Source organism: Ovis canadensis, chromosome 3, assembly GCF_042477335.2.
Source record: "Ovis canadensis isolate MfBH-ARS-UI-01 breed Bighorn chromosome 3, ARS-UI_OviCan_v2, whole genome shotgun sequence".
Classification (NCBI taxonomy): domain Eukaryota; kingdom Metazoa; phylum Chordata; class Mammalia; order Artiodactyla; family Bovidae; genus Ovis; species Ovis canadensis.
Genome location: NC_091247.1, coordinates 61,170,293 through 61,242,381, shown reverse-complemented (window position 1 = coordinate 61,242,381; position 72,089 = coordinate 61,170,293). Strand labels below are relative to the sequence as shown.

Genomic DNA, 72,089 nt, shown 5'->3' with positions numbered 1-72,089 from the left:
TCTCAAATACAATTATAGAAGCCTATGGTTTAATAAGACTATACACAGTGCATAAAAACTGACAATTACAACTCCCAAGAGTCTTAAACTGATTTAGTAAGATTTAATGACCCTACAAGTTGTGCATTCTAAAATAGAAATGGTGATGTGATTACGATATTCTATTGAACAGACTAGGAAACTCTAGGGCACACACCCTGCTCCAGCGGATCTTCCCAACCCAGGAATCCAACCGGGGTCTCCTGCATTGCAAGCAGATTCTTTACCAGCTGAGCTCTTATTACTCTGTGTGACTGCAGCTTTTCTATTTCAGCTTCTACCACTGCATAAGGGAATGAGTGGTTGCTTCCAGATACTCCCTCCATATCTTTTACTGCTCATACTTCATATTTTAAGCCACTTCACTGCTTTTTATTTCTTTTGGTGTTTCCTATTTCACCATTCCCGCAACAGCTTTATTCCACTTGGTCACTCCCGTTATGAGAAATTACCATGTGGACCGTGAGATGTACTTCGTTCTTAGCCCTGGGGCCAGAGTTCCAGCTCTCTGCCACACTGAGAATGTCTTGCTATTTCCTTTCAAAGTAAGAAAATCCACCCCAAAGGGTCTTCTCTGAGTTTCATCAGGGACCAATAAGAAGGAAGATGTGTCAGTAGAAATGAATTTCTGGTACCCGCAGTAATTTAAAACACCGTTGTGAACAGTAATTCAGTCTGTTAGTACTTTCAGTTCTATAGTCCATTCTAGTCTGGTTTAATGAGTCTTTAGTCCCCAAAACTTGACAATTTAATTAGCGCCTTTGAGTTAGCTTGGGAACCCAACAGCTTTTCTAACATTTTTGTTGTGGAAAAATACATGCTAAATTTTAAACAAGAAATTTACAAACCAAGTTCAAAATGTGCCAACCAAGGAATGGGTTTATATTTCATTATTGTATCTGTAGCTCCAAATTCTTTATGTACACAATGAAAATATATTCCTCCCAACTGATATAAAAGGTCCTCAAGAAAATGGATACACTATACAGGTATACGATTGCATACTGTATATTATAAAGACATGTGACAATTATTAATAATAATGCATTAATAGTTATTAATGCTGCCTACCAAAGGCTGACTTTGGAGCTAAAGAGGCACGAAGACTGAAAGTAAGAGGATGAAAAAAGATATTTAATGCAAATGGAAACAATAAGAAAGCAGGAGTAACAATACTCATTTCAGACAAAATGGGCTTTAAAACAAAGGCCATAAAGAAAGACAAAGAAGAGCATTACATATGGAGAAAGAGATCAATATAATACGAGAATATTACACTCATTACTCACTAACACATATACACCCCATAGAGGAACACCTAAATACATAAAGGAAATACTAACAGACATAAATAGAGAACTTGACAATAAGACAATAACACTAGGGGACTTTAATACCCCACTGAAATCACAGATCATCCAAATTGAAAGTCAGTAAGGCAATAGTGGCCTTAAATGACACAATAGAACAGTTGGATAATATATGTCTACAGAACTTTACATCCAAAAACAGCAAAAGCAGATTCTTTCCAAGCACAGACAGAATGCCCTCCAGGATTGATCACATACTAGACCATTAAATAACCCTCAACAAATTTAAGGGGATGGAAATTATCTTCTTTTGTTTTTACTACAAAAGTATAAAGCTAGAAGTCAACCATGCAAAGAAAAACAGGAAAAGAATGAACATATGGAAAATATACAACATGCTACTAAAAAACAAAGTGGATAATTAATGAAATCAAAGAGGAAATCAGAAAATACCTCAAGATAAATGAGAATGGAAACACAACTTTCCAAAATCTACAGAATGTGAGAAATGCAGTTCTAAGACAGAAGTTGATGTTGATACAGGCTTTCCTTACAAAACAAGAAAAGTCTCAAACAATGAAACCTACCACCTAAAAGAATTAGAAAGAGAATGAACAAAGCTCAAAGTCAGCAGAAGGAAGAAAATAATAAAGATAAGAGAAAATAATAGATAGATAGATAATCTCTCTTGTATTCCCAGACAGGACAAAGATTAGTAATAATTTCCCTCCAAACTTTCCACACTCCTAATCATCAATTCATATGACTCAGATTCTGTTGCTTGTTTCTACATGGTTTGTGAACTCACATGCATCCAAATTGTTTCACTCTGTTGCCATCACTATTATTTCATTTTGCAATGAATATGTATTTAAATACACTACCATGTCCTGCATATCTTTTCTCTCACCTTACTTCTTGAATCCACTCCTTCCTTATAAATTCATGATTCTTTCTTAAGTACACTATATGTACCCTTAATGCATCTTGTTGAAAGAGTCTTTAGTAACGTTTACAACCTTCACAGTCAGTCTTTGTAAACTGAAATGTCTTTTATTTGCCCTCATTCTTAAAAACTCATGCATCTAGGCAAAAGTTCTAAGTTCACAATATTTTTCTTGGACTGTAAAGACTTTGCTATGTTGTCCTCTGTCTTCTTTTGTTCCTGATGAAAAGGCTGCAGTAATTATACTGCTCTTCTTTTATTGGTACTCTGGTATCTTTCTGGGGGGGGGAGTAGATTTTCTCTTTACATATTGCAGTTCCATTACAACGTTTCATCTATGTAAAAATACGTTATTCTATTCTAACTTTTCAACCTATGATTCCTTCACTTCTGGAGACATCTCATCCATACCATCCTCTCCACAACTTCATACAACTCCAGTTAGTCTATACTGGACCCTCTCATGTTGTCTTTCTTATCTCCTATCTTTTCCATTTTTATCTCATTATTTATCCATGCTGATTTCTAAAAGATTTAATCTGTGTTCCATTTCACTGATTCTTCCTATAGTTTTGTTTAATGTATCATTTAACCCATCTGACTTTTTTTTTAAGTTTTCACTGAAATATGGCTGATATGCAGCATTTCAGGTTTATACCAAAATGATTCAAATATATATGCATATATATTTTTTCTTGTTCAGATTCTTTTCTATTAAAGATTATTACAAGGTATTGAATACAGTTCCTTGTGCTATGCAGTAGGGCCTTGTTGGTTATCTATTTTACTTATTTATTTCTTTGTTTATTTATTTATTTATTCATACATGCTCAGTCATGTCCGACTCTCTGGAACATCATGGACTGTAGCCCACCAGGCCTGTCTGTCCATGGGATTTCCCAGGCAAGAATACTGGAGAGGTTTGCCGCTTCCTTCTCCAGGGGATCTTCCCAACCCAGGGATCAAACCTGGGTCTCCTGTATCTCTTGTATTGGCAGGTGTATTCTTTACCACTAGCACCACCTGGGAATTTAGATCTGTTAATCCCAAATTCCTAAATTATCCCTTCCCCTTCCCCTTTGGTAATCATAAGCTTGTTCTCTACGTCTATGAGTCTGTTTCTGTTTTGTAGGTAAGTTCATAGATTCCACATATAAGTGATATTGTATAGTATTTAACTTTGACTTGCTTCACTTAGTATGATAATCTCTATATCCATCCATGTTGCTGCAAATGGCATTATTTCATTCTTTTTATGACTCAGGAGTATTCTATTGTGTATCTTCTTAATCCATTCATCTGTCAACAGACACTTGGTTGCTTTCTTATCTTGGCTGTTGTAAATAGTGCGCTGTGAATATAGGAGTGGATGTGTCCTTTCAAGTTAGAGCTTTCTCTGGATATGTGCCCAGGAGTGGGATTGCTGGATCATATGGCAACTCTATTTTCAGTTTTTAAGGAACCTTCACACTGTTCTCCATAGTGGCTACACGAGTTTACATCCCCATAAAATTACTGTATGTTAGGTTATTTTTCATATCTACTTGTTCAGTTTCACAACCTCTTTTATTCTTACATGACACTCACTAATTTCTCCTTTATGGCTTTGTTTTTAAATATACTTATTTAAGTTGCACTCATATCCACCTACTATGGCTTCTCCCTTGGACATGCATTCTCTAATTTGGAGCCAGTAAACATGGGTTACAGACCAATTTTCATGAAACAAACTCTATCAAATACTGTCAGTCTTCTGTTCGACCCCACTTCACGTCACAGGTCCTCCATGAGTGTGCTTCCTCTGAATCTTGGAGACTTCGCTGGGTAGCAGTTTATTGATGGCTTTTGCCCAAGCCCTATTGTGGGTCTGGTGCTGAATCTCTGGGGGAGGGTATCTCTGAATTCCATCACTAGATGTTCCAGAGGCCTGACAACCTGCTCAGAGATTGTTCTGTTTACAGCCATAACTGACCAAGGGTAGTCAGAGAGAAGGGCAGTCTGCCAGTGCGCAGACAGTCCCTACTCAGGGTCGAGCAGCAATCTCCCAGGTCCTGGTTTCCCCTGGGGGCTCAGGTTCTGCTCTCAGCTTAGTGTGAACGCTGCAGATTTCGTTTTCAAACCCCACACAATATTAAAAGTCCTGAATCTAGGGCCGTTATCCAGGGCTCAGCTCACCGCCAGGGTTTCCACCTTTGATTCTTGAGCCTTTGAACATATTTAAACGTATTTCACCCAGAAATTCTTTGTGTTTGGAATAGAAGAAGATTTGCTCTGTTCAACCCATCAACTTGACGGAAAGTCAAAGCACTTTTTCAGTGGAATATTCTATTTTGTTTTAAATCTCAAAGTATCTCTGCCTTTCCCAACTTGACACTAAGTGAAGTCACGTCCATGAGTGCAGTTAAGCAAAGCTGTCCCAGGCGTCTCTGTTTCCACCAGTTCACACGGGAGTTAAGTAGCCTCCTGGAAAGAGGTCAAACCTTATTTGAGAGCAATAATTGGGGCCATAAAAGAAAGCTGAAGTAAACAGCGACAGGAGCATCAGGAACTAAACTAGTGTGGACTTCAGGGACACTGTTTGGCCCGGCAACTCTGTTGCAAGTAGCACTGGGAAGAAAAATCATGTGCAAATGTAAAGAGTTGTAAATCCCTTGGGCCAAGTCCACCATGCAACAAAGTCCCCCAAAAGGAGGCCTTCCAAGGAGGAGATGCCATTTTTCTGCGAGTCAAAATGAGCTGTGGGGCTTCCCAGGTGGCTCATTGGGAAAGAACCCACATGCCAATGAAGGAGATGAGTGTTTGCTCCCTGTGTCGGAATGATCCCCCTGGAGCAAAGAATGGTAACCCACTCTAGTATTCTTATGGACTTCCCAGGTAGCATAACTGGTAGAGAACCTGCCTGCCAATGCAGGAGACAAAAAAGATGCAGGTTTGATCCCTGGGTCAGGAAGATCCCCTGGAGAAGGAAATGGCAACCCACTCCAGTGTTCTTGTCTGGAGAATCCCATGGACAGAGGAGCCTGGTAGGCTACAGTGCATGGGGTCACAAAGAGTCAGATAAAACTTATCAACTAAACAACAACCACAAAAAGGAAAAAAAGAAAAACAAAACAAGGTAAGCCAATGCAGAGAAAGAGGGCAGAGGATAAGGCAGGCATTGCACTGGCTGCCCAGGTGTCACAGAAGCAGAGTCCACGAAGAAGAAGATTGCTGCCTGGCACCTGCTGAGCCTCCTACTCTCCTGCGCTCGCTCTCTCTCTCTCTCTCTCTCTCTCTCTCTCTCTCTCTCTCTCTCTCTCTCGTAACCAAGTTCAGAGAGGTGTGGTAGGAGAGGGAGGAGCAGAGAGAAGCGGCTGTCCCCACACTGCCCAGGGAGACTTACAATAGGCGACTGCCCTACTGCTGTGGAAGTGGGAACTTCTCAACAGGACAAACTGCATCTCAGACAACAAGGGGGCTCCACTGTACTGGAGACCAGAGGGGGCCTCTTCTCACCTGTATAATGGGTTGCTGTTATTGTTCACTCAGTCTTGTCCAACTCTTTGAGACCCCATGGACTGCAGCACAGCAAAGCTTCCCTGTCCTCCGCTATCTCCCGGAGTTTGCTCAAACTCATTTCCATTGAGTCGGTGATTCCATCTAACCATTTCATCCTCTGTTGGCTCCTTCTCCTCCCGCCTTCAATCTTTCCCAGCATCAGGGTCTTTTCCAATAAGTTGGCTCTTCGCATCAAGTGGCCAAAGTATTGGAGCTTCAACTTCAGCACCAATCCTTCCATTGAATATTCAGGGTTGAAGGGGGAGCTCAGCAAATGAAAGGAACAGTTGCAGACAGAAGCAAACACAATGAGGATGCTCACAGATGGCCTGAAAATGAGATACTTTCACATCATTCTGTTTCTTTATCTCAGCAGTCATGGAGATATGCTTTGCTTTTATAAACAAGGAGCTGGAAACAAAGTGACATCATTAGATGAAGGTTGTAGATTCAGGAGTCAGGATGGATTCACGGCTACTGCAAAACTTGCGCTCCTCTCCATCATTTCCCCCAAAACAGTGACTGTTACATTCATATGAACATTTGCCATGTATTATGATGGAGTTTAGCTTCTGAAAAGCCAGCAAGTTAGGAGCAGATATTAACATCTTACAACCTCTCCAACTTGCATTTTCAGGATGTGGGTGGAAAATAGTCACCAAGATCACCATCTTGCACAGCCAGGGGTCCTCCAGCGATACACCTCGTCGCAGTCCCTGGTATCCTGCATGGCAATGAGTTGCTCTACCCTGTACTTCACATTCTTTCTCCAAGGCCCACCTCCCATGACATCTTTGGGGAAGAGGACCATGTCCTAATTCCTGTACTTCCCTGGCGCCTCCCAGAGTATGAACTTGAAAATATTTTATAAATGAATAAATGATCGGGGCAATGATTGTGACATGCAGTAATTAATAAGGGGAGGGAGTTTAGAAAGTGTCTAATTTCTCCCCTAGTTATAACTTCAGTGCTGGACATTACTGACTTCTTCTGCTTATCATGTGATTTTTCAAATGCTTTTGTATTTAAAACATTTTGTGACTATGCATCTGATGACAAAGGTAATAACTCTTCTCTCATTTCACCCTTGAAGGGTCAATTCCAATGTGCTGGGGTCTCTCTAAGTCAGCTGGTCAGTCTAGTCCTTTTCCTGCTGATCAAATCTTGATGTGAAATATTTGAGAGTTTAAATGACCCACAGAGACTTGCAGGAATAACTAACAAGACAGAGTGAGGACTAGATTGCTGAACTCCTGGTGTGGGGTTCATTTCACTCCTACAGGCCATCTCCCAGTTCCCAACCACGTGGGACTCTCTGCCTCCCCCATTGAAAATGCATCTCTCCCTTTAACAGAGTGCAAGCGTGGATGAGATTCAGTTAAATTTCCCAGGCACCCCCGCAACAGGAAAACCAAGTTCAGTCAGAGAGGACTTAACCTGCATTTCAGTTGCTAAAATAAGGTCAGTTTGTTTCCATCCATGAGCACCAGCAAGCACGCAGCAGGACAATATTTAGCTGCTGAAGGTCTGTAATATGGAAACATTCCAGTAGCCGAGGCCACCTTTTTAAGCAACAAAAGATTGCTTTTCCTGCACTTTCCTGGAAATAGTGACAGCAGGACCAAGCCCAGGGATCATCAATCTGCCTGACAGACCCCCCGGAGAGCTCTGAATCCTTGTGACAGTTTTCTTGGCATCTTTCCTGCAGCAGAAACCATGCTGGGAGCCGTTCAGCACTCCAGGCATCACTGGAGCCAGACAGCTGTCACCACCTCCGTCCCAGTCCCAGGGTGCCTCCAGTTATCACCCCATCCCACACTCACCTGCAGGCTCAGACTCCCTGCTCAAGAGGACAAGACAATTGGCTGCAGGATGAGCCAGTCTCTGGATCTCAGCCTTCAACCGCATCTGGGGCAATGCTTGGTGACACCCCGCCTGGTGAGACCAAGTCTGAGCTGTGGCCGGGACACACTGCGCCTGTGGACACAGGTGTAAGTCAGCTAGTGACCAAGCTCCTGCTGGAGATGGTGCCACAGTGGAGAACTTTCTGATGGTTGATCTTTTTTTTTTTTTTTTGGTCATTCGGCAACTCGTCCCTCTACACAGTTTCATTATAAGTCCACTTTTCGTATGGTATTTTAGACAAAATCTTAAGTTTTCATGAAACTCTTATAATAGCATAATGCATTTCCATTCACTCTTATTTTCTCTATATACATGGTTGCAACTCATTTAGTGTGTTATTAAGTTTGGACAAGATGGTTGGATAGTATTATCGACTCAGTGGACATAAGTTTGAAAAAACTCCAGGAGACAGTGAAGGACAGGGAGGCCTGACATGCTGCAGCCCATGGGGGTCACAAAGGGTCAGACATGACTAAGAGACTGAACAACAACAACAAAGTCTGAACAACCAGAAATATCTGCTTTGCCCTTTTGGATTAATATTTCATAATATGAAAACTGAGCACTGAAAAATTGATGCTTTTGAACTGTGTGCTAGAGAAGACTCTTGAGAGTCCCTTGGACTGCAAGGAGATCAAACCAGTCAATCCTAAAGGAAATGAGTCCTGAATATTCATTGGAAGGACTGATGCTGAAGCTGAAGCTCAAATATTTTGGTCACCTGATGTGAAGAACTGACTCTTTTGAAAAGACTCTGATGCTGGGAAAGATTGAGGCAGGAGAAGGGGACAATGGAGGATGAGATGGTTGGATGGCATCACCAACATGGTGGACATGAGTTTGAGCAGGCTCTAGGAGTTGGTGGTGGACAGGGAAGCCTGGCATGCTGCGGTCCATGGGGTGGAAAAGAGTTGAACACGACTGAGCGACTGAACTGAACTGAACATGACAGCCAGAGGCCATATCACTCCACAGGGCTGAGGTCTACAGGAGGAACATTTCCATCAGTGGAAAGGTTTCTAATCAGAACGACACACCAATGTTCCACTCGGCTGCCCAAGCCTCCCCAAATTGATGATGTTTCCCCTAAGGACTGGAACATGACTTTAATAGAAACCACCTTGACTCCCAGCAGGTGCAGCTGAGTGGTGCTCACTCTCTGACTGGAGACCAGGGCATGGGGGCGGCCAGCAGGTGGGAGGAGAAGGGCCTGGTGGGCTCTGCAGGAGGAAAAGCCACAAGTCTGTGTCTCCAGAGAGGAGCAAAGAACAAGTCTCCTGCTTTGTGAGAAGCAGCGACAAGGGTCAAAAGGCCAGGGAAGCACTTTGTGAATTTCCAAACCAGTGTCAGGGTCAGCGTGAACAGTGACCCAGATGGGCCATCACCAGGAATAACAACGTATAGACATGTCCTCTGACTCACTGACATTCGGACGAGTTCGCCGTGTGGGGAGAGAGTGCTGAGGAAGCCCCATGGGGGGTGTGCCGTGAGCACCCTCATCTGTCCACCAAGAGTGCCCACCCCTAGCTTCCATAGACAAGCAGAGCCAGGGCACTGCTGGACAAGGACAGAATACCCACAGAGGGGACACTGATGAACACAGCATCTCAACTGGTACAAAACTTGAGCTTAAGGAAGCAAGTAGACACACTCTGAGCACCTGTGATCAGACAGAAGGCTCACAAAGAAGTGGGGGATCAGGAATGAGGATGAGGAAAATGGGTGTTCGAATATGCAGGCAATTCATCTGAAATCTTACTTTTGTAAAATAGACATTAATTTTAAAATGTACCTATAGTTAGGGCTTCCCTGAGCTCAGATGGGAAAGAATCTGCCTGCAATGCAGGAGACCACAGTTTGATCCATAGGTCATGAAGATCCTCTGGAGAAGAGAATGGCAACCCACTCCAGTATTCTTGCCTGAAAACTCACATGGACAGAGGAATTTGGAGGGCTACAGTCTATGAGGTCACAAAGAGTCGGACATGACTGAGTGACTAACACACACATAGTTGGGTAGGTATTAGTAAATGAGCAACAGCTCCTCTAGGAAAAAGAGAAGGATACAAACCAGGCAGCCAACATGGCAAAGACAAAGGGGCAGGCGGGGAGGAAAGTGGGTGCAACCAGAGACACCACCGCCATGAGAAACCTGCACACCACAGACAGAGAGCAGCCCCGGGCCCCAGCTAGAGACAGCCCATGCTGCAGTAAAGACTTCAGTGTAGCCGTAAATAGATAAAGTTATTTTTAAAAATCCATAGGTTGCCATCGTGTCCCCAGGACCTCAGCAAGGACAGAGAGCCTTTAAAGAGGTGATCGAGTTAAAGTGAGGCAGTAGGGTAGACCCTAACCCAACCTGATAGGTGTCCTTAGAAGAAGAGAGAATTTGGATGCACTTCTGAGAGATACCTAGACGGTGTGTGCAGAGGAAAGGCCACGTGAGGACACAGAAGGTGACCATCCACAGCCAAGGAGAGAGGCCTCAAGCCAAACCTGCCAGTGCTTGATCCTGGACATCCAGCCTCTGTGAGGACTGAGAGAAATGAGTGTCTGGGTTTAGCTGCAGCCTTTAGTACTCTCATTAGAACTCTTTGCAGGCTCCTAATTTAAGGAAAGAAACTTTAAGGTCTTCTCCAAAATGCTTCTCAAAACTACCATGCTAGGCATTATGCTTATAAAATTCTTCTTTGTTAGTAAATAACATAAAGACATAATTTTTTTTATATAAATTGAAAACCTAGGTACTAAATGTAATACAATATGTCATCACCAAGATGCCCTTTACGACTACAGCAGACAATGTGCTAGGACTAAATAAAGTAACTTGATTTCTGCTCCCTGAAGAAAAGGACACCACATGATATAGCTGGTTACTGAGACATTAGTGAAGCTTCTGAGAAAGTGACTTATTTCCCAATGAGAAGGTCCTGATTCATCCGACTTTACCCCTGGACCTTCTCTTTATCCTGCCTGCAGGTGGCACAACCATCTTGCAACCATGACTGCAAAAGCCTCATGCAGAGAGCCAAGCAGCGAAACCCCAGGCTGCCTGGTGACTCTGGGGTGCTGCTCCATCCAGGGTTGCCTCCTCGTCTGGTGAAGCCTCTGTGGTAATGATTCAGCTCCCTGCAGCTGAAAACGATCCTAGTTGATACAAAACAATGCCCACAAAAATGAAAAGGTCTGTTTATTTATCCCATGAAAGTTTACTTGGTATCTTGGGTTGGACACAGTGTCAGGAGCTGGGCAAACGCAGAGAACAAGATAAGAAGAAGGTGGGACGAACTGAGAGAGTAGCATGGAAACGTGTACACTACGGTATGTATGTAGCCAGTGGGAATTTGCTGTATGACTCAGAGAACTCAAACCGGGGCTCTGTGACAACCTAGAGGGGTGGGACAAGGCGGGAAGTGGGAGGGGGGTTCAGGATGGACAGGACATGGATATACCTGTGGCTGATTCATGTTGATGTATGGCAGAAACCAACACAATATCCTAAAGCAATTACCCTTCAATTAAAAGTAAATTTTAAAAAAAGGGGCCGACCCCTCGAGAACTCACCAGGAGGGCAAGAGAGCTAGGCATCTAGTGATAACCTATCCAGAGGTAACTTCCTGGGGGATTAATTTCTGTACTTTCTCTTTTCCATGGGTCCTAACTCTTTTTAACCTCCAGATGTGAACTTTGATCATAGAGTAAAGGACAGGATGATCGAAATGACTGAAAATGATCAAAGGGGAAAAGCCTGCAAGGAGTAGAGACCATGAGCTATAAAGTGAAACGAGGCAGAGAGAGAGATGAGATCTCCTTATGACCCAGAGAGATGTTATGGGGAGGGAGGTGGGAGGGGGGTTCATGTTTGGGAACGCATGTAAGAATTAAAGATTTTAAAATTTAAAAAATAAAAAAAAAATAAAAAAATAAAAAAAAGACAGGTGGGGGCTGCAGCGGGGGATTGGGAGAAGGGAGGGGGTGGGGTCAATGGAGGAAGCTGTCAGGCACTGAGATGGGAGGACAGATCCCGGGGTAGTGGGGAGCAGGGATGGGGGTGCAGCACTGAAAGGACACAGAATCCCACCTCTTGGGGAGCAGAAGGAACCCACGATGATCAGCCCCCAGCTGTACGTACTCCCCACTCAGATGCAGACTTGTGGGTCCTGCTCATCACAGAGGAGGGAGGCCCTGGGGGCAACATGCCCTGTGGGTCAACCAGCAGGTCACCTGACAGGCTGCCTAGTTTCCCCGTCAGAAGCCGCCTAGCTGAGTCTCTGTGACCTGTGTGTCACAGAATTGCATGGTTTGTGCCTCGAACACCTCCCCTTCGGTGGGCACGATGCCTCCTGTATGCGGGGAGGCCTGCTTGGGAGGACAGCCCCACGCTGATGGCCCAGGACATTAAGTGTCCACCTCGAAATATTCAGAGGGCAGAGCCTGGCTGACCAGAGAGGCAGAACAATACAGAAGAAGAAGAAAAAGCCCCCACTACTGGAAGCAGGTGAGTTTGAACAATAGCATGGGGAATCCCAGCCTCATATGGTTTATTTAACTTTGAAACAAACAGCCCTGGGGCAGCGAGGTCACCCATTCTCTGGCCTCTGCTCTTCACTGTCGCTTGCATGAGCATCCGACCTGTCTCTCCAACTGCTTCCTCTCCCAACCCGCTGGGACCCCCTATTCCCGCACGCACCCAGGCAGCCTGTCCCAGGGGGAAATCTGGAGACTCTCAGACAAAGATGCTGGAAGCCTGGCTACACCACAACCGATCCTGCATGGGCACAGTGGGGAAGATGCTGAGATGGTGGTTTGGGAAATTCATATTCCATACTAGAAATTTACAAGACCCAAGTAAGAGGGCTTATTATTCAAACTTCAGAAGCCTCTGATTCCCACCCTTCCTGAAGGAGAGGTCGTCTGAGAGAGAGGTCATCTGAGGAAGGGAACCTGCCCTGCTGTGTCCAGGGACAGCCACAGGGAATATGCCCGCCTCTCAGACCCTCCAGGCTCTCCCATTCTGCTGCTCATGTGTCCTCCATCATTGAATTTCTTGCCTTAGTGCCCAATCTGGTTTCTGCTTTTCATCAAAACCCTGAATTTTTGGTTTTACATCACTTGCCCCAACTCAGACTTTGCTCCACCTTCAGGACACTGCTTTTAGAATTTTCACATTGGGTTCCAAACACTCAAATTGTTATGAATCCAGATTTATACCCAGGATATTATAGGCAAGGTCTTTGTTTCATGTGACCAAGGCTGTTTGGGGAATAACATTTTATTATTCTTATTTCCATTATTTAAAAGATCTCATAACTATAAATATAAATATAAAAAGATCTCTTAAATAATGGAAGAACAATAAAATGATTTCCCCAATCCAGTCTCCAACCTGCAGCTAGAGTGATTTTTAAAAAAAAGAAAAAAGAAAAACCAATATGACATGCTTCCAATTAAAGTAATGCTTCTCACTACTTTATGATAAAGTCCTAGGGCTTCCCTGGTGACTTAGTGGTAAAGAGTCTGCCACTGCAGGAGACACGGGTTCAATCCCTGCGTTGGGAAGATCCCCTGGAGGAGGAAATGGCAACCCACTCCAGTATTCTTGTCTGGGAAATCCCATGGACCGAGGAGCCTGGTGGACTAACAGTCTGTGGGGTCACAAAGAGTCAGACACATCTTAGCAACTAAGTAACTCCAATCCTAGCAGGGCTTGCCCCCCAAGTCCACTCCCCAACTCTACCTTCTAGCCACACCCCATCCCCCCAGCTACACTGGCCCTTCTTTTTTTTTTTTTATAACTTTTTATTTTGTACTGAAGTATAGCCCGTTAATAATGTTGTGGCAGTTTCAAGTGGACAGCAAAGGGGCTTAGCCATACATACACATGGATCCATTCTCCTTCAACGCCCCCTCCCATCCAGGCTGGCACATAACACTGAGTAGAGTTCTCTGCGCTGTACAGTAGGTGCTTGTTGGTGACCCACTTTGCATACAGCACACACTGGCCCTTCTTGACCTGCTACCCAACCCCTCTCCACCTTCTTCTCCTGGAGACCAGGCTCTTCTCCATCACAGCACGGAGTCCGCTGCAACCCCACATTGACCGAGGTTATTATCTGAGTCATGGGTGACTTTGCCCTGAGACTAATGGTTCCATGAAGTCAGCAAGTGCCTCTTTTCACCCACCAGCCTGTCTCCAGGGCCTGCAATGTAACACATCCTCCACTGAAAATGCTGGTTTTAAAAAACACGTCTCTCTGGTTCGATATGCAGTAAAACATCAATTATTTCTAACAGGCTCATCAGAATGACAGCTCACATTATGTTAGAGTAATCATGTAACATTAGTAGCACACACTGTTTCATCGTAAAATTTTCTTAGAAAGATTATTGAAGCCTTCTAAAATAGCCTTTAAAAAGCCTTTAAAAGCTATGAGCTTTCATATCTTGTGGACACTCTGATAAAAAGAGCAAAGAGGGGCCTTCCCTGGTAGTCCAGTAGTTAAGAATCTACCTTGCAATGAAGGGACACCAGTTCAATCCCTAGTATGGGAAGATCCCGCATGCCAGAGGAGGGGGCAAAGGGAGGGAGAGGGGGCAATTAAGCCCATGTATCACAACTACTGAGCCTGTGCTTTATAGCCCAGGAGCTTCAATGACTGAGGCCACCTGCCACAGTTACTGAAGCCCGTGCACTCTAGAGCCTGTGCTTGGCAACAAGAGAAGTCACTGCAACGAGAAGCCCAAGCACCAAAACTGGAGAGCGCCCCCGCTCGTTGCAACCAGAGAAAAGCCCACTCACAGCAACAAAGACCCAGCACAGACAAAATACATAAATAAATTAAAAAATTGGTGTGACTTAAAAAAATAGAATTGTCAGGAAATAAAAAGCGAAGACTAAAAAACTGTATCTTTCCATTACAGGAAATCCTGAAGTGCTTACCTGGGCCCAGATGTCCATGATTGCCTCACAGTCTCAACCCACACAGTGATGGGTCAGCACCCTCTTCAGGGCGAGGGGTCACCCCTCTTCAGGGCCACAAGTGATACTTGGGCTGCAAAGTTCTTGGTCATGGGGACTTCTCTGTGTGTTGTGGGTGTTTAGCATCATCCCTGACCTCTATCCTCTAGATACCAGCACTGCCCTCCCCTCAAATCAAACAAAAGTGTTTCTAGACATTGTCACATAATACATGATGGGAAAGAGGTGAGACTGTCCCTAGTTGAGAACTACTGTGATGACCCAGGAACACTGATGCAGACCTGATGTCAGGCACAGGCTAGAGGCTCAGTAAGCGCCCCCAGGGGAGCAGCTGGCTTCCATCATTACCATCATCGTCATCCTTACTATCAACATCACCATCATCACCATTATCACCATCAGCAGCAGCCACATTACCATCAATGCCATCATCACAACTACCGTCACCATCATCATTATCAGTAATCATCACCATCATCCCATCCATTACCATCATCTCCATTATCACCATCAGCAGCATCCACATTACCATCAGCACCATCATCATCAGTAATCATCACCATCATCCCCACTATCATCAGCATCATCCTCACTACCACCATCATCATCACGACTTCTCTGTACCTTAGTGACCCAGCTCCCTGCCCCTCCTTTCATAACAAAGGATTCCATCTTCCCATCCCAGTTACTTAGGCTGCCTGGGCTTCTCAGCACTTTTGTCACACTGGCAAGAAAGCACCTTCTGAACTCAAGGTTTCACTATTTCAAATCATATGCTTTAGAAGGAAAAAAGATATCAGTCTATCTGAGAGCAAACAGATTCTTTGCAAACAGGGAGAATCACCCAGAGCATGAAAGGAAAAAAGTATGAGACCAAGAATTTAGAAAAAGTAGAAAGAGTATGTTTTCTGCTGTATGACAGTGAGAAGACTCACCTCTTTCACAGGGACTGCTTCTAGGAGCCATTAATTATATATATATATATATATAATTGATATATATGCAGCAGCAGCAGCATACACATCCAAACACATATAAATGAAACAATAGTCTAAACAAAACTTGACAAATCTAACAAAATTTAAATTCATATGTGAAACAAAGTTTCATTTTTTCAGTTACTTTGATGAATATTGTGTAATACCATAGATTCTAGTATCCTTTCATCTTTACCTGTTCAATCAAAGTAAATGGAAATGATTTATGCTCACCTAGACTTTACATCTTGGAGAAGGCAATGGCTCCCCACTCCAGTACTCTTGCCGGGAAAATCCCATGGACAGAGGAGCCTGGTGGGCTGCAGTCCATGGGGTCGCTAAGAGTCGGACACAACTGAGTGACTTCACTCTCACTTTTCACTTTCATGCATTGGAGAAGGAAATGGCAACCCACTCCAGTGTTCTTGCCTGGAGAATCCCAGGGATGGGGGGCCTGGTGGGCTGCCATCTATGGGGTTGCACAGAGTCAGACACACTGAAGCAACTAAGCAGCAGCAGCAGCAGCAGACTTTACATTTAAAAATTAAATAAGTCTGGAAAATCAAATAATAACCAAATTTTCACATTTATATTGATATTCTTTCTCTTGAGAATTTCTGAATATTTAAGTCAGAGCAGTTTTAGAAACACTTATTATAGGATTAAATCGCTTATAGAGTCACATATTGGCACTTCACACATTGGTGGTTTTCATTGTTTTGTTTCACTCTTTATTTGCGAGGAGAGATTCACTTGGGTTTTTGTTTTGTTTTGTTTCTTTTTAATTACTTTACAATATTGTATTGGTTTTGCCATACATCAACATAAATCTGCCACAAGTATGCACATGTTCCCCATCCTGAACCCCCCTCCCTCCTCCCTCCCCATACCATCCCTCTGGGTCATCCCAGTGCACCAGCCCCATGCATCCTGTATCCTGCATCAAACCTGGACTGGTGATTCATTTCTTATATGATATTATACATGTTTCAATGCCATTTCTCCCAGATCATCCCACCCTCTCCCTCTCCCACAGAGTCCAAAAGACTGTTCTATACATCTATATCTCTTTTGCTGTCTCGCATACAGGGTTATCATTACCATCTTTCTAAATTCCATATATATGTGTTAGTATACTGTATTGGTGTTTTTCTTTCTGGCTTACTTCACTCTGTTTAATCAGCTCCAGTTTCATCCACCTCATTAGAACTGATTCAAATTATTCTTTTTAATGGCTGAGTAATACTCCATTGTGTATATGTACTACAGCTTTCTTATCCATTCAGCTGCTGATGGACATCTATGTTGCTTCCATGTCCTGGCTATTATAAACAGTGCTGCAGTGAACACTGGGTTACACGTGTCTCTTTCAATTCTGGTTTCCTCGGTGTGTATGCCCAAGAGTGGGATTGCTGGATCATAAGGCGGTTCTATTTCTAGTTTTTTAAGGAATCTCCACACTGTTCTCCATAGTGGCTGTACTAGTTTGCATTCCCACCAACAGTGTAAGAGGGTTCCCTTTTCTCCACACCCTCTCCAGCATTTATTGCTTGTAGACTTTTGGATAGCAGCCATTCTGACTGGCGTGAAATGGTACCTCATTGTGGTTTTGATTTGCATTTCTCTGATAATGAGCGATGTTGAGCATCTTTTCATGTGTTTGTTAGCCATCTGTATGTCTTCTTTGGAGAAATGTCTATTTAGTTCTTTGGCCCATTTTTTGATTGGGTCGTTCATTTTTCTGCAATTGAGCTACAGGAGTTGCTTGTATATTTTTGAGATTAGTTGTTTGTCAGTTGCTTCATTTGCTATTATTTTCTCCCATTTTGAAGGCTGTCTTTCCACCTTGCTTATATTTTCCTTTGTTGTGCAGAAGCTTTTAAGTTTAATTAGGTTGCATTTGTTTATTTTTGCTTTTATTTCCAATATTCTGGGAGGTGGATCATAGAGGATCCTGCTGTGATTTATGTCAGAGAGTGTTTTGCCTATGTTCTCCAATAGGAGTTTTATAGTTTCTGGTCTTACATTTAGATCTTTAATCCATTTTGAGTTTATTTTTGTGTATGGTGTTAGAAAGTGTTCTAGTTTCATTCTTTTACAAATGCTTGACCGGTTTTCCCAGCAACACTTGTGAAAGAGATTGTCTTTCCTCCATTGTATATTCTTGCCTCCTTTGTCAAAGATAAGGTGTCCATAGGTGCATGGATTTATCTCTGGGTTTTTTATTTTGTTCCATTGATCTATATTTCCGTCTTTGTGCCAGTACCATACTGTCTTGATGACTGTGGCTTTGTAGTAGAGCCTGAAGTCAGGCAGGTTGATTCCTCCAATTCCATTCTTGTTTCTCAAGATTGCTTTGGCTATTCGAGGTTTTTTGTATTTTCATACAAATTGTGAAATTATTTGTTCTAGCTCTGCGAAAAATACCGTTGGTAGTTTGATAGGGATTGCATTGAATCTATAGATTGTTTTGGGTAGTATACTCATTTTCACTATATTGATTCTTCTGATCCAGGAACATGGTATATTTCTCCATCTATTAGTGTCCTCTTTGATTTCTTTCACCAGTGTTGTATAGTTTTCTATATATAGGTCTTTAGTTTCTTTAGGTAGATATATTCCTAAGTATTTTATTCTTTTTGTTGCAATGGTGAATGGAATTGTTTCCTTAATTCCTCTATTTTCTCAGTATTAGTGTATAGAAATGCAAGGGATTTCTGTGTGTTGATTTTATATCCTGCAACTTTACTATATTCATTGATTAGCTCTAGTAATTTTCTGGTGGAGTCTTTAGGGTTTTCTATGTAGAGGATCACTGACTCGATGGACGTGAGTCTGAGTGAACTCCAGGAGTTGGTGATGGACAGGGAGGCCTGGTATGCTGCGATTCATGGGGTTGAAAAGAGTCGGACATGACTGAAGGACTCAGTTGAACTCAACTGAACTGACTGTTGTAGAGGATCATGTCATCTGCAAACAGTGAGAGTCTTACTTCTTTTCCAGTTTGGATTCCTTTTATTTCTTTTTCTGCTCTGATTGCTGTGGCCAAAACTTCCAAAACTATGTAGAATAGTAGTGGTGAAAGTGGGCACCCTTGTCTTGTTCCTGACTTTAGGGGAAATGCTTTCAATTGTTCACCATTGAGGATAATTTTTGCTGTGGGTTTGTCATATATAGTTTTTATTATGTTGAAGTATGTTCCTTCTATTCCTGCTTTCTGGAGAGTTTTTATCATAAATGGATGTTGAATATTGTCAAAGGCTTTCTCTGCATCTATTGAGATAATCATATGGCTTTTATTTTTCAATTTGTTAATGTGGTGTATTACATTGATTGATATACAGATATTGAAGAATCCTTGCATCCCTGGGATAAAGTCCACTTGGTCATGATGTATGATCTTTTAAATGTGTTGTTGGATTCTGAATGCTAGAATTTTGTTAAGGATTTTTGCATCTATGTTCATCAGTGATATTGGCCTGTAATTTTCTCTTTTTGTGGCATCTTTGTCAGGTTTTGGTATTAGGGTGATGGTGGCCTCATAGAATGATTTTGGAAGTTTACCTTCCTCTGCAATTTTCTGGAAGAGTTTGAGTAGGATAGGTGTTAGCTCTTCTCTAAATTTTTGGTAGAATTCAGCTGTGAAGCCATCTGGACCTGGGCTTTTGTTTGCTGGAAGATTTCTGATTACAGTTTCAATTTCCATGCTTGTGATGGGTCTGTTAAGATTTTCCATTTCTTCCTGGTTCAGTCTTAGAAAGTTGTACTTTTCTAAGAATTTGTCCATTTCTTCCATGTTGTCCATTTTATTGGCATATAATTGCTGATAGTAGTCTCTTACAGTCCTTTGTATTTCTGTGTTGTCTGTTGTGATCTCTCCATTTTCATTTCTAATTTTGTTGATTTGATTTTTCTCCCTTTGTTTCTTGATGAGTCTGGCTAATGGTTTGTCAATTTTACTTATCCTTTCAAAGAACCTTTGTTGATTTTTGCTATGGTCTTTCCTTCTACTAACCCTGGGGTTCTTCATTTCTTCCTTTTCTAGTTGCTTTAGGTGTAGAGTTAGGTTATTTATTTGACTTTTTTCTTGTTTCTTGAGGTATGCCTGTATTGCTATGAACTTTTCTCTTAGCACTGCTTTTACAGTGTCCCACAAGTCTTGGGTTGTTGTGTTTTCATTTTCATTTGTTTCTATGCATATTTTGATTTCTTTTTTTATTTCTTCTGTGATTTGTTGGTTATTCAGCAGCGTGTTGTTCAGCCTCCATATGTTGGATTTTTAATAGTTTTTCTCCTGTAATTGAGATCTAATCTTACTGCATTGTGGTCAGAAAAGATGCTTGGAATGATTTCAATTTTTTTGAATTTACCAAGGCTAGATTTATGGCCCAGGATATGATCTGTCCTGGAGAAGGTTCGGTGTGCACTTGAGAAAAAGGTGAAATTCATTGTTTTGGGGTGAAATGTCCTGTAGATATCAATTAGGTCTAACTGGTCTATTGTATCATTTAAAGGTTGTGTTTCCTTGTTAATTTTCTGTTTAGTTGATATATCCATAGGTATGAGTGGGGTATTAAAGTCTCCCACTATTATTGTATTGCTGTTAATTTCCCCTTTCATACTTGTTAGCATTTGTCTTACATATTGAGGTGCTCCTATGTTGGGCGCATATATATTTATAATTGTTATATCTTCTTGGATTGATCCTTTGATCATTATGTAGTGTCCTTCTTTGTTTCTTTTCAGCCTTTGTTTTAAAGTCTATTTTATCTGATATGAGTATTGCTCAGTTCAGTTTAGTTTAGTCACTCAGTCGTGTCCGACTCTTTGCAACCCCATGAATCGAAGCACGCCAAGCCTCCATGTCCATCACCAACTTCCGGAGTTCACTCAGACTCGCTTTCATCGAGTCAGTGATGCCATCCAGCCATCTCATCCTCGGTCATCCCCTTCTTCTCCTGCCCCCAATCCCTCCCAGCATCAAAGTCTTTTCCAATGAGTCAACCCTTTGCATGAGGTGTCCAAAGTACTGGAGTTTCAGCTTTAGCATCATTCCTTCCAAAGAAATCCCAGGGCTAATCTCCTTCAGAATGGACTGGTTGGATCTCCTTGCAGTCCAAGAGACTCTCAAGAGTCTTCTCCAACACCACAGTTCAAAAGCATCAATTCTTCGGCACTCAGCCTTCTTCACAGTCCAACTCTCACATCCATACATGACCACAGGAAAAACCATAGCCTTGACTAGACAGACCTTAGTCAGCAAAGCAGTGTCTCTGCTTTTGAATATGCTATCTAGCTTGGTCATAACTTTTCTTCCAAGAAGTAAGCGTCTTTTAATTTCATGTCTGCAGTCACCATCTGCAGTGATTTTGGAGCCCAAAAAAATAAAGTCTGACTGTTTCCACTGTTTCCCCATCTATTTCCCATGGAGTGATGGGACTGGATGCCATGATCTTTGTTTTCTGAATGTTGAGCTTTAAGCCAACTTTTTCACTCTCCTCTTTTACTTTCATCAAGAGGCTTTTTAGTTCCTCTTCACTTTCTGCCATACGGGTTGTGTCATCTGCATATCTGAGGTTATTGATATTTCTCCCGGCAATCTTGATTCCAGCTTGTGTTTCCTCAAGTCCAGCATTTCTCATGATGTACTCTGCATAGAAGTTAAATAAGCAGGGTGACAATATACAGCCTTGACGTACTCCTTTTCCTATTTGGAACCAGCCTGTTGTTCATCTCCAGTTCTAACTGTTGCTTCCTGGCCAGCATACAGATTTCTCAAGAGGCAGGTTAGGTGGTTTGGTATTGCTACTCCTGCTTTCTTTTGGTCTCTATTTGCATGGAATATCTTTTTCCAGCCCTTCACTTTCAGTCTGTATGTGTCCCCTGTTTTGAGGTGGGTCTCTTGTAGACAACATACATAGGGGTCTTGTTTTTGTATCTATTCAGCCAGTCTTTGTCTTTTGGTTGGGGCATTCAACCCATTTACGTTTAAGGTAATTATTGTAAGTATTATCCCGTTGCCATTTACTTTATTGTTTTGGGTTCAAGCTTATACACCCTTTTTGTGTTTCCTGTCTAGATAATATCCTTTAACATTTCTTGGAGAGCTGGTTTGGTGGTGCTGAATTCTCTTAGCTTTTGCTTGTCTGTAAAGCTTTTGATTTCTCCTTCATATTTGAATGAGATCCTTGCTGGGGTACAGTAAGCTGCACTGTAGCTTATTTTTTTTTCATCACTTTAAGTATGTCTTGCCATTCCCTCCTGGCCTGAAGAGTTTCTATTGAAAGATCTGCAGTTATCCTTATGGGAATCCCCTTGTGTGTTATTTGTTGTTTTTCCCTTGTTCCTTTTAATATTTGTTCTTAGTGTTTGATCTTTGTTAATTTGATTAATATGTGTCTTGGGGTGTTTCACCTTGGGCTTATCCTGTTTGGGACTCTCTGGGTTTCTTGGACTTGGGTGATTATTTCCTTCCCCATTTTAGGGAAGTTTTCAACTATTATCTCCTCAAGTGTTTTATCATGGTCTTTCTTTTTGTCTTCTTCTTCTGGGACTCCTATGATTCGAATGTTGGGGCATTTAATATTGTCCTGGAGGTCTCTGAGATTGTCCTCATTTCTTTTAATTCGTTTTTCTTTTTTCCTCTCTGATTCATTTATTTTTACTATTCAATCTTCTACTTCACTAATCCTATCTTCTGCCTCCGTTATTCTACTATTTGTTGCCTCCAGAGTGTTTTTGATCTCATTTATTGCATTATTCATTATATATTGACTCTTTTTTATTTCTTCTAGGTGCTTGTTAAACATTTCTTGCATCTTCTCAATCCTTGTCTCCAGGCTATTTATCTGTGATTCCATTTTGATTTCAAGATTTTGGATCATTTTCAGTGTTATTATTTGGAATTCTTTACCAGGTAGATTCCCTATCTCTTCCTCTTTTGTTTAGTTTGGTGGGCATTTATCCTGTTCCTTTACCTGCTGGGTTTTCCTCTGTCTCTTCATCTTGTTTATATTCCTGCATTTGGGGTGGCTTTTCTGTATTCTGGAAGTTTGTGGAGTTCTCTTTATTGTGGAGGTTCCTCGCTGTGGGTGGGGTTGGACGGGTGGCTTGCCAAGGTTTCCTGGTTAGGGAAGCTTGTGTCGGTGTTCTGGTGGGTGGAGCTGGATTTCTTCTCTCTGGAGTGCAATGAAGTGTCCAGTAATGAGTTATGAGATGTCAATGGGTTTGGAATAACTTTGGGCAGCCTGTATATTGAAGCTCAGGGCTGTGTTCCTGTGTTGCTGGAGAATTTGCATTGTATGCCTTGCTCTGGAACTTGTTGGCCCTTGGGTGGTGCTTGGTTTCAGTGTAGGTATGGAGGCATTTGATGAGCTCCTGTTAGTTAATGTTCCTTGGAGTCAAGAGTTCTCTGGTGTTCTCAGGATTTGGACTTAAGCCTCCTGCTTCTGGTTTTCAGTCTCATTTTTACAGTAGTCTCAAGACTTCTCCATCTATACAGCACTGTTGATAAAACATCTAGGTTAAAAATGAAAAGTTTCTCCAAAGTGAGGGACACCCAGAGAGGTTCACAGAGTTACATGGAGAAGAGAAGAGGGAGGAGGGAGTTAGAGGTGACCCAAATGAGATGAGGTGGAATCAAAAGAGGAGAGAGCAAGCTAGCCAGTAATCACTTCCTTATGTGCGCTCCACAGTCTGGACCGCCCAGAGATGTTCACAGAGTTACACAGAGAAGAGAAGAAGGAGGAAGGAGACAGAGGTAGCCAGGAGGATAAAGGGGGGAATAAAAGGAGAGAGACAGATCCAGCCAGTAATCAGTTCCCTAAGTGTTCTCCACCATCTGGAACACACAAAGAGATTCACAGAGTTGGGTAGAGAAGAGAAGGGGGAGGGAGGAGATAGAGGCGACCTGGTGGAGAAAAAGGAGAGTTCAAAGAGGGAGAGAGCAGTCAAGCCAGTAATCTTGCTCCCAAGTAAAAATGGGTAGTGAAGATTGGGTTCTTAAAAGTACAAAATTGATAACAAATACCAAAAAGCAAAGATTAAAAATCTAGAGTATAGGTTGGATTTTCAAAGATACATTATTTTTTAAAAAAGGAAAAAAAAAGTCACAAAAATTATAAAAGAAATATATATATATGAAGTTTGCTTTAAAAATAGGGTCTTTTTTTTGCAAAGTAATAGTAGGTTATAAAAATGAAAATTAAAGGAATAATAGAGGACTTAAAATTTTTTTTAATTTAAAAAAAGAATGATTGTAAAAATAGTAAAAATATATCTAGGACTTTCTCTGGTGGTGTTGTGGGTGCAGTGTGAATCAGTTCATTTTTGGATAGTTCCTTGGTCCGGATTGTATTTCTCAAGATCTGTAGGCCCCTTCCTATGTAGTCGGTACTAACTACAGGGTTTTAATCTATTGCACCTGTCACTTCCAAGGCGGTTCCCTCTGTTTTAGCTTCTTCTGTTTCCTGGTCTCTTCAGTGTCTGATTTCTGCCCTAACACAAGGGGGGTGGTGGTGGACACTTTTTTAGGCTCACTTGTTCAGTCGGGCTATGGGGAGGGAGGGACACTGCAAACAAATAACACTGGTGTGTGCTCGCAGTGACTCAGCCACACTAGGCCTGCTCCCGCTCACGGCGCGTGTGCCCACACTGCTCAGGCTCTACGTTGCTCCACCAGGAACCGTCTGAGGCCGGCCCTGAGCTGCATACACCTCCCAGGTCTAAGCCGCTCAGGTTCAGGCACTCAGGAAGTCCTCAGAGGTGCAGACTCGGTTGGGCCTGCGTTTTGTGCCCTTCCCAAGTCAAAATGGCACCCCACTCCAGTATTCTTGCCTGGAGAATCCCATGGACAGAGGAGCCTAGTGGGCTACAGTCCATGGGGTCGCAAAGAGTCGGACACAACTGAGCAACTTCACTTTCACTTTCAGGTCTGAGCAGCTCAGGTGATGAGGTGTTCGGTGAGCGTGGTCGCTGCAATTTATCACCTCCCCCGTCCCTGCCGCTTGGTTTTCTGGGTGTACAACCAGCGCACCTTCTCAGGCTGATGTTGACTATCCAGAACCCCAAGAAGTCTTAGCAAAGAAGCCTGCTTGCAGTTTGGTAGATAATGTCTCTCTGGGGCTGCGATTGCCCCCTTCCGGCTCTGGCTGCCTGTCACCGGAGGGGGTGGTCTGCAGCTGACTAGCTCTGTACAGTCTTGTTCTGTGAGTGGGCGAGGCAGTGTCTTAAGTTAGGGCTTTTCGCATAGTAGCTATCCCACAGTCTGGTTTGCTATCCCAAGTTAGTTCCCTCAGATTGCCCTCGGGGCATTCAGGCCTGGTCCTTACTCTAAGCAATGCAGCCCCTGCCTCCCTGCCCAGCCCCTGCTTGCTAGTGGTGGGTGCGGGTGTCTGCGCTGCTTCTCCACTGGGGGAGTTACCGTTGGGCACATAATCTGTGGGTTTTAATTATTTATTTATTTTTCCTCCCAGTTACGTTGCTCTCTGTGGTTCCAAGGCTCGCCACAGACTCGGCAGTGAGAGTGTTTCCTGGTGTTTGGAAACTTCTCTCTTTCTAAGACTCCCTTCCCAGGACGGAGCTCTGTCCCTACCTCTTTTGTCTTTTTTTGTCTTTTATATGTTTTCCTACCTCCTTTTGAAGACAGTGGGCTGCTCTTCTGGGTGCCTGATGTCCTCTGCCAGCATTCAGAAGTTGTTTTGTGGAATTTACTCAGCGTTTAAATGTTCTTTTGATGAATTTGTGGGGGATAAAGTGGTCTCCCCATCCTATTCCTCCACCATCTTAGGACCGCCACCCTCACTTGGGTTTTTAAAGGACAAGGACTAATTTTGAATGTAAAACAACTTTTGAATTTGCAATAAGAATTAGGGGAAAATATAAACATTCATTTAATTAAAATACAGTTGTGATCATTTTTAGGGTCTGAGTTGGCTTTTGACATCTAAACCTCACTTGCCCAGTCACTCAAGTTAGGTGAACTTATGGTCATTCTTGATCAACATTTAGGAAAAAAACAGAACAACGATAGTCACTACTAGGTCCCAAGTACTGTACTTTACTCTTTTTTAATCCTCATTTACTGAGTTCTCACAGCAGTCTTGAGATGGGAACTCCTTTTTAGCAGATAAATCTAAACATGGAAGGCCTGATTCAGTTCAGTTCAGTTCAGTTGCTCAGTTATGTCTGACCCTTTGTGACCCCATGGACTGCAGCATGCCAGGCCTCCCTGTCCATCACCAACTCCCAGAGTTAACTCAAACTCATGTCCATTGAGTCGGTGATGCCATCCAACCATCTCATTCTCTGTCATCCCCTTCTCCTCCCACCTTCAATCTTCCCCAGCATCGGGGTCTTTTCAAATGAGTCAGTTCTTCGAATCAGGTGGTCAAAGTATTGGAGTTTCAGCTTCAGCATCAGTCTTTCCAATGAATATTCAGGACTGATTTCCTTTAGGGTGGACTGGTTGGATCTCCTTGCTGGCCCTAGCTTTGAAGCCAACATGGCACAACTGCACTCATCTCATGTAAGGTTCAAAATTTTCCAGTCCATGGGGTTGCAAAGAGTCAGACAAGACTGAGGGACTGAACTGACTGAAGGCAATGTCCTTCCACGTCTCTGGCTGCTGTGTGTTTAACAGTAACTGAGGACTCGTGACTTAAATGACAGAGCAAAAAAGATTAGCACCACCTCATCCACTCTCCTTCCATCTGCCCAGTGTCAACACGACAGAGCTTGTAGAAAACCGGTCTCAGATCATGGACTCACAAATGACTTCTCTAAATTAATAGTTTTGAGAGCCTGTATCTGTGGATACTCTTCACACTCTTTGTTGTTGGTGTTCAGCCGCTCAGTCGTGTCCAGCTCTCTGCAACCCTATGGACCACAGCCTGCCAGGCTCCTCTGTCCTCCACTGTCTCCCGGAATTTGTTCAGACTCATGTCCATTGAGTCAGTGATGCCATCCAACCATCACATCCTTTGCCATCTCATCATACTCTTGGTCTCATGCAATTCTCTTTCTTTCTGGCACTCACCATCTTTCTAGTAAGTAGTGCCCTAGGTAATTGTTCTCATTGCAAAGAGTTATCTCTCAGATAGATTTATGTCCTTCTTTCTCCCAAATCATAAGGCTATAATGACCCAAAATCATCTTTGCTTCTTAGAATTGCCTTTATATTTTTTTCCACTGAAAACAGATATACTAAAAAGCAAACAAACAAACGGCTAATCCTAGGTTTGGCACACACTTCCATGAGAATAAGAACCTCTCTATTGATTCACAAACTACTGTCAGCATAAATTCTCAATTCCCATTTAAGGGAAAATTCAAATTCCTGTTTCACCTTTGGATAGATTTTAACTTAATTTACTTCCATATTGGGATTGTTATCTTGAAGAACAACAACAAACATCAACTCCTAAGAATTAAGGGTTCTTGTTGCATTTGAAATAATAAGGAAATATGATTCCAAAATGAGCTAAAATTGAAAACTTAATTATTATTCTTAACTAGCACCTCACCCATCACTGATTGCCTCTTAAAAAAAAAAAAGATTTAAAAAATACAACATTGCCACCTAGTGCTCTGGATAAAAATTATGAAAGTTGAAGGCTGGCAGAAATTCCACCTTAAATCCTATCTTCACTGAGAGAATCTAATAACTACATATACACATAAATAAATAGGAAAATCGCAAATGGTAACGCCACTTACAGCATCAAGGTGTAGGCCAGACTGAATCAACCAGTAAGCCTTTGCAGGCGACAAATGGCATTTTTGCTGATAGGTTTGCTAATTTCAAAGTGTACTTATTGCCTCCCAAATAGACTTCCTGCCCACGCTCCCTCCAAAAATAGTCCAAGCTGTCTATATTCACAGGGTAGAATATGAAACAGTAACATTGTGGAGCTTAGGAGAGCCTTGGAGGACAGCTCACCCATTTATACTTTTATGGATGAGGACACTCAGTTCCAGCAAGACGCTATTGCTGTCATTCAATCACTTAGGCGTGTCCTACTCTTTGCGACTCCATGGACTGCAGCCTGCCAGGCTCCTCTGTCCTTCACTATCTCCCAGAGTTTGTTCAAACTCAAGTCCATTGAGTTGGTGATACCATCTAACCATCTCATCGTCTGTTGACTCCTTCTGTGCCCCCTTCTCCTCCTACCCTCAGTCTTTCCCAACATCAGGGTCTTTTTCAGCAGGTAAACCCACACCTTCAGCCTTGGTGGTCTTGGACCACTGGCCCTGTCTCAGGGGTGTCCATCTACTCAGCTTTCATCCTTTTTTTTGCCAAGATCAGTCACTGAGTCAAAATGGATGAGATTTGAATTAAGTATTTTGTTAACTGTATTATGCTAACATTGATGCCTTAGTTTTCATAACTGTTCTAACAGTATGCAAGATGTTCACATTAAGGGGAGTGGGGTTAAAGGATATACAGAAACCCTTTTCTGCAAGCTTGAAAGCAGATCAAAATTTAAAGATTCTTTAAAAGGAAGTTCAAGCACCATTGAGTGAATAGTTGGAAGGAACGACCCTCCGCCCATTACAGTGCCATTGTTGCTTTGTTTATTTTAAAATCTGGTACTGAATAGGATCGTGTGGGCACAAAAGCCTTTCTCAATCCCCTGCTTCTCCCCACCCAGCTTTCTTGATTACAGGAAATAGGCTGCATTCAGCCTCTAGGACCTTCCCTGAATTCCAAAGAGCAGGTTCAAACAGTTGCTAATAAGAGAAGGGAGGGGATGCAGAGACAAGGGAGGAGCAGTCAAGAAACAATAGTGCAGCCTTGGGGCAGGTCCTGGTTCCCCCTCAAGGGACACACACAACAGTACCTTAGAGTTGCTCTGCAGACACTGAAACCCCACCAGGTGGGAGAAGTTAACTGTCCACTGCCCACAAGCAAGGAGACCCCAGACCTGTTGGAACCAGAAGGCTGATGATGCTTACTCCCACTTACCTCACCACCCGCCAATCAGAAGAAAGTCCAGAGCTGACCACCCCCTCTGAACCTTGGCTATGACACTCCTCGCTACCCATCCAAGGCAAGACACAGTTTTGTAGGGCTTTAGCCTCTGTGGCCCCCTTTGCCTGGCAAAGCAATAAAGTTATTCTTTTCGACTTCACCCTTCATTTAAAACTCTGTCTCCGAGAATTAAACCTGTATTGGTGTACAGAGGCTGGATTCAACTTCAAACTTAGCTTGAAAACTTGACTTTGAACCATGTGTGTGCTTTAGTTGCTCATTGATGCCCAACTCTTCTGTGGCCCTATGGACTGTAGCCTACCAGGCTCCTTCCTCTGTCCATGAGATTTCCGAGGCAAGAATACTGGAATAGGTAGACATTCTCTTCTCCAAGGGAATCTTTCCAACCCAGGTATCCCACACTGCAGGCAGATTCTTTACCATCTGAGCCACCAGGGAAGCCCTTGAACTACATAGTCCTAAAGAAAACACACTTCCAGGTACAGTCTGAGTCCTCAATTAGGAGACACTCTCACAATTCCTGCTCTCAGGCTGTGGCATCCACCAGTCATGCAATTACCATCTGCTCACATCCATCTTTCCCTTCTGTGAGTTGTGTTCTCTGCTCCCTGTTTTATTGGTCTCCTAATTTCACAATAGACTGAGGGGCCAAATCCCATTTCATGGCTTGCCATGCAGGCTACTAATGTCTTCTTTTCTTGTGCCTAATTCTAGCCAACCACAAAACAGCAATTTCCTCCCAGAAGGGGAGACTAGTGCAAAGGTAATTCTCTCCTCCTGTGTCAGAGATACAAGCAGTTAAGGGGTGTGAGTTACCACGATTCAGACACTCACACTACAGGAAGAAGAATATTGTATTGCACACCTGCAGTGTTTACCCCGGGGAGCTGACTCCTCTAAGAGGCCTTCCAGAGAGTATCACCTTCACCTAACATTTCTTTTCATTCTCTCTTTTTTTTTTTTTGGTAGTTTCTCAGTTATGTTTCTGTTAGCTAGTTAGAAAAGGAGTCCAGAATGGTGGTGGCTAAAAGGCAAGGAAGGGAAAAGCCCATGAAAGTTGAACAAAGGAAGGTCCAAGAATTGGAGTGAGAACCTCAGGAAAAACAAACAGCACTCCTGGCTAGCCCAATTTACATAGGGCAGGCCCAGGGGGAGGAGAAAAACATAAAAAGAGGAACCAAAATTGGGCCGGGGCCTCTCTTCTCTTCACATCTTTTGGTTCATCATGCGCTCGTGCCTGGAGAATGTACTTTCCTTTACTTTCTAAGTAAAACTGATCCGTAACACGAAGCTGTAAGACTGGTCCGTCTGAAAGCTGTAACGCTGTTCCGTCCAAGGGCTGTAATGCTGGTCCATTGCTTCAAATTTTTGTTTCAATGAGACAGAATTGAGGAAATTACAAACTCCCTGACATGACATTTCCATTCTAGAGAGTATGGAATTACTCCCTGTTATGAAACATGAAGCCATTAGCACCTTATAATTCTTTTTGTTTTCTCTTCCCAGCCTTGTAAATTTTTATTTTTATGTTGTCAAGATTTAGAACTTGTTGCCTAACATTTCTGAAGGAACTCCGCAGCGCACCTGGGGAAGGAAGGTGAGGAGTCTCAGGGCAGAAGCAAGAGGATATAAGATTTAAGGAAGCAGATACCCACACACCAGCTTGCACACAGATTTGATTTTACCAAGCATTTTCGACTAATTGGGCTTCCCAGGTGGCTCAGTGGTAAAGAATCTGCCTGCCAACGCAGGACACTCAAGAGACGAAGTTTCGATACTTGGGTCAAGAAGATGCCCTTGAAAAGGAAATGGCAACGCACTCCAGTATTCTTGCCTGGGAAATCCCACGGACAGAGGAGCCTGGCAGGCTACAGTCCATGGGGTTGCAAAGAGTTGGACACAACTGAGCACACACACATTTCCCACTTATTATCTCATTTGACACAGAAAAACTTTGCAGTGTATCAGGCTTTTTATCCCTGTTGTTCAGATAAGAAGACAGACCTTGAGAGAATCTTCAGTGCATTTAAGAAGGTTCCTCGGAACAAAAAGCAAGTTAATGTGGAGCCAGGACCAGCCTCTGTTATGACACAGTCTGGACTTTTTCCATCACTAATTTCTGTTGTTTTCTTTCTTAAAGAGGCCATCTCCATCTGCCCACAATAAGATCCAGGTGCCCACAACGCCAGCCCTCTGCTGAGTGGAAGCCGCCTCCAACCGCCCACCCCTTTCTGCAGGCCCCTTGGCCAGAGCCTCTCGGGCCACAGTGAGCACGGCTGGCCATGTGCTCAGAGAAACTACACACCTGGAAGCAGAGCCGAATGAAACCAGATCTGAATCCTGGCAACAGAGATGCCTGCCCTACTAGCTTTCCTACTGATGCTGACTAAGGTTGCTCTCTCATACAAAAGGTGAATTACAGGGACTTTCCCGGCAGTCCAGTGGTTAAGACTCTGCTTCCAATGCATGGGGTGCAGGTTTGATCCCTGCTCAGGGAGCTAAGAGCCCACCTGCTGTGTAGTACCACCAAAAAAATTAAGGAATTTTTTAAATCATCATATAATGATTTTTTAAAAAGATGAACTGCAAATCACATCATTTTTACCAGTCAAATATATGCAGCCCCATAAGATGAAAAGCTCCACAACCACTTCATCCCCATCCTTAGACTGTGCCAATGAGTGGGTAAAAGGGGTCCTTTGGATGGAGGTGTAAATCCATGTAATTTAAAGAAACCCATTGAAGGCACAGTACCACCCCAACCACCAAGGAAAGAGCATGAGAAATAAGGTGTTGCCCCTGGATCTCAGATGAGAAATGAGACAGACTTAAATGAGACAGACTTCCTGGGGTCACAAGGGGGAGAACCCTGGATTTAAAGAGAATCCTGGGTTTAAGTCCAACTACAAACCCACAGGCTCTCCTGGGCTCAACTCTGTCTCCTCCAAGGCGCCCTTTACCCCCCGAGACTGGTGGCAAAGCTGAATGGAGACCATTTCCAAAGACAGAGGACAAAAACCACTGTTTGGGCTAAAACCATTAACATATGCTCATCCTTACTGGAGCCTGTCTCCCCAGATCATATATCTTGCCATGTTTGTGTAGATACCAGTGTAGATACCAGTGTTTGTGTAGATACGCCAAAGCATGGGAGCAAGGGAACGACTCGGAGATGCACAAAAGACAAGAGCTGCCCTTATTCACTCCATGGCAGATGGTAAATGGCATTTCTCACCTACAATTCTTATAGGCAAGCCGAGGGCTGAGGCAATGACTGTCTCATACATCTGGCCTGCACTGCTCCGGGGCTCGCTATAAACGCCTTTCAATTTGAACGCACCAGTGAAAGCAGGTGCGCAGGAAGAGAAATGGGTGATTTTATGGGACTTTTAAAGTGCTGTGCTCTTTGTTTCTAGAGTTATTGTCTCTGTTCCAACTCTTCCTGTAGGTTGGGCTTCTCGATGTTTCATGATGAAGAAACATGTGGTTCATGATGAAGAAACAGGTGGTTCTAGTATGAATACTAATGATGTCTGATTGAACGCTGGTTCATTTTTGAGATAACCAGCTAGTGATTTTGATTTTAAAATGGGTATGCAAATAATTAGAGGCTTCCCAAGTGTCGCTAGTGGTAAAGAACCCGCCTGCCAATGCAAGAGACATAAGAGACTTGTGTTTGATCCCTGGCTCAGGAAGATCCCCTGGAGGATAGCAACTCACTCCAGTATTCTCGCCTGGAGAATCCCATGGACAGAGGGGCCTGGCGGGCTACAGTCCATCGGGTCACCCAGAGTTGGACACAACTGAAGTGACTTAGCACACACTCACACATACAAATAATTATATACATCACAGGGAAAGGAACACAATGTGTGTTTTAAATTTTTTATGTTAACAATCACTGAATAAAAGCAAAGTGAGAAGTACCCTTTCTCTGTGCCTTAGAGATACGCAAGCTCACCTCTTTGAGGACAAGTGGGACACTATGAGCAAACTTGAAATCAGAAAACACAGGAAACCTCTCATAAAATTAGCAGATGTTTTCAGGTAATTCTCAGTGATAAGGAGCGAAATTAAAGAAATGGGATTGCCTCGTGGTGGCAGAACTTAAAATTGGCAGAAGCTTTCAGGAGGATGGTTTGGCAGGATGTCTCAGTACCCTTATAACTGCTCTTCCTCTGCAGTGAGTCATGTCTGTTTGAAGAAATAATCTAGAGAAATAATCCTGGATGTAGGGAAAGGCTCTAGACACAGTAGTGCTCATCTCAGCATTCTTTATCCTAAGGGGAATATTAGAAATGAATGAGCAGGTATGGGAGAGAGACATCATCAAAATGGTGGAATAAGTATTTTCTAAAAATCTTCTCCCCAAAGAATACCAATTTAAAAAAAAAAACACTTTTTATTTTGTACTGGGGTATAGCCGACTAACGATGCTGTGATAGTTTCAGGTGAACAGCAAAAGGACTAGCCATACATGTGTATGTATCCACTCTCCCCAAACTCCCCTCCCCTCCAGACTGCCACATAACATTGAGCAGAATTCCATGTGCTATACAGTAGGTCCTTGTTGGTTATCCATTTTAAATATAAAAGTGTTGAACACCAATTTTAATAATTACTCACCAGTGAGACAACTTTTGTGGAAGTGCAGAAGGGTTCCAACATGCCATTGGCACAAACACTGAGTGCCTTGGGCACACTAGTAAGAACAGTATCACTTTACCAAGTCACGCCTTCCCCAAGGGGCACAGTTCAGGGCCAGGACTGAGGTCCATGATCTTTCTCAGGGGAAAAGGGAGAGGAGATGAGTGAATGCCTTTCTTCCAGGTCAATGCACATGACTGCTATAAAGGCCCATTTCGTCCATGTCCCTTGCAGAACACCACAGTGTGAGGCATGATGGGGGGTGAAGAGTGGTTGGGAAGACAGCAGCCAGAGCTCTCAGAGAGCAGGAGCAGACCCTGCTCTTCACTTCATCATCTCCAACAGGAAGACTCCCACGAGCCACAAGGGACACCCTGCCTGCAACCTCCTCCCACCCCCGCTGGTCCACAAGCACCTCCACGTGCCACACCCTGTGGCTGGCTCCCTGGATGTGCCTCCAAGGAAGGAAAGTATGAGCCTCTGCAGATGGCTGGTGAGCACAGGTAGAAAGCCAGTCAGGCTCTGCAAGATTGGAAGAAACACACACACGCTTGAGCAGTTGGCACCACCAGAAGGGAAGCATGAAGTTCAATTTTGCAGGATCTAAAGATACATGTGTGCTAAATCGTTCAGTGACGTCCGACTCTTTGCAGCTCCATGGACTATAGCCCACAAGGTTCCTCTGTCCACAGGATTTCCCAAGCAAGAATCCTGGATTGGGTTGCCATTTCCTTCTCCAAGGGAGCTTCCCCACCCAGAGATTGAACCCAGGTCTCCTGCACTGGCAGGCAGGTTCTTTACCACTATGTCACCTGGAAAGCCCAAAGAATACAATTCTAAGAATTCCCTCGAAAAGGAAACAAGAAGTGTGAAGCAAGGATATCCATAGAAAAGACTGAGAAATCTCAGAATCCTGAGCAAAACTGATGGAAGGTGTTAGTCTTCTGAAGCCAGTGAGTAGAGACGAGGAGGTGACTCTTCAAAGGCAAAGACAGCTCTTTTTGCTGCATCTACTGTGAGAATGAAGACCATTCTCAGCAATCAGACTGTTGACATCCCAGAAAATGTCGACATTAACTTGAAGGGACGGACAGTTATTGTGAAGGGCCCCAGAGGCACCCTGCGGAGGGACTTCAGTCACATCAATGTAGAACTCAGTCTCCTTGGAAAGAAAAAGAGGCTCCGTGTTGACAAATGGTGGGGAAACAGAAAGGAACTGGCCACTGTTTGCACAGTCTGTAGTCACGTACAGAGCATGATCAAGGGTGTTACACTGGGCTTCCGTTACAAGATGAGGTCAGTGTATGCCCACTTCCCCATCAACGTTGTTATTCAGGAGAATGGTTCTCTTGTGGAAATCCAAAATTTGGGGGGTGAAAAATACATACGCAGGGTTTGAATGAGGCCAGATGATGTCTGTTCAGTGTCTCAAGCCCAGAAAGATGAGTTGATTCTTGAAGGAAATGATGCTGAACTTGTGTCAAATTCAGCTGCTTTGATTCAGCAAGCCACCACAGTTAAAAACAAGGATATCAGAAAATTTTTGAATGGTATCTATGTTTCTGAAAAAGGAACAGTTCAGCAGGCTGATGAATAAGATCTCAGTGATCCTGCTGTAGAAACAACAAGATAGCAGATGGTTCTATGGACTCAGTTGTGATCTTTTAAAGAGACAATAAAAACTCTTGATTTGAGAAAAAAAATAAAAAACAAATGCAAAGACAGCAACACAGAATTCAAGGAGCAAGGAAAAACAAGGAAACATGACACCACCAAAGAAACACAATCCTAAGGAAACGGAGATCTGTGACTTGCCAGATAAATAATTTAAAATAGTTGTTTTAAGAAAGCTCGGGGTGCTACAAGAAAACTCAAAAAGACAGTCCAAAATCAAGGAGTTGATACACACACAAAATGAGATACTTAACTGAAAGATAGAAATTATAAAAAAGAAGTAAACAGAAATTCTGGAGCTTGGAAACTACAGGGAATAAAGTGAAAAAATGCCCTAGGGAGCAACAGCAGACCTGATCAAGTAGAAGAAAAAAACCTTGAGAAGTCAAAAACAGGTCACTGGAAATTATCCATTCAGAAGAAAACAAAGGAAATAAAAGAATGGGCAGAGGCAGAAGAAAGTATACATGAACCATGGGAGACAATTAAAAGAAACAGTCTCAGTTACTGAAGTCCCAGAAAGAGAAGACAGGAAGCTTATTTAAAATATTAATTCTTGCTAAGTCACTTCAGTCGTGTCCGACTCTGTGCGACCCCATAAACGGCAGCCCACCAGGCTCTGCTGTCCCTGGGATTCTCCAGGCAAGAACACTGGAGTGGGTTGCCATTTCCTTCTCCAATGCATGAAAGTGAAAAGTCAAAGTGAAGTCACTGAGTCGTGTCCAACTCTCAGTGACCCCATGGACTTCAGCCTACCAGGCTCCTCCATCCATGGGATTTTCCAGGCAAGAGTACTGGAGTGGGGTGCCAACTTCCCAAACCCGTGGAGAGATTTGGACATTCAAGTTCATGAAATTCATAGTTCCCAAAAAAAGTCTATTTCAAGATAGCACTGGATTCCCAGATGACTCAGTGGTAAAGAATCCACCTGCCAATGCAGGAGACTCAGGTTCAATCCCTGGGTTGGTAAGATCCCTTGGAGAAGGAAATGGTAATCCACTCTAGTATTCTTGTCTGGGAAATCCCATGGACAGAGGAGCCTTGTGGGCTGTAGTTCATGGAGTCACAAAAAGTCAGACACGACTGAGCATGCATGGCAGGGGCAAGGGAGCATTAATAAAAATCAAAGAATTTTAGAAGCAGCAAAAGAAAAATTCCTCATATGTAAGGAAAATGTGATAAGGCTCCAATTAGATTTCTCAGCTGAAACTCTGCAACCTGGAGACGGCAAAATAACATACTCAAAATGCAGAAAGGGAAGAAGGTCCAACCAAGAATACTTTACCCAGAAGATGTGTACTTCAGAAAAAAGGAGAAAGAAAGACTTTCCCAGACAAACAAAAGCTGAGGGAGTTCATCACCACTAGTCCTGCTTCACAAGAAGCGTTGGAAAGAGTTCTTCAAGCTGAAGTGAGCAGATGCTAATTACTAACATGAAAATGTAAAACCCACTGGTAAAGGTGAGTATACAGCTAAATTCTAAACCTGCAATACTGAGTATGAAAACACAGCTGGATTAAAGGTAAAGGAGCAGGCAGTGACAATGGCTGGGCTAAGCAGATCAACTGCAGATGCAGAGATGGGCTGCAAAGGAGGGATATCACTAAAAGCCTGCGAGACAAAAGGCACGACAAACCAACCAGAAACCCAGATGGTATTTCACGCATGGGGTTTGTAAGGAAGTAGACAACTGTCATTACTCACAAGACCTCTCTAATAGTCCATATGGTATAGTGCGTAAGTATTTTCAGTGAGGGTACTGTATTTACAGAGACAACTCCAGACGTGAACATAGCAAGCCACTGAAACAGGAAGAAGCAACTGCTACAGATCTAACTTCAAAGTCATCCCTTGCTGCTTCCTGGAGTCTTGCATCAGTTGGACCAACCACTAAAATGAATATGGGCAAGAGTGAGTCAAAAAATTCAAATTTTGCAACTGTAGGAACTGGTTCAGAAGACTGAGTGAACACCGTTGAGTTTGTTCCAGAGCAGCCCTATTGTGGCCGGACTGCCCCTTCCTCCACTGAAGCCCCCCTGCAGGGCTCAGTGACCAAGGAAGACTTGGAGAAGGAGCAAAGTGCAGTGGAGACCAAGAAGCAGCTCTCGCCCTATGCCACGGTGGGGGATTGCCACCATGGGGAGAACTGCGGTTATCTGCAAGGAGACGCGTGTGATATGTGTGAGCTGCAGGACCTCCATCCTGTGGATGCTGCCCAGAGGTCACAGCATATAAAATCCTGCATCAAGGCCAACAAGAAGGACATGGAGCTCTTGTTCACGGTGCAGCACAGCAAGGACATGGTGTGTGGCATCTGCATGGAGGTAGTCTACAAAAAAGCCAACCCCAGAGAGTGCCACTTCGGGATCCTCTCCAACTGCAGCCACACCTACTGTCTCAAGTGTATTTGCAAGTGGAGGAGTGCTAAGCAATTTGAAAGCAAGATCATAAAGTCCTGCCCAGAATGCTGCATCACGTCTAACTTTGTCATTCCAAGTGAGTACTGGGTGGAGGAGAAAGAAGAGAAGCAGAAACTCATTCAGAAATTCAAGGAGGCAATGAGCAACAAGGTGGGCAGGTATTTTGATGAAGGCCGTGGGAGCTGCCCATTTGGAGGGAACTGTTTTTACAAGCATGTGTACCATGATGTGGAGAAGGAAATGGCAACCCACTCCAGTATTCTTGCCTGGAGAATCCCAGGGACAGAGGAGCCTGGTGGGCTGCCGTCTATGGGGTCTCACAGAGTCGGACACGACTGACGCAACTTAGCAGCAGCAGCAGCACCCTGATGGCCATAGAGAGGAGTCACAGAGACAGAAAGTGGGAACAGCAAGCAGATACCGGACCCAACAAAGGAACCGCTTCTGGGAGCTCATCGAGGAACTAGAACGGCAACACTTTTGACAACAAAGAGGAGGTTGTCACCTTCGAGCTGGGCGAGATGTTGCTTATGGTTTTAGCTGCAGGGGGGGACAATGACCTGACAGACTCTGAAGATGAGTGGCACTTGTTTCACAATGAGCTGGAAGATTTTTATGACTTGGATCTATAGCAGCTCAGCGGGGTGCATGAACCAATCCGCCGAGCCTCAGACAGTAGTGGGTCTCCCGGGGCGGTGGCCATGCCCGGGCCGCTCTCCTAGGCAGGCCTCTCAACCCCAGGTGCTGTAGTAGTCATTTTTACCCAGGGCCTGTCTTCTCAACCCCTCACCCTTCCCCAAAGAGTATGTTGTTTTCTCTGTTTAAAAAAGTTACAAAAATAAATCTGAAAGTTAGTTCTTTTGTAACATGAAATTAACTGTCTAGACAGTGTAGGTTTGTCCCTTCCTGTTTTCCACCAGATCCACATAGTTCGAGGGGAGTGTTTCTAGATTTCCAGGACTCATTGTTGAGGACCCCGGGTTCAGAAGTAACAGCAATGGCCCCTGCTTTGGGGGTCCAGGAATCAGGGAGATGGGTGAAGGATCTGAACTGTACCAAGGAGCCACCTTCTGCTCTAAACTTGGGAGGTGGGTACTTGGTTTCTGATGAAATCAGCACATCTGTGTTTTCTGTCTGGTCCCTGTCCTGTCTTCCACTCCCCACCCCCCAACTCCTCACACCCCCCCCCCACCTCTGCGCACTCGCCCTGTGGTTTTGGTCTCTTGTTTCATTGCACACAAGTAATACTACTGGGTAACCAGAACCAGGTGTGAATGTATTTGAGATTTCTACCTTGTCTATAGTGATAGGAAAATTGTAAAAGAACACGTATAAAAGACGGGAGTGGAAGAAAATAACGCAGAGTTGGAAACTGACTCCCTGAGGCTGATGGACTTGGGATGTGCGAGTGTGACTGCATGACAAGCTTCCCATTCTTGCATAGGCACAGTGTTTGTAGCCTTAGTGAAAAATCTCGGTTTAGTGGTTTCAGCCTCATGGGGCAAATAGATCTTAAAGAACAAAGCAGTTTATTGGTAGCTGTTAATAGAGCAGAGCTAGCTTTTTCTGTATAAATAGAGAAACGGGCTTAGCCATCGAAGTGTAAAACTATCTGCTTATCCCACGTATTAATACAACCTAGGGCTTGGGTCCACAGTTGTGTTTAATGTTGTCTGATCTCCAAGACTTCCCAGTCCAAGCACTTTTTGACAAACCTTTGTCCTCATTTGAGGGTTTCTTCTCTGTTTTTTGTGTTCCTTTTTTTGTGGATATTTGCCTCATTCCATCCCCAACCTTTTCTGCAAGACAGTGTGATTCAAATCTATGTTCTAAGGTGTTTCCTGTAGTGGAGTCATTGGTTGGCAGTATAGTAAGTCAGGCTTTTCCACTAAAAGGGAAAACAGAGGGTGGTAATCCACAAGATAAGCTAATGTTAAAATATTAGGAGAATCCCTCGATCAGAAATTTTAGCTTTGCATTTTGTTGCTCTCTTTCCCAAAAATAACTTGGAGGTGCCCCGGATGTGTCCATCTACTGCTCTGATGCCTCGGATATCATTCATTATTTTCATGTTAAGACAAAAAAATAAAAACAGTAATTGTTGCAGAGGTCTTTGTATTTTGCAGCTACCCTTTTGTAAGAGGCACTTTTCCCAAATAAAACAATTTCTAACCCTCCCCCCCGCTGCCCCCAAAAAGGAAAGGAACAGAGAAAAACATGCCACACTAAGTGAAAGAAAGAGGAGTGGGCAACTCAGTTTAAGACAGAGTGGACTTCAGAGCAAAGAAAGAAAATTATCAGCTTAGACAGAGGGATTACAATGGCAAAAGGGGTCAGTTCTTCCAGAAGATACGACAATATTTCAGTTCAGTTCAGTTGCTCAGTCGTGTCCGACTCTTTGTGACCCCATGGACTGCAGCACACCAGGCCTCCCTGTCCATCACCAACACACAGAGCTTGCTCAAACTCATGTCCATCGAGTCGGTGATGCCATCCAACCATCTCATCCTCTGTCATACTCTCCTCCTCCTGCCTTTAATCTTTCTCAGCATCAGAGTCTTTTCCAATGAGTCAGTTCTTCACATCAGGTGGCCAAAGTATTGGAGTTTCAGCTTCAGCATCAGTCCTTTCAAAGAATAGTCAGGACAGATTTCCTTTAGGATTGACTGGCTTGATCTCCTCCTTGCAGTCCAAGGGACTCTCGAGAGTCTTCTCCAACACCACAGTTCAAAAGCAGTAATTCTTCAGCACTCAGCTTTCTTTATAGTCCAACTCTCACATCCATACATGACCACTGGAAAAATCATAGCTTTGACTAGACAGAACTTTGTTGGTAAAGTAATGTCTCTGCTTTTTCATATGCTGCCTAGTTGGTCACAGCTTTTCTTCCAAGGAGTAAGCATCTTTTAATTTCATGGCTGCAGTCATCATCTGCAGCGATTTTGGAGTCCAAGAAAATAAAATCTGTCTCTGTTTCCATTGTTTCGCCATCTATTTGCCATGAAGTGTTGGGACCGATGCCATGATCTTTGTTTTTTGAATGTTGAGTTTTAAGCCAGCTTTTTCATTCTCCTCTTTCACTTTCATCAAGAAGTTCTTTAGTTCCTGTTCACTTTCTGCCATAAGGGTGGTGCCATCTGCATATCCAAGGTTACTGATACTTCTCTCAGCAATTTTGATTCTAGCTTGTGCTTCTTCCAGCCCAGCATTTCACATGATGTACTCTGCCTATAAGTTAAATAAGGAGGGTGACAATACACAGCCTTGATGTACTCCTTTCCCAATTTGGAACCAGTCTGTTGTTCCACATCTGGTTCTAACTGTTGCTTCTTGACCTGCACATAGATTTCTCAGATGACAGGTCAGGTGGTCTGGTATTCCCATCTCTTTCAGAATTTTCCACAGTTTATTGTGATCCACACAGTCAAAGGCTTTGGCATACTCAATAAAGCAGAAGTAGATATCTTTCTGGAATTCTCTTGCTTTTTCTATGATCCAAGGGATGTTGGCAATTTGATCTCTGGTTCGTCTGCCTTTTCTAAACCCAGCTCAAACATCTGGAAGTTCATGGTTCCCATACTGTTGAAGCCTGTCTTGAGGAATTTTGAGCATTACTTAACTAGCATGTGAGATGAGTGCAATTGTTTGGTAGTTTGAGCATTCTTTGGCATTGCCCTTCTTTGATATTGGAATGAAAACTGACCTTTTCCAGTCCTGTGGCCATTGCTGAGTTTTCCAAATTGGCTGGTATATTGAGTGCAATACTTTCACAGCATTATCTTTGAGGATTTGAAATAGCTCAACTGGAATTCCATCACCTCCACTAGCTTTGTTCAGAGTGAAGCTTCCTAAGGCCCACTTGACTTCACATTCCAGGATGTCTGGCTCTGGGTGAGTGATCACACCATCATGGTTATCTGGATCATGAAGATCTTTTTTGTACAGTTCTTCTGTGTATCTTGCCACCTTTTCTTAATATCTTCTGCTTCTGTTAGGTCCATACCATTTCTGTCCTTTATCGAGCCCATCTTTGCATGAAATGTTCCCTTGGTATCTCTAATTTTCTTGAAGAGATATCTAGTCTTTCCCATTCTACTGTCTTCCTCTATTTCTTTGCATTTAATCACTGAGGAAGATTTTCTTATCTCTCCTTGCCATTCTTTGGAAATCTGCATTCAAATGGTTGTATCTTTCCTTTTCTCCTTGCCTTTAGCTTATCTTCTTTTCTCAGCTATTGTAAGGCTTCCTCAGACAACCATTTCGCCATTCCACATTTCTTTTGGGGGGGTTGGTTTTGATCACGCCTCCTGTACAGGGTACAAACATCTGTCCATAGTTCATCAGGCACTCTGTCTATCAGATCTAATCCCTTGATCTATTTGTCACTTCCACTGTATAACTGTAAGGGATTTGATTTAGGTCATACCTGAATGGTCTAGTGGTTTTCCCTACTTTCTTCAATTTAAGTCTGAACTTGACAATAAGGAGTTCATGATCTGAGCCACAGTTATCTCCCAGTCTTGTTTTTGCTGACTGTGTAGAGCTTCTCCATCTTTGGCTGCAAAGAATATAATCAATCTGATTATATTTAATCAATCTGGTGATGTCCACGTGTAGAGTCTTCTCTTGTGCTGTTGGAAGAAGGTGTTTGCTATGACCAGTGTGTTCTCTTGGCAAAACCCTTAGCCTTTGCTGTGCTTCATTTTGTACTCCAAGGCCAATTTGCCTGTTACTCCAGGTATCTCTTGACTTCCTACTTTTGCATTGCAGTCCCCTATCATGAAAAGGACATCTTTTTTAGATGTTAGTTCTAGAAAGTCTTGTAGGTTTTCATAGAACTGTTCAGTTTTAGCTTCTTCAGCATTAGTGGTTGGGGCATAGACTTGGATTACTTGGTACTGAATGGTTTGCCGTGGACACAACCAGAGATCATTCTGTTATTTTTAAGATTGTACCCAAGTACTACATTTCAGACTCTTGTTGACTATGAGGGCTACTCCATTTCTTCTAAGGGATTCTTGCCCACAGTAGTAGACATAATGGTCATCTGAATTAAATTCACCCATTCCAGTCCATTTTAGTTCACTGATTCCTAAAATGTCCATGTTCACTCTTGCCATCTCCTATTTGACCACTTCTAATTTACCTTGATTTATGGACCTAACATTCTAGGTTCCTATGCAGTATTGCTCTTTACAGCATTGGGCTTTACTTCCATCACCAGTCACATCCATAACTGGGTGTTGTTTTTGCTTTGGCTCTGTGCCTTCATTCTCTCTGGAGTTATTTCTCCACTCTCCTCCAGTAGTATATTGGGCACCTATCAACCTGGGGAGTTCATCTTTCAGTGTCCTATCTTTTTGCCTTTTCATACTGTTCATGGGGTTCTCAAGTCAAGAATACTGAAGTGGTTCGCCATTCCCTTCTCCAGTGGACCACGTTTTGTCAGAATTCTCCACCATGACCCATTCATCTTTGGTGGTCCTATAGGACATGGCTCATAGTTTCATTGGGTTAGACAAGGCTGTGGTCCATGTGATCAGTTTGATTAGTCTTCTGTGATTCTGGTTTTCATTCTGTCCATCCAATGACAGATGATAAGAGGCTTGTGGAAGCTTCCTGGTGGGAAAGACTGACTGGGGGAAACTGGATCTTGTTCTGATGGGTGGAGCCATGCTCAGTAAATCTTTAATCCAATTTTCTGTTGAAGGGCAGGGCTCTGTTCCTTCCCTGCTGTTTGACCTGAGGCCAAATTATGGAGGAAGTAATGAAGATAATGGTGACCTCCTTCAAAAGGTTCCACGTATGCACTGCCACATTCCGCATTCCAAGGCCAAATTTGCTTGTTACTCCAGGTGTTTCTTGACTTCCTACTTTTGCATTCCAGGCAGGGCAAAGACTAATAGACTTTTGCCAAGAAAATGCACTGGTCGTAGGAAACACCCTCTTCCAAAAACACAAGAGAAGACTCTACACATGGTCATCACCAGATGGGCAACACCGAAATCAGATTGATTATATTCTTTGCAGCCAAAGATGGAGAAGCTCTATACAGTCAACAAAAACAAGACCAGGAGCTGACTGTGGCTCAGATCATGAACTCCTTATTACCAAATTCAGACTCAAATGGAAGAAAGTAGGGGAAACCGCTAGACCATTCAGGCATGACCTAAATCAAATTCCTTATGATTATACAGTGGAAGTGAGAAATAGATTTAAGGGCCTAGATCTGATAGATAGAGTGCCTGATGAACTATGGAATCAGGTTCGTGACATTGTACAGGAGACAGGGATCAAGACCATCCCCATGGAAAAGAAATGCAAAAAAGCAAAATGGCTGTCTGGGGAGCCTTACAAATAGCTGTGAAAAGAAGAGAGGCGAAAAGAAAAGGAGAAAAGGGAAGATATAAGCATCTGAATGCAGAGTTCCAAAGAATAGCAAAAAGAGATAAGAAAGCCTTCCTCAGTTATCAATGCAAAGAAATAGAGGAAAACAACAGAGTGGGAAAGACTAGAGATCTCTTCAAGAAAATTAGAGATACCAAGGGAACATTTCATGCAAAGATGGGCTCGATAAAGGATAGAAATGGTATGGACCTAACAGAAGCAGAAGATATTAAGAAGAGGTGGCAAGAATACACAGAAGAACTGTACAAAAAAGATCTTCATGACCCAGACAATCATGATGGTGTGATCACTAATCTAGAGCCAGACATCCTGGAATGTGAAGTCAAGTGGGCCTTAGAAAGCATTGCTACGAACAAAACTAGTGGAGGTGATGGAATTCCAGTTGAGCTGTTTCAAATCCTGAAAGAAGTGCTGCACTCAATATGCCAGCCAATTTGGAAAACTCAGCAGTGACCACAGGACTGGAAAAGGTCAATTTTCATTCCAATATCAAAGAAGGGCAATGCCAAAGAATGCTCAAACTACCACACAATTGCACTCATCTCACATGCTGGTAAAGTAATGCTCAAAATTCTCCAAACCAGGCTTCAGCAATACATGAACCATGAACTTCCTGATGTTCAAGTTGGTCTTAGAAAAGGCAGAGGAACCAGAGATCAAATTGCCAACATCTGCTGGATCATGGAAAAAGCAAGAGAGTTCCAGAAAAACATCTTTCTGCTTTATTGGCTATGCCAAAGCCTTTGACTGTGTGGATCACAATAAACTGTGGAAAATTCTGAAAGAGATGGGAATACCAGACCATCTAACCTGCCTCTTGAGAAATCTGTATGCAGGTCAGGAAGCAACAGTTAGAACTGGACATGGAACAACACACGGGTTCCAAATAGCAAAAGCAGTATGTCAAGGCTATATATTGTCACCTTGCTTATTTAACTTCTATGCAGAGTACATCATGAGAAATGCTGGACTGGAAGAGGCACAAGCTGGAATCAAGATTGCTGGGAGAAATATCAATAACCTCAGATATGCAGATGACACCACCCTTATGGTAGAAAGTGAAGAGGAACTAAAAAGCCTCTTGATGAAAGTGAAAGAGGAGAGTGAAAAAGCTGCCTAAAGCTCAACATTCAGAAAATGAAGATCATGGCATCTGGTCCTATCACTTCATGGGAAATAGACGGGGAAACAGTGGAAACAGTATCAGACTTTATTTTGGGGGGCTCCAAAATCACTGCAGATGGTGATTACAGCCATGAAATTAAAAGACGCTTATTCCTTGGAAGGAAAGTTATGACCAACCTAGATAGTATATTCAAAAGCAGAGACATTACATTGCCGACTAAGGTCCGTCTAGTCAAGGCTATGGTTTTTCCTGTGGTCATGTATGGATGTGAGAGTTGGACTGTGAAGAAAGCTGAGCGCCAAAGAACTGATGCTTTTGAACTGTGGTGTTGGAGAAGACTCTTGAGAGTCCCTTGGACTGCAAGGAGATCCAACCAGTCCATTCTAAAGGAGATCAGCCGTGGGATTTCTTTGGAAGGAATGATGCTAAAGCTGAAACTCCAGTACTTTGGCCACCTCATGCAAAGAGTTGACTCATTGGAAAAGACTTTGATGCTGGGAGGGATTGGGGGCAGGAAGAGAAGGGGATGACAGAGGATGAGATGTCTGGATGGCATCACTGACTCGATGGACGTGAGTCTGAGTGAACTCCGGGAGTTGGTGATGTACAGGGAGGCCTGGCGTGCTGCGATTCATGGGGTCGCAAAAAGTCAGACATGACTGAGCGACTGAACTGAACTGATGCACTGCCACCCTCAGTGCCCCCCACTCTGCAGCAGGCCGCTGCCAACCCACGCCTCTGCCAGAGACTCCTGGACACTCATAGGCAAGTCTGAGTCAGTCTCTTGTGGGATCACTGCTCCTTTCTCCTGGGACCTGGTACACACAAGGGTTTTTTTTTTTTTTTTGCCCTCCAAGAGTCTGTTTCCCCAGTCCTGTGTAAGTTCTATAAGTTCTGTAATCAAATCCCACTGGCCTCCAGAGTCAAATTCTCTGGGAGTTTTCAGTCCCTTTGCCAGATCCCCAGGTTGGGAAATTTGTTGTGGGTGCTAGAACTTTTTTAACAGTGCGAGAATAATTGTTCTGCAGTATGTGGGCCGTCTGCTTGGTGGCTCTATTGTGGGGCTAATAGCAACTTCATCCAAGGGGCTTATGCCACAGGCTGTGTGACCCAGGTAGCTGCACCCAGAGCCCCTGCCTCTATGGCAGGCCACTGCTGACCCATACCTCCACAGAAAACTCAAACACAGATCTGCCTCAGCCTCTGTGGGGTCTCTGAGTCCTGGGATGCACAAGGTTTTGTTTGAAGCAAAACATAGTGCCTTTGTTTGTGTCTGACTCTTTGCCATCCCTTGGACTGTAGCCCATCAGGTTCCTCTGTTCACGGAATTTTCCAAGCAAGAATACTGGAGTAGGTTGCCATTCCCTTCTCCAGGGGATCTTCCTGACCCAGGGATCAAACCCAGGTCTCCTGTATTTCAGGCAGATTCTTTACCATCTGAGCCACTAGGGAAGCCCTTGACAATATTTAATCTGTGTGTGAAAGCACCCAAATCCATGAGGCTAGAACTGCAAGAAGAAACAGGTGAAGCCACTGTTACAGGCCAGAGAATTTAACTCCTTGCTAGCAGGCAGAAAATCAGGAAGGATCTGCATGGCAAAATACATTAACTGGACCAAACTGACATTTATAAAATACTTCGTCCAACAGCAGCATCATAAACATTCTTCTCAAGTTCACATGGGACATTCAACAATACATACCACATTCTGGGCCATAAAACCAACCTTAACAGATTTAAAAGAGTAAATATATCATACAAAGTGTGCTCTCGGACCATAATGGAACTAAAAGTCAATAACAGAATGAAAATCCCAAAATATTTGGAAATTAAATAACACACTTCTAAATAACAGAAGAATTTCAACAGGAATTCAAACACATTTTGAACTAAATGAGACTGAAACAGTCTATCAAAATTTGTGGGATGTAATGACAGAAGTGCTTAGAGGAAATTTTATAATATTGAATGCGTACATTAGCAGAGAAGAAAGATAACTCAGTAATTGAAGCTTTCACCTTAGGAAACTATACAAATCAGAAGAGATTCAATGCAAGTTTAAGTGGAAGAAAATAAAATTTTAAAATCGGAGCAGAAATCAATGAAATTGAAAACAAGAAAATAATGAAGATATCAATAAAAACAGAAGTTGTCTCTTTGTAAAAGTGAATAAGATGAGTAGACCTCTAGCCAAGTTAATGAAGAAAAAAGAGAAGACATAAGTTACTAGTATCAAAAATGAAAGAGATGTCTTTACTACCGACTTGATGGACATTAAAATGATAGTAACATTATACATAACTCTATATCCACAAATTTGGTAGCTTAAATGACATAGACTGAGTTCTTAAATGATATAATCTACCAAACTCACACAGGAGAAATAGATAATCTGAACATTTAATAAATTTTCAACACAGAAAGCTCCAGGTCCAGATGGGTTCACTGGTAAATTCTACCAAATATTTAAGAATCTATACAAACTACTATGTGGGAAATACGACAAGGATATATTCTACAACACAGGGAATAGGGGAATACAGCCAGCATTATAAGAACTATCAATAGAACATAAACTTAAAGAATTGTGAACCACTTACTGCACACCTGTGATTTAAATAATATTGAACATCAACTATGCATCGATTTTTTAATAAATAAAACTTAAAAATCATTCCAATGGGGTGGGGGCTGTATGATACTGTAATGGTCGCTACATGACATTACACACTTCTCACAGATCTACAGAATGTACATCACGAAGAGTGAACCCTGATGTAAACTCTGGACTCACGTTAATAAGGTGTCGGTGCTGGGCCATCCACTTTAACAAACACACCGCACCTGTGCTGGGGGTTACCTGGGGCCCCTGAGGGACTGTGCATGGTACCTACGTGAAAGAGCTCTACTTTCTGCCCGATTTTCCATAAACTTAAAACCACTCTTAAAAATAGCCTATTAATTTTTCCTTTTAAAACTGGAAAGGTGACCAAGTCCCGTCTGAACAGTAACCAGATGACCAAATACAGTATTTATTCCACTGGGCGAGGCCCAACAGGTAACGCCAGCTCTCTGCAGGGTAACCTTGGAGCTTGGGCTCCAAGTGGTCTCCAGCCCCTCCCCCCACCAGGTGACAGCCCAAGGGCACCCCTGCCCCCCGAAGGAGCCCCAAGTCAGCAGCATCTGCAAGCCTGGCAGCTGCTGGAATTTCAGGTTCAGCTTCCTTCTAGGTAGGGGCTGGGAGGCAGCTGGTACCAAGCCCTCAGGGGATGGGATCAGAGGGGAGACCTTCCTGTGGTCCTCGGTGCCCACCGACCTACTGGCTTCCTCCCAGCAGCTTCTCCTCCCACCAGTCTTAGCGTACACGGCTGCTCCACTTTCTCTAAGAGGAGGAGGATGACTCATTCTCCTGCTCCAGTGCCTTTCACGCTCAACAGTGATGCATCCATCCTTTCGTCTTATAGAGAAAATGGCACTGAGGCACAGCAGCAGCATCCCCTGACTCCCCACACAGGAACACAGCAGCACCTCACACACCCCGGCTTTGTTCCCTGAGCTGACAGTGAGGATACTGTCCATCTTCCCATCTGTGAGCAATGACCCCCTGGCCATTCACCCCATCAGCCAGTCTCCAGGACCTGTCCTCTCCAGGACGATCATGTGTGGGTATATGTAATACCTGTCTCTGCTGCAATTCACCCTCTTTAATCAGACACATCAACCAGCTTTAAATTAACCACCTCCTATTTCTCTGAGATCCTTTCCATTGCTTTTGAGTAAGTTTCTGCTTCTTGTATTTTAAAGCACACTGGAATGACTGGGTGGTGCTACTGGTAAAAATCTGTCTCCATCAATGCAAGAGATGTAGGAGATAAGGATTTGATCCGTTGGTCAGGAAGATCCCCTGGAGGATGAAATGGCAACCCACTCCAGTATTCTTGCCTGGGAAATCCTATGGATGGAGGAACCTAACAGGCTATAGTCCATAGGATTGCAAAGAGTCAGACACCACTGAGTATTTGAGCATAGCACAGGGATGACCTTCACTTGACCTTATCCGCTACCTTATGTCATTTTGGACCCTTATAAGTCTCTTCAAAAGTTATTTAGAGGGTCTAGTTGGAGTAATAAATTCATGTTCTGGCCCACTCCCTCTGCTACCAGCCATGATACTTGAAATAGAGAGGAAATCAAAGAGAAACGACTTATCTCAAACAAAAAAACCAAAAAGGATAAACCATAAAGGAAGACATTTATAAGTCTAAGGACATTGAAATTAAAAACATCTGTTCAAAGAAAGACACCAAAACAAACTGAAGGGGAAGGCACAGATTGAAAAAATATTTTGTAATGCGCATTCCTGACAAAAGATTTGGGTACAGAAAACATAAGAAATTCCCAGATGTTAATAAGGAAAAATAGAAATCTCCAGAGAATAATGGGCCAAAAGATGAGGTGACGCAGAAGAGGAAGCTAAACTGCCCATAAATGAAATAAACACACTCACCTCTGTTCAGGCTCACGACCTTACATCCCAGGATCCCACTTCTAACGGTCCTCTGACGTGTACAAAGAGGCAGATGATGGCGAGTTCAGGACAACAGTGTAACAGTAAAAACCTGAAGCAGTTTAAATGTCCATTACACATGAGCATCACATATATATATACACATGTTCATGCATGTATTATACATATATGTCACAAACACGTGTTCACATCACATGCATGTGCACATGTGCACTCACATTGCATGCATACGGACATCGCATGCATGAATGCGCAAATACATACATACACATTCCGTTACGTGTGTGCGCCTAGTGCACACATATACACACTGCATGCACACACGCACTTGTCACATGTATGCATGCACGCGTGTGCCCAGAAGCCTGTACTCTGTCCCACTCCACAATGCCCCCTCTCTCAGCTACCAACAACTCTCTTAAAGGCAGTGGCTCGTGAGCTATATTAAATGACATCCTCCAGTGTATTTAATTGACTCAAACACTAAAAGGTAAATTAAAAATCTAAAACAATCAATATGTAACAGTGGAATGACAAGTACATGCTCTTGTTTTATGTGAGAGCATCATGTCCTTCCTCTTTCATCCTCAGTTTAAACCCCATCTGCTCCTAAACCCGGCCAAATTGCATGACAAGTCAGGAAATAAAGCAAGTATGTTGGAACCAAAAAAGCCTCCAGCCATTTCTGTGGACAAAGTGCCAGCTTATTAGCGCTCATTTTATTTCCTGAAGTTTAATTTACTAGACTTAAAAACCTTTAGTGATAGAAGAGAGGAAATTTCAGAGGTGCTTGAAGCTTTAAAGCATGCATGTGATATTCTAGGAGATATCTGTGAAGAGAAAATTAGAAAATTAGATGGCAAAATAGAAACATTTAACCCCATCTGAGTCACCTGAGCCTCAGCTAAGCCATCCCTGGTGGCTCAGATGGTAAAGAACCTGGTGTGTCAGGTGTAACTGTTGAATATAATAACCTGTGAAGCGCTAGTGAAAAAACTAATTTTGGGGCCAGCCAAAATAAACACAGGCATTAGTTTCTGGGGCGGCGGGGGTGGGGAGGGGGGGAAGCCTGCATTTTAAATGAACATAAGCAATGACCCAGCAATTATCCTTCTTAAATTCTATTTCACAGAGAAATTCATCCCTTTATAGTCATTGATTTGATGGGTCTCCATAGGTCACAGTTTAATCAACATAAGAATATTTATTCCCTATTTGCATTTAGAGGATTTCCGGAAGGGGAAGGTCACACTCAGGGCAGAGGTGTGAATAAATATCAACCAGAGGGCTGAGGACAGAGGTCCTCTGAGATCCTTTGGTCTGCTCCTGCGGTTCCTGCCAGGCCAGTGCAGATTACAAGGTGAGCGATGAGTGAGAAGGGAAGCCAATTCTCATATCTTGGTGGTTGGAGATGGCTGTCTTACCTCTTGTGACGCCAGGTGGCAGCACAACCCACGTCTTTCTCTGTCCGGGCCACGGAGCCTACGGAGCAGCTGTGTGGCTGCAAATGAGAGGTTCTGCGCCCTCCTGGTAGGCGTGGGTGCAGCCGGCCAGGGTGAGAGGGGGGTCTCCTCATTGCACACAGCTGGCCCATTCTCTCAATATCTGCAAACTCAAGTCACAACGCACTTTCAAGTTCAGAGACGGAGCTGTGATCTCTTTGATTAGGGGGTTTGCACCAACCCAAGGGGCATCCCTGGGCTTCCCTGGTGGCCCCATTAGTAAAGAACCCGCCTGCAATGACGGAGACCGGCTTTAATCCCTGGGTTGGGAAGTTCCCCTGGAGGAGGAAATGGCAACTCACTCCAGTATTCCTGCCTGGAGAGTCCCATGGACTGAGGAGCCTGGCAGGCTGCAGTCCATGGGGTCACAGAGAGTTGGACATGGCTGAGCAACTAACATTTTCACTTCAGTGGGCACCCCAACCTTTCATGAGGTAACCCCAAAGCTGCTCCACTGTGCCTGGCCCAGCTGGGTCCCAGGATCGCACAGCCTGTGTGGCGTTCACAGGCCCCTTGGGACCACCCGGGCTAAGGCCCATAAGGTCTCCTTCCAGCTGTTCTGTGCAGGAGCAACAGAGGACCATGGGCCACACCTGCAGTGCTGGACCCTCGCTCTTTCTGTTCACCCGGAGGGACAGCCTAAAAAACACACTTACAGACAAAAAGGGAAGGAAAGCAGTGATGAGAGAGAGGGCCAGGCAGGCCAGGAGTCAGGGAGCGGAAACAGAAGAGATAAACAGGCAGCACTGCGTTATCCTGCAGCGCGGATGCTGCGGCTCTGAAATGAGGTGGTGAGGGAACATGCTCTCTCTGTGTCTCTCTGTCCTTGTCTGTCTCTGCCTTTCACACACACTTCATGTAAAATGTGGGAAAAGAGAGTTGGATGAGTGCACAGATGTGAGATGGGAGTGGGGCAGATTGACAGGCAGGAACAGCTAAAAAGAAACCCTGCCAGCCTGTCTCGCCAGCAAATATGTCACTTGAGTCTCTCATCTCGTTAGGGAAGTGGAAGGAACAGAAGGCCCGGCTTCTGCTGGCGGGGGAGGGGGGGTGGGGGGATTGTGAAAGAGTGGTTCCACTTGATAGAACAGGTGGGGCGGGGGCGGCGGGGGGTGGGTAGGGGGTGAAGAGACGCTGCAGGAGTCCACAGCCCACAGCTGGCAGACACGTGGCAGACAGGACAGGGTCCCCCAAGCAGGTCGACCTGCAGGTGGCAACGGTGAAGCATCTGAAAAGGCCAGAATCTCTGTCACGGGACCCAGACTGAGATTGAAGCTGCAGTTGAAACTGGGCTTCCCCGGTGGTCCAGTGGCTAAGAATCCAGCCTGCATTGCAGTTCCATCCCCATCCAGGAAGATCCCACATGCCTCAGGGCAAATAAGCCGGTGTGCCACAATTACTGAAGCTCATGTGCTCTAAAGACCCTGCTTCACAAGAGAAGCCACTGCAATGAGAAATCTGCACACCACAGCTAGAGTGTAGCCCCCTTTCACGGCAACCACAGAGAAGCCCAAGCAGCAAGCAAGACCAGCACAGACAAATAAATAAACAAATTTTGTTAAAAGTTGCAGAACAGACAACATTTGGGGGGAAAAAAAGGATGCAAGACAGAAGAGAAAAGACCCAGCAGCTTTGTTGACATAAATCAGTGCAGAGATCTAAAGAGCCCTGGTGATGACAACAACCTCCAGGCCACTCACCAAGGAAATTAGATGAAGATCCAGAACGTTCCCTCCCTGGAGTGAAGTGTTGACAGAAGCAGGGAAGCGTGAGTTCAGCAGTCAACTCGGGAGGGGTGAGTGTTGGCCTTGAAAATCTCGGTTCTGTTCCATTCTTTCCTCCCTCCCCCATTGTGGCCCTGGAGCAGGGCAGTGAGTTTCTGCCAGCCTTGCTCCTCAGGCTTAAGTGACCACACCCAGCGGGTCAGAATCCACAAGATGAACAGCAGAGAAAAGGGGTGGGAAGTCCCTGAGATGATGGGAGAGCTGAAAGGACAACATCACCCTCAGATGGGGGGACCTGGAAAAGCTGGTTATTTGGGGAAATCAGGAACTAAGATTACAAGTATTTATGTTTAAATATAACCTGTGTGCTCAGCAGAGTAAGGATGAGATAATGCCATTTGCAGCAACATGGATGGACAAAATCACTGCAGATGGTGATTGCAGCCACGAAATTAAAAGACGCTTACCCCTTGGAAGGAAAGTTATGACCAACCTAGATAGTGTATTCAAAAGCAGAGACATTACTTTGCCAACAAAGGTCCATCTAGTCAAGGCTATGGTTTTTCCAGTGGTCATGTATGGATGTGAGAGTTGGACTGTGAAGAAAGCTGAGCGCCGAAGAATTGATGCTTCTGAACTGTTGGAGAAGACTCTTGATAGTACCTTGGACTTCAGGGAGATCCACCCAGTCCATTCTGAAGGAGATCAGCCCTGGGATTTCTTTGGAAGGAATGATGCTAAAGCTGAAATTCCAGTACTTTGGCCACCTCATGCGAAGAGTTGACTCATTGGAAAAGACTGTGATGCTGGGAGGGATTGGGGGCAGGAGGAGAAGGGGATGACAGAGGATGAGATGTCTGGATGGCATCACTGACTCGATGGACATGGGTTTGGGTGAACTCCGGGAGTTGGTGATGGACAGGGAGGCCTGGCATGCTGCGATTCATGGGGTCGCAAAGAGTCGGACACAACTGAGCAACTGAACTGAACTGGATGGACCTAGAGGTCATCATACTGAGTGAAGTAAGTCAGACAGAGAGAAATAAATCTATGATGTCACTTACACGCAGAAACTTTGAAAAGATGACACAAATGAACTTATCTATAAAATAGAAACAGACTCACAGACTTAAAGAATGAAATTATGGTTGCCAGGGGGAAGGGAGGGAAGGATGGGGGGACGGGACAGTTAGGGAGCTTGGGATGGACATGTACACACTGCTCTGTTTAAAATGGATAACCCACAGGACCTACTGTATAGCACACGGAGTTCTGCTCAGTTAGGTAACAACCTAATTGGAGAAAGAATTTTAAAAAGAATAGATACATGTATATGTGTAAATATACATATTTACTGGATATGGATACTGGATAAGAATACTGGAGTGGGTTGCCATTCCCTTCTCCAGGGGATCTTCCTGACCCAGGGACTGAACCCGGGTCTGCTGCATTGCAGGCTCACCTGGCTACCACCTGAGCCACCAGGGAAACTCCACACACATGTGTAAGTATATATATATACATATATATGCATTATATATATTAAATAAAAAATAAGCATATACATACCATACTGGTATATACAAAATATGTATATTATATATATGTATAAAACTTATATGGGAGAAATAAAACTTGATATTACAGGTACCATATTTTTAAGGGAAAAAATGAATATATGGCTGGACAAAAAAATATGTTTCTGAATTCTTATGTGAAAATCTATAAACGTATCTGAAAATGAAGCCCGTTTGAAGGAGTCCATAGAACGTGTGCTCAAGAGCAAGCCCCTCGATGGACTCCTGGTGTGCTCCTACCAGCCCAGGGGGACAGCCTCCTTCCTCCCGAGGAGTGGGGAACCAACATTGCAGCCTCAGTTTTCATCAGCATGGCCGAAGGCTGCTCCTGCTGGTGTCTTCTCCTGGGTGCTTCTGGAATGTTCTGAGCAAGCCGGGCCTGGCAAAGAAACCTCTTGGTGGAGAACCCCAGATGCTTGCAATAGAAGCTTACAGAACACCTGGGGAGGACCACACCTGAGGGGCCTCTGGCACCATCAGCATCCTCTGTGCATGCAGGTGGGAGGCAGCCGGCAGACTGCGATACAGCCTGTAGACGTGGCCCCTGGGGCCGGTGCAGCGGGAGACACAGACCTCTGCCCGGCCTCGCCGGCTCCTGGGGAGCAGCTGTTCAATCTCAGGAACAGCCGGTCAGGTCTGTTCACACAACTCCTCTCTGCTCGTGGGGCAGGAGACGTCCTCCAGGCAGTTCTGACCCCAGGTCACCAAGTTCACCAGGCCCCGAGGTGAAGACAGAAAAGGGTTCTCTGGGAGCCACCCTGGCCAGCTGTGCCTGTCAGCGAGGGCTTTGACCTGGACACTGGGCAGAAGGTGACCCCTGGGACGTGAAGGGGTGCCTTCTTTATTTTGCTGGCTGCTTGGGAGTTTTCATACATCCAAGCTGTCAGGAAACCCTTGACATGACGTGCAGAATGAAAAAAAAAAAAAAAAAAAGACCATTTACAACTTAGTTTGTGGTTTCTGCAGACATTTCACTTTCCTGATTTAGTCCGAATTCAGATCTGCCTCAACGTTCGTGTCCCCGTCAAGTTAACACTATTTAAACGTTTAAATTGGCCAAAAGCATGTGTAACTGGATGAATTTTTGTCATGTGGTCGAATCTGAATCAGTCTCTCACCCACCTTTGAAGGTACAAGACTCATTTCTCTGATTGTTTGCCTTCTGAAGTTCGATCATAGAGCATCTCTAAGCAGAGTTTATGACATAATCAACTTGAGATTAAAAATATCCATCTCATTTTTTTGGGTTTCACAGCTGCTGCTGCTTCAAAAACCCATCGCTTTGCTGTGTTTATTGTCGTATCATTTATAATATGTCCATAAATCCAGAGCCGATTATTCCAGTTTCTCATTTGCTGCCAAGAAAAAGTCCTCCACCATCTCAGCTTCTCCAATGATGTATCCTTTCCATAAGAAAATTAGAAAGCTTCCAACAATGCGTCTGATGTACAACTTACGATTTTTTCTCCTTTCCAAATGACACAGGCTTCCCAGAAGGCGCTAGTGGTAAAGAACATGCCTGCGGATACAGGAGGTTGCACAACTAAAAACAACCAAACAACATGGACCCAGGGAAAGAGGGCTGAAGATGATGCCTGCGCCCACCTCTGGGGCCAGAGGAGCAGGGCTGGGGCGTGGCCAGAATGTACCAGTGAGGGGGAAAACCTGTGCCAGCATCCAGCCTCTCCCCTCCTCCGGAAGGGATCGATCGGAGCGCCACAGCTTAGCCGCTGTCTCTCCCGGATTCCTTGGACCAAATCCCTGGCTTCGTGGAGTGCTTTGTCCCTAAACATCTGCATGTACAGCTGCCGAGGAGGAGGCATTGTGGCCTCTGAAATGATGTTTTTTTTCCTCCTACTGTCCATTTCTTACAACACTGTTGGGGAGGTTTAACCATGATTCATCTTGGTTTCTTGTAGTAGTAGTAGTATTGTCATTGTTGTTAGCGGAGAGTATCCGCGCGTTTGGGCAGGAACAGAGAGCAAGTCTCTCCTGCTTCTGTGATTTGCAGACAGAGGGGCCGATGCTTTTCCCACTCTGCGTCCCTCCCCCCACTTCAGTCTGCCCTTCTTCCTCCTTTGTCACCATGACCCCTTCTCCCTATTGCCAGTAGACAATATTATAAATGAGATGCTCTATTGCCAGAGACTCTACTGGCAATTTCCCCTGTGGGGAATCTCTGTTTGGGAGAAAGTTTCCTTTCCAGGTTTAGGGCCTTCCTGTGCCTGACCCCAACCTCTCAGCACCTCACACAGCCCTGCAGACACCCCAAGGCCCCCTCCAGCTCAGCATGCCCCACCAGTGCCCACCCTCCCCCCGGAGATGTCCTGCCTTCTCTCTGCTCCCTCCCGAGGAGGACCAAGGGCCCCCTGGTCCTGGGCACAGGCACTGGGGTGGGTAGGGATCTCTCATCACCCGGCTCTCCTGGAGATGCTGGATGCCGGTCTCTGCCTGAGCTGTCCGGTGCCACAGGCTGCCCTGCCACCCAGAGCTCCGTCTAGAACAGAATCTGCCGAAGAGAGGGGATATGCTGAGAGAATCTGGCAAGAGCAGCACTGACATGAGCTCTTTCTTTGCAGCTAAGATGTTTCTGTTGTCGAATATCTATGACCTGCCCCTCACATCTGTCTATGAACTTGTTGAGGAAAGCTATCCTATTTATCCATCTTCCTACCCCTAGGGCCTGTGATGGTGCCCATCATAGAAGAGACACAATCAATCATGGCTGCACTGAATTAAAGTCATGTTTCTTGCTGGAAACTGTGGTTCATACCGGGGCTAGACAACTACTGGGAAGTAAGAGATGTGTGCAGTCCATACAGTTGTGAAGACCCAAACACATTTTCTTTTCTTGAAGGGACAGCAGGAGAATAAATAAACCAAGGAGACCTGAGGTCAAAGTGCTAAAATCTGAGCCCCTCGTTGATAAACTTCATGGATGGACACTCCCTTGTTTAGAAAAATAATTGGTGTAAAATTTTCAAAACTGGATTCTTAAAAAGTCAATGTGGGACATCCACGGTGGCACGGAGGATAAGAATCCACCTGCCAATGCAGGGGACACAGGTTCCATCCCTAGTCTGGGAAGATCCTTCACGCTGTGGGGCAACGAAGTACATGTGCCACAACTACTGAGCCTGTGCCGGGAGCTGCAACTGCTGAGCCGACATGCTGGGGCTAGCGAAGCCCATGGCCCTGGAGCCCGTGCTCCGCAACAAGAGAAGCCACTTCAATGAGAATCCCGAGCACACAACTAAAGAGTAGCCCCCGCTCGCCACAACCAGAAGAAAGCCCACACAGCAACAAACACCCAGTGCAGCCAAAATAAATGAATAAATAACATTATTTTTTAAAGGCCAATGTAAAAACGGTAGCAGTTGTAATCATGCGTTGTGTTGATTTGCTGCTTTATAAGATACATCCCGGTTCAGTCAATTTTCAGAGAAATTTTGCAAAGGAAATAACTTTTATTTTACTCTTCAAATGTCAATAACACCTCCATATCCCCTGCTCACTACAAAATTGGGGTCTTATTAGCAGAGGAGGACAGGAAAGACTAGTGGGCAAAGGACAATATTTGCCATTTTTGTTATCAGGGGGAAAAAAATGGGTGCAGTTTCCTCAAGGAGCAGCAGAGGGCAGCAGGGGGCCCACATCGCACAACAGCCGGACCCTAAACAACCCTTGAGTATCTGCCTCTGACTTTGCTATTTGAGCATCACTGAGGGGCTGCCTTGATTCATGGACCTAAGAGTCCAGGTTCCTATGCATTATTGCTCTTTACAGGATTGGACCTTGCTTCTATCACCAGTCACATCCACAACTGGGTATTGATTTTGCTTTGGCTCCATCCCATCATTCTTTCTGGAGTTATTTATCCACTGATCTCCAGTAGCATATTGGGCACCTACCGACCTGGAGAGTTCCTCTTTCAGTATCCTATCATTTTGCCTTTTCATGCTGTTCATGGGGTTCTCAAATCAAGAATACTGAAGTGGTTTGCCATTCCCTTCTCCAGTGGACCACATTATAACCTGGAATGTTAGGTCCATGAATCAAGGCAAATTGGAAGTGGTCAAACAGGAGATGGCAAGAGTGAACATCGACATTCTAGGAATCAGCAAACTAAAATGGACTGGAATGGATGAACTTAACTCAGATGACCATTATATCTGTGGGCAGGAATCCCTTAGAAGAAATGGAGTAGCCATCATGGTCAACAAAAGAGTCTGAAATGCAGTACTTGAATGCAATCTCAAAAATGATAAAATGATCTCTGTTTGTTTCCAAGCCAAACCATTCAATATCACAGTAATCCAAGTCTATGCCCCAACCAGTAACGCTGAAGAGGCGGAAGCTGAATGGTTCTATGAAGACCTACAAGACCTTTTAGAACTAACACCCAAAAAAGATGTCCTTTTCATTATAGGGGACTGGAATGCAAAAGTAGGAAATCAGGAAACACCTGGAGTAATGGGCAAATTTGGCCTTGGAATGTGGAATGAAGCAGGGCAAAGGCTAATAGAGTTTTGCCAAGAGAACGGACTGGTCATAGCAAACACCCTCTCCAACAACACAAGAGAAGACTCTACACATGGACATCACCAGATGGGCAACACCGAAATCAGATTGATTATATTCTTTGCAACCAAAGATGGAGAAGCTCTATACAGTCAGCAAAAACAAGACCAGCAGCTGACTGTGGCTCAGATCATGAAATCCTTATTGCCAAATTCAGACTCAAATGGAAGAAAGTAGGGAAAACCACTAGACCATTCAGGTATGACCTAAATCAAATCCGTTATGATTATACAGTGGAAGTGAGAAATAGATTTAAGGGACTAGATCTGAAAGATAGAGTGCCTGATCAACTATGGCCAGAGGTTCGTGACATTGTGCAGGAGACAGGGATCAAGACCATCCCCATGGAAAAGAAATGCAAAAAAGCAAAATGGCTGTCTGGAGAGGCCTTACAAATAGCTGTGAAAAGAGGAGAAATGAAAAGCAAAGGAGAAAAGGAAAGATAAAACCATCTGAATGCAGAGTTACAAAGAATATCAAGAAGAGACAAGAAAGCTTTCCTCAGCAATCAATGCAAAGAAAGAGAGGAAAAGAACAGAATGTAAAAGACTAGAGATCTCTTCAAGAAAATTAGAGATACCAAGGGAACATTTCATGCAAAGATGGGCACAATAAAGGACACAAATGGTATGGACTTAACAGAAGCAGAAGATATTAACAAGAGGTGGCAAGAATACACAGAAGAACTGTACAAAAAAAGATCTTTACGACCAAGATAATCATGATGGTGTGATTACTCACCTAGAGCCAGACATCCTGGAATGTGAAGTCAAGTGGGCCTTAGAAAGCATCACTATGAACAAAGCTGGTGGAGGTGATGGAATTCCAGCTGAGCTATTTCAAATCCTCAAAGATGATGCTGTGAAAGTGCTGCACTCAATATGCCAGCAAATTTGGAAAACTCAGCAGTGGCCACAGGACTGGAAAAGGTCAGTTTTCATTTCAGTCCCAAAGAAAGGCAATGCCAAAGAATGCTCAAACTACCGCACAATTGCACTCATCTCACACGCTGGTAAAGTAATGCTCAAAATTCTCCAAGCCAGGCTTCAGCAATACGTAAACCGTGAACTTCCAGGTGTTCAAGCTGGATTTAGAAAAGCAGAGGAACCAGAGATCAAATTGCCAACATCTGCTAGATCATGGAAAATGCAAGAGAGTTCCAGAAAAACATCTATTTCTGCTTTATTGACTATGCCAAAGCCTTTGAGTGTGTGGATCACAATAAACTGTGGAAAATTCTGAAAGAGATGGGAATACCAGACCTATACGCAGGTCAGGAAGCAACAGTTAGAACTGGACATGAAACAACAGACAGGTTCCAAATAGCAAAAGGAGTACATCAAGGCTGTATATTGTCACCCTGCTTATTTAACTCACATGCAGAGTACATCATGAGAAACGCTGAGCTGGAAGAAGCACAAGCTGGAATCAAGATTGCTGGGAGAAATATCAATAACCTCAGATATGCAGATGACACCACCCTTAAGACAGAAAGTGAAGAGGAACTAAAAAGCCTCTTGATGAAAGTGAAAGTGGAGAGTGAAAAAGTTGGTTTAAAGCTCAGCATTCAGAAAACAAAGATCATGGCATCTGGTCCCATCACTTCATGGGAAATAGATGGGGAAACAGTGGAAACAGTGTCAGATTTTATTTTGGGGGGCTCCAAAATCACTGCAGATGGTGACTGCAGCCATGAAATTAAAAGACGCTTGCTCCTTGGAAGAAAAGTTATTACCAACCTAGATAGCATATTGAAAACCAGAGAAATTACTTTGCCAACAAAGATCCATCTAGTCAAGACTATGGTTTTCCCAGTGGTCATGTATGGATGTGAGAGTTGGAATGTGAAGAAAGCTGAGCACCAAAGAACTGATGCGTTTGAACTGTGGTGTTGGAGAAGACTCTTGAGAGTCTCTTGGACTGCAAGGAGATCAAACCAGTCCATTCTGAAGGAGATCAGCTGTGGGATTTCTTTGGAAGGAATGATGCTAAAGCTGAAACTCCAGTACTTGGCCACCTTACGTGAAGAGTTGACTCACTGGAAAAGACTGTGATGCTGGGAGGGATTGGGGGGCAGGAGGAGAAGGGGACGACTGAGGATGAGTTGGCTGGATGGCATCACTGACTCGATGGACATGAGTCAGGGAGGCCTAGCATGCTGCAGAAGAGTTGGACACGGCTGAGCTGCTGAACTGAACTGAACTGAATGGCCTGCCTAAGCAGACAGCAGTAACACATGTGTGATGTACCCGGTAGCAACACTTCCAGAATTTAAATGTCTTGATGCCAAAATGATAAAAACCATCTTAATAGAATATAATAACATAAAGTATAAGATATGCAAGAAATCAATGAGTCAAACTGTATTTAATATAAATGTTACATGATTCCAAGTGAAAGTGTAAATGATAAAAGTTTAGCATTTTCTGAAGACCAGACATATCCATTGGGACTTAGAAAACAAAATCTTGTTTACCAAAAAGGAACATGTTAGTCACTCAGTGGTGTTTGACTCTTTTGCAACCCCATGGACTATAGCCCATCAGGCTTCTCTGTCCATGGAATTCTTCAGGCAAGAATACTAGAGTCGGTTGCCATTCCCTTCTCCAGGGGATTGTCCAGATCCAGGGATCAAACCCAGGTCTCCTGCATTTCAGGCAGATTCTTTACCCTCTGAGCCACTGCTCATTTTATGAGGGATAAGAGGTGGCCAAAATGACTTCACGGGATTTCAGAGATTAGGTCATGAAAAGCAATAGGGCTTCCTCCTGCCTGCCCACCCCCCTCACCCTGAGAGCCTTAGGCCACACGAAGAGGCCCCGAGGTCTGGCAGCAGCCCCAGCTGGGGTCTCGGCCCCCACACTGCCCAGCTGCTAACTGGAAAGGAGTCAGAACCCACCACCCGACCCAGTCCCTTCTCAAGTTGCAGATTCATGAGCAAAATACATGTTGTGTGTTGTTTGAATCCACTCAGCATTGGGGTGGGTTGTTTTGCAGCAAAAAACTAAAACAGACATCAAAAGAGAAGAGCATTGTTATCTTGAAAAGAAAATGTTTGGTAAAGAGTTTTTTCTACAACAGATGGGTCTGTGGAGTTAAGCATGTTTATATTTTAATGTTAAAACGTTTAGTTACAACTAAAAGTGTGCTATTCTAATTTTACAGGCATTCTCCTTAATAATTTGGATATCCATTTGATGACAAATGGTCAGAAAGTCACAGAATTTAGAGCTGAAGTGACACCGACAGTCCCCAGCCTTGCTTATCCAGTGCAGAAGCCGGAAGCTAGCGGTGTTCTTGTTTATTCTGCAGAAACTGAAACATAGAGATGGACTTTCCTGGTTGGCATGACTTCTCCATTGAGGGTGAAGTATACTAAATTTGATAAGGAAATATTCTTTCTTTCCTGATACAAAAAACAAAACAAAACAAAAAACCCCACTTCTGTTTAAGAAGCTAAATTTGTCTCCACTGTTATTAAAATTCCAATTTGCTCACTGTCCAGCAACAGTCCTACGGGCCCCACAGATATAATTTAGGGTTCCCCAAAACTCAGATGGTAATTACAGCCATGGAATTAAAAGATGCTTACTCCTTGGAAGGAAAGTTATGACCAACCTAGACAGCATATTCAAAAGCAGAGACATTACTTTGCCGACAAAGGTCTGTCTAGTCAAGGCTATGTATGGTTTTTCCAGTGGTCATGTATGGATGTGAGAGTTGGACTATAAAGAAAGCTGAACACAAAAGAATTGATGCTTTTGAACTGTGGTGTTAGAGAAGACGCTTGAGAGTCCCTTGGACTGCAAGGAAATCCAACCAGTCCATCCTAAAGGAGATCAGTCCTTGGTGTTCATTGGAAGGACTGATGTTGAAGCTGAAACTCCAGTACTTTGGCCACCTGATGCGAAGAGCTGACTCATTTCAAAAGACCCTGATGCTGGGAGGGATTGGGGGCAGGAGGAGAAAGGGACGACAGAGGATGAGATGGTTGGATGGCATCACCGACTTGATGGACATGGGTTTGGGTGGACTCCAGGAGTTGGTGATGGACAGGGAGGCCTGGTGTGCTGCGGTTCATGGGGTTGCAAAGAGTCAGACACGACTGAGCAACTGAACTGAACTGAAAACCCAGATGTCCCCCAAAGGCAAGAGAGCAAAGGTCCAGATGAACTGAACATTTACTTTTTGTTACCCCAAAGAAGTGTTGCCAGATGAAACACAGATCACTCAGTTCAACTGAAATTTCAGGTAAACAATTTTTTCTTTCTCTTTTCCTTTTCCGTTTCTTAACTGGAGGTATATTCCTTTTTTTTTTTTTTCCGGCTACATTGAGAGGTTTGCAGGATCTTAATTCCCCGATCAGGGATTGAACTAGGGCCACTGGCAGTAAGCACACCTAGTCCTAACCACTGGATCACCAGGGAACAAGTCTTGCATTTTATTGGCTGAATCTGGCAATAATACCCCACAGAGAGTCTTTCAAATTGAATCAGGCCGAGGCACCCAGAATGGATATGTTTAAAATTCTTCTGGAAGAATGGGGTTGGAATATCATGCTGTGGAAGTTTTATTTTATTAGTATCATTTTATTACTGAATAGAAATAGAGACCCCAGAATAAAAGGAGCTCAGTATTTAAGATGAAGCAACATTTGCTACGTATTGAAGTGTCACATTTTACCTGACTCTGGTGATCTGCACACAGCGGACAGCACGCGTGAGGAAGGCTAAAGGCAAAATGCTCTCATTTTCATCAGAGACGAACGTGGAGCTGCCATCTGACTGAGTCAGATGCAGAGATCTCAGTGTGTGCAAAAGCAGAGAGTAATTACAGCCCTAAACGCAAATGACAAAACTTTAACTCACCTGCACGCGAAAAAAAAAACAAAACATTTTGGAGTCCCAAATCCCACAGTAAGAGTTATCTTGTTAGGGGTCACCTTTGAAGAATTCAACTATTGACAGTGTTATTTTCTGCTGCTTTTCATCAGAGGGCTGTCCTAAGTAGCACACCGTGGTCTGAGAGGTGTGACTCACACCGCAAAGTGTGGTTGCTTCTGCTTTATGGAACTCAAGTCCCCTGCAGAACCCTGGTGACCGGAGCATGAAAATGTGGCTCTCAGCCTCTTACTCACTGCAGGAAATGAGCTACGAGGGAGCAAGGGTGGTTTGGCCGTCTCCATTGTCTGCCCATCAACAGACTTAAAAGTCTAAAATGTACATAGCAGAACTCTAGTGAATGACACTGAGAGCCTGAATGAATGGAAATACACACCTATTTCTTTAGTGGAAATAATTAATAGTGCAAAGATGCCAGCTGTCCCTAAGCCACTGCCAATCAAATTTCAAAGCAAGATTTTTTGAGGTGAAATATTCTAGAAACTCTGCGTTTCCTATAACCCAGTGACAGGTCCACTCCAGCAGTCAGAGCACACACCAGGTGAGGGGAGGGCAGTGGTGGAGGCAAGGGCGGGACCCAGCTCTCAGTCTGGTCTCGGGGAAATCGCAGTCATCCCCAGACCGTCTCCCCCAGCATGGATTATGTCTCTGGATCACATTTGCTCACATGCTCTAGGGAAAAGCAGTTTGGGAAACCCTACATTAAAGTCACCATTTGACCCTTCTTGCTTTTCATCTGGCAACAACCACACCCTAACCTGCTAACCCCATCTTCAAAGTCTGCAAAGTGTCCCAAACTGCAGAGTCACCGAATCACCCCAATGGCGTCATAGGTTCAGCTACAGGGAAAAGCACAATATTTTGTTCAGTCTTCTCAAAATAGCAGCAGGGTCACTCCCCCATATAACTGCCTTTCATAATGCTTTAAAGAGACCACAGCGTTTAACGTGAGTTGCTACCCTCTGGGCAAACCCTGAAAACAGCACATCATGCGTGATGTGCAAGATTCCCTTTCCTCCCAGGTCCCCAGGTCCCACTCTGTTCCACTCCAGGCATCCAGTGAGTGATGTCAGATGGATGGAGAGTTCCCAGCAGTTAAGGGCAGCAGCGATGAGTGAGACTGGAACAGAGCATTTGAGGTCTTCCAAGAAAATCAGCATAAAAGACCAGTCAGTGACTCTCTTGGCAACCAGAAAAGCTCACAGGGTGGCTGGCAGCTCCTCCTGCTCAGAAGTCGCTGGGCAGCTGGTCTGACTGGCACTCAGCCCCTCGGGGACTCTCCTGGGCTCACACCTCCCTCCCCACCCCATCCGGGGAGATTTTCCCAAGTTCAGCGTGTACAGTATTTTAGAACCAGTGCCAACAACTAGAGGGATGTAAGAGAACCTGAAATTAGTAAAGGAAAGCAGCATTTCTTACAAATGGAGTCACTTACCTAAGCCCCACATGATCAGACCAAGGCTTCACTACTATTTCCGTTCTCCCAGAAACAGAATCTGAACTGGGTTCATCAGGCAGCACTGGTGAGGACACCTGCCTGGCAGACCCCTGCTGTCCATCCCCCACAGGAAAGTGACCTTAATAACCAACTCGTTCTGTCCAGCGTAACCTCCTGCTCCCCACTCCCTTTCACCCATAAAGTCCTTCATTCTGTCCAGCTCCTGGGGCTCCTCTCTGTCTGCTGATGGGATGCTGCCTGATGCATGAATAGTTGAATAAAACCAGTAAGATCACTAAAACTTAGTTGAATTTTATTTTTTACCATTCAATATAGACAGATATCTAGGCAGGTAAAGGGTGGATGGATGGATGGATCGATGGAGGTAGAGATGATAGATAAATAGATATATAGACAAGACAGGATATACTTGTAAACCTTCAGATCACCGCAGGGTGGGGAGGAGCAAGGAAGGGAGTGGAAGGCAGTGGAGAAATGTGGGGAGGAGGTGGAAAACCACTGGGTGTGAAGCAGGTCCTGTGAACTGTTGAGCTGCCAGATTCAGCAAAAACACTGAGGTCAACTTCAATCATCAGAGGTTAAATTTTTCTTAACAACTCAGCTTTTTTTTAGTTAATATTAAATATCTCTGTTAAGTCGCTTCAGTTGTGTCCGACTCTGTGCAACCCCACAGACGGCAGCCCACCAGGCTCCACTGTCCCTGGGATTCTCCAGGCAAGAACACTGGAGTGGGTTGCCATTTCATTAAATATCTCTATTCTACACAACGTACACACAGACGGCTCTGGATCATCCGTGCCGCCTTTGCTTCCTGCCCCGGCACCTTGCAGCTCCCATGCATGCTGCCTGGGATCTGGCGTTTGTAACAGAATGTTCTCACTCTGCGGCACTTCCCTAGGTGTCCGTGGACAACGCAGATCATCTTTCTGACGTTTTCAGTCTTTGACGTGAATGATGTACTCCATGTCTTCTGCAACTTTTCTGCTTACTTCAACACATAACTGGCACTTACTTATGCTGCTTCTGTCTGTTGTCTGTTATTTTCACTGATGGGCAGCATCACACAATATGGATGAACCACGGTTATTTACTCTCCTGCTGATGGCCACTTAGGTCATTTCTTCAGGTTAAGCTCTTGTAAACAGTGTCGAAATAAACATTCTTCCATACACTTCTGTTAGCACATGTGTGAACATTTCTCCAGGGTATAAACGCAGGATTGGAATTTCTGGATTGAATAACAACATAATTTTTCAATTCTCTTCTTACGATAGTTCTCTTGATTGATCTCTATATCAACCAAAAAAGGATTTTTCTGGAACAGAGATTTAAAAAATGTCTGATTCAACATTTCATTAATTTATTATAGTGACTGTCCATCCTTGTTTTCAAGAATGAGATTGAAAATCTTGTGACTTATATAAAGTCTTCTCAGACTTGAACTACATTGAGTTTCTTAGATACAGAGTAAAACGTGAAATTCTGCTACCCCTTCTTATTGTCTGATACACCCAAGCTAATCATTGTATTTCCAGCCAAGCTGTCATTCAAATATCAAGTTTACATGGCACATTCAAAGGCTGGAACTCAGACCCTGTAGTTCACTACTGGGTGACTGTGAGCTCAACTTACATTAACTTTCAAGTCACTTTGTCTATAAAAGTAAGAAATGCTTAATTTAGTGATGAAAGGTCAGAGATTTGACATGCAATAGGTTTCCTGACAGAAAAAGAAAAAAGAATTAAGAAAATTGCATTCGATGATGAGAATAAGTAACTTTCCGTCTGGAAGGAAGCTTCACCCCTCAACACACTCACACTGCCTGTGGTCACAAACAGTCTCTGTTGACGGATTACTAATTGGTCCATGCCCCTTTCTTGACCATGTGATAAATACCCAGTTTCTTTTTTTTTTAATTTTACTGAAGTTTAGTTGATTTACAATGTTATGTTAATTTATGTTGTACAGCAAAGTGATTCAGTTATATGTATATATTCTTTTTCATATTCTTTCCTATTGTGGCTTATCACAGGACAACATAGTTCCCTGAGTTATGCAGTGGGACCATTCTATTAATATATATAATAGTTTGGATCTGCTAATCCCAAACTCACAATCTATCCCCCCACACCCCTCTCCCTTGGCAACCACAGATCTGCTCTCTGTGTCTGTGAATCTGTTTCTGTTTTGAAGATAAATTCATTTGTATCATTTTTTTTAGATTCCACATATAAGTGATATTATATATTTGCCTTTCTCTGTCTTAGTATGATAATATAAATATACATACATTTTCTGAGTGCGATAATCTCTAGGTCCATCTGTGTTCCAGCAAATGGAATTATTTTATTCCTTTTATGGCTGAGTAATATCCCATTGGATATACGTGCCACGTCTTCTTTATCCATTCATCTGTCAGCGGACACTTAGGTTACTTCCATGTCTTGGCTGTTGTAAATAGTGCTGCTATGAACATAGGGGTGCATGTGTCTTTTAAAATAATAGTTTTGTGTGAAAACCCCCAGTTTCTTGAGGAAGATATTGATTTGCAGTGGTCTCCCTTGACTTTCTTGGCTCACATAACTCCTGAAGCAGCTAGCTGAGGCACCTGTGTGACCCTCAGCCCCGCAAAAGCCATCTAGACCAGCATCTGCCCTCGACTGCCCTCCAGCCGGGCTCCTGCCAGTTGGCACTTACTCTGCTGCTGCTGTTCTGACCAAAGCCCCAGTGGACTTTTGAGGCATCTGCAAGTATGTTTCTTTTCCACACAGAAATCATTTTTATTCAAGGAGACTTCCCCCAGCACAATCATCGGATTGCAAACAATCAAACGTCTTCCTAGCTCTAACACTCCTCCATGTGATCAGCCCCTCTCTATTCTATCTCTGTGTACTTTCCTTGTCTTTTTTGGGTTTAACATACGTTTTGAATCTTGCAGCCTGTTTTCATTTCTTCTATACGAAAGAAAGTGTTTTGTAAATTCCTAATAACTAATACATTGTCAAATAAGATTAGATGTTAAATGATTTCTGTGGCAAACTGTACCATTCTAGGTTTATATCTGCCTTTTGTATTCTGATGCCTTTTTACCGCCAGTGACATCTGTGCCAAGACGAAACAAACCCTGAACAAAATCCTGTGTTACCGATGAAACGAACGCTGAACACTGAGCAAAGTGTATCAAGCTGAAAATTTGCCTGGCATTTACTGGAGGCTCATGCCTTGCCTTTAAAAAATTTATTTGCCTGTCTTTTCTGTTGGAGCCTCACAAAGAGGGGCCCAGACAAAGCATCAGGCTGGTAATATGAGCTGCGTGACAAGCACTCCATATGGACCCATATGAGCTGCTAATAGGCTCTGAAAAAGATGAGGTCAGTACAGAGCGCTTGGCTCAGTCCATCCCTCTGGTTTATGGCTGTGCTGACCCTCATGCAGATAATGGTACAGCTTCTGCCTCCAGACTTCCTCCAAGGAGCCCAAAGTGCTTTGCAAATGTCTTCCTATCGATTTTCACGTCTCTGATGCAGACTTTTAAAGGCAGCAGACAGAAGAGGTGAGTAGCCAAGCCAACCTGTTCAAAGTCAATGAGAGACCCAGCTCTGCATCCCATAGCCCAGCCTTGGTGGGCTCCTCCCTGGCGGTGGGTCTGCCCCTCTTCATATCTTCCTCCAAACAAGTGAGGAGCTTGCGCGGGGTGGGGTGGGGGGTGGGGTGAGGGGTGGGGAGTGTTTCTCTGTGCCTTCAGTTTGCTCATTTATATAGCTTTACTTCCTTTGGAGGCTTATCCCAGTAGAGCATTTCTCTACTAGGAAAAAGACTTCCCGCTGTCCGAGCCTGCTTTCTTTTATCTATAACACAGTGGACAATGGCAGACACTGAGAAATTTGTTTAAAAAGAAAAAGAAGGAAAAAAGGACAGGGAAATTTTTAAAACTCCCAAAGGAAATACTTCCTTCACTTTAAATCAGGTTAAATATATATTTATATATAACATTTACATATATTTATTATTTAAAATTTAATATACAAATTAATTTTACATATTTTAACAAAATTATACATGTATACATACATATTTGACCTTTCAGAACTAATTAAAAGCAAACAACCCTAAAGCATTTAGCTTTCTGACCTGGTTTTCTGGAGACTGAAACAGCCCAGTAAGGATGTCCAGGTAGAGCCGCATGGAGGAGCAAAGCAGACGCCAGTGGGAACTGCGTTTCCACACGCCAGCTGCCGTGCTGTATTCACCTGGCTTTTGGGAGGCTGGGCAGTGTAGACCTGAGAGGCCCATGCAGCCTCCAAGGAAGCAAAAAGCACTGCAACCAACTCAGTTCCCAGCATCAGGACCAGAAATTCTCTGTTGTGTTGGGATGGGAGGGGGTATCCTGGGCTCTGTAGAGGACTCAGTGGCATCCCTGGTGTCTGCTCACAGATGCCAGCTGACCCCTCCTGACTCTGCCAGGGAAAGATGTCTCCAGAACCAGTGTCCTTGATCAGCCACCCTGAAGGGTCAAAAACTAAACGCCCCCAAAGCTGGCTGTTGTCAAATGTCGCCATGAACGCTGTCGTTCCACAGGGGCTGACTCAGCAGCACCTCAGCAGAAACCGGAGATAACAGCAGATCCAGAAGACGTGCCCACCCCCTCAGCCTCCCCTGCCGTCCCCACACCCGCCCCCCCCCCCACCCCCCGCCCCTGCTCACCATACACCCATCCAGGAGCAGCTGCTCTGACATCCTTTCCAGGATGCAACCACCTTTCAAATGCAAACACTTGCTTCACTACCCAAGACTTTAAGGATGAAGCACATGCGAGCTGAGTCACTTCAGTCGTGTCTGACTCCTTGAGACCCCTGGACTGTAGCATGCCAGGCTCCTCTGTTCATGGCATTCTCCAGGCAAGAATACTGGAGCAGGTTGCCATGCCCTCCTCCAGGGAATCTTCCCCCATCCAGGTATCGAACCCACATCTCCTGCAGCTCTTGCATTACAGGTGGATTCTTTACGGTCTGAGCCACCGGGGAAACCCAGGGATGAAACACATGGTCCCCTAATCACAGGCAGAGGGAAGGAAAACTTTGCCCTCTTCCCTTTTTGGTTCGTTGGCTGGTCTAATAATGAAATTGACAGAAGACAGACTAACAGAACAAAAAACAAATTTAATTTTGTCTGTACGTGCATGCGGAGTTGCTCAGCCATGTCTGACTCTTATATGGCCCCCATGGACTATAGTCCTTCAGGCTCTTCCATCCATGGAATTCTCCAGGCAAGAATAATGGAGTGGGTTGCCATTTCTTACTCCAAAGGATCTCATAAAATAGAGGATTCAAAGAAGTGACCAAAGCAGACAACTTTGATACTTTTCAGACAAAGAAACTGCACATTTTTGAAAAATTGACCAGACGAAAGGGGTTTGGGCTGGCTTAGTGAATTAGAGAGGTAGTAACAAGGTCTGCTCATACAACCTTCTCAGCCCTTAAAGTCTGGTCTCCAGGGGTAAGGAGGCTTCTTCCTCCTGTCCAGGGAGGGCAACTTCACCCAAGAGATTTATCTTCTGTGTTCAGGGGGACAGAGGGGGATCCGAATATATCAGCTGTTTCTTAAGTAATTTTAATTCAAAATAATCAATATGCCAAAATGGCATATTTGGAGTGGCACATTCTGTTCCCCTTCCCAGGTGTTAAGAATTCAATGGGGGCTTCTCTGGTGGCTCAGTGGTAAAGAATCATCTGCCAGTCCAGGAGATAGGGGTTTGATCCCTGGTCTGGGAAGATCCCACGTGCTGCCAAGCAACTAAGCCTGCACACTGCAACTACAGAAGCCTGCCCACCCTAGAACCGTGCTTTTCAACAAGAGAAGCCACCGCAGTGAGAAGCTGCACACCAACCAGAGTAGTCACCTCTCATCTCAACTAGAGAAAAGCCACACAGCAGTGAAGACTTAGCACAGCCAAAAATAAACTTAAAAATTAAAAAAAAAAAGAGAATTCACTGAAAGGTTACACTTAGCAATCAACTCTAAGATGAACTGCTTCGCCTTTAAAAATGCATTCTGATTGTAGGAAAATTTAGTGATTAGCCAAGCAAATTGACACATGTTATAATCATGATATCACACTGAATCTTTACCTGTTGATGACTAAATTATAGATTTCCACTTCAAGAGTAAACAAATTCCCTTGCATTATAACATCTTTGAATGTTGGGAGTTTTTAGAAAGAGAAGTAATCAATCATTAAGAGTTTTTTCAAAGTGACTCAATTTACTGGTTTACAAGCAATACTGTTACCATTAATTTGACTGTTACAAGTATTAAGTTATCTACCATTTCCTTTTCTTTGAACTGTTCAGCTTGGACAAAGTGCAACCCTAATGAATTGAGTTGAGTGGCTGCAGACAGATCTCATTTGTAGCAAAAACAACAAAGGCAGTATTTTCCAAAGCAAGTCCCCCGGCAGGACCCTGCTGGTACAAACATTCGATGCTGCATTAGTAAGAATACACCACCATGCACAGTAGATCAGACATAGCCAGACAGGAAACAATGGGACTGCAGGAAACATTTTTTAAATGGGATCAAAGAAAAGCTAGAGGAGGCCAGGAGTTGAAGCCCAGAGCCTTAAAAGGAAGCCCACAGCGAGTGAAATAGCAGTTATATGCCATCAGCAGGGAGAAATCAGGAATTAACCAACAGAGAAGGCTGCGGTGTGTGTCTCTAATAAACTACAAGGAGGGATTCAGAGACCAGACAGGATGGCTTTATGCTACCTGACGATTATGGATTGGGTTGTAGCATTTGTTCTGAGAGTTGCCAGCACTGTAGCAAAAACAGTATAGTCAGGCAGACATGCCAGAGCC

At 43.9% G+C, this 72,089-nt stretch overlaps 2 pseudogenes; both read left to right on the top strand.

Annotated features, from left to right (window-relative positions):
• The first annotated feature begins 34,329 nt into the window (after positions 1 to 34,329).
• On the top strand, positions 34,330 to 34,930 carry LOC138438116 (large ribosomal subunit protein uL6 pseudogene; annotated as a pseudogene).
• A 1,508-nt stretch (positions 34,931 to 36,438) lies between these two features.
• LOC138436259 (E3 ubiquitin-protein ligase makorin-1 pseudogene) lies at positions 36,439 to 38,057 on the top strand (annotated as a pseudogene).
• The last annotated feature ends 34,032 nt before the right edge of the window (positions 38,058 to 72,089 follow it).